This window comes from Schistosoma mansoni, chromosome W (genome assembly GCF_000237925.1).
Source record: "Schistosoma mansoni strain Puerto Rico chromosome W, complete genome".
Classification (NCBI taxonomy): domain Eukaryota; kingdom Metazoa; phylum Platyhelminthes; class Trematoda; order Strigeidida; family Schistosomatidae; genus Schistosoma; species Schistosoma mansoni.
This window is the reverse complement of record NC_031502.1, coordinates 19,681,814-19,735,970: the sequence shown is the minus strand read 5'-3', so window position 1 is coordinate 19,735,970 and position 54,157 is coordinate 19,681,814. Positions and strand designations below refer to the sequence as shown.

General features: G+C 36.4%; 1 protein-coding gene across 1 annotated transcript; it reads left to right on the top strand.

The window, feature by feature from the left end:
* Positions 1–5,547: 5,547 nt before the first annotated feature.
* On the top strand, positions 5,548–41,026 carry Smp_148200 (putative junctophilin; the record flags this gene model as incomplete). The annotated part of the gene is given in 12 exon segments (XM_018788902.1): positions 5,548–5,748; positions 5,753–5,933; positions 14,203–14,607; positions 14,782–15,039; positions 15,136–15,217; positions 18,434–18,552; positions 21,811–22,323; positions 22,537–22,635; positions 25,310–25,358; positions 33,560–34,136; positions 35,655–35,976; positions 40,962–41,026. Coding segments are annotated over 12 exon segments (2,871 nt in total).
* Positions 41,027–54,157: the final 13,131 nt, after the last annotated feature.

Sequence of the window (54,157 nt, the reverse complement as noted above, 5' to 3'; positions counted from 1 at the left end):
TAGCCACTATCCATCTTTGCTTATCATGCTTAAGAATCAAGGCTATATCGAGGCAATACACACAGTATGCACATATGCCAATTAGAGACTGACCAGTTGCAGTTCTAACACATCGATGGGAAGATTCAAACAAACAATACTAAGTGAATTTAATATAAGTAGTATATTTGTGTATTATAGAACAATCTGTATACAGCACATTTTTAACTGAGAAGAGAGAAGGTTTGTCGGATCTTTTTTATTGATTCCTAACAGATATTTAATTATAGTGCATTATTTTCATATTACTTAATTACTTACTTCTTTCTCCCCCCCCTCGTGATGGAGCATAGGGTACCCACAAGTATTTTTCATAAAAATCTCTGCTGGTTAATCCTTTGTAGTTCTTTTCAGTTACTATTCATCCTTTTCATATCTGCTTCCTATTACCGACGCAGTGTGTTCTTTGTCCTTCCTCTTTTACGTTTCGATTCACGATTTTAAGTTAAAGCTTGCTTCGTGATACAGTTTGACGATTTCATCAATGTGTGTTCTATCCACCTCCAACATCTTTTCCTAATTTCTTCCTCAGCTGGAAGTTGGTTTGTTCTCTCGTATAGTTGGCTGTTGTTGATGTTATCCGGTAAACGAACATTCATTATCTTACTTAGAACATTGTTCATAAATACTTGTACCATTTCGACGATATTTGTAGTAATTGTCGTAGTTTTAGCTCCATAGAGTATAACTGAATGTCTTGACATTCATATGGTAGATTATAACTTTGATATTGGTTGACAGTTGTTTTGAGTTTCACATGTTCTTCAACTGTAGCAATACTATCCTTGCTTTGGCAATCCTCTCCTTTATGTCTTAATCCGGTCCTCGCCGTTCATCGATCATGCTATCTAGGTATGTGAAAGTCTCCACCTCTTCCAGAATTTCTCCATCATGTCATCACATTAAATTTACATTTCCCTTTCACTTGGTGTATACAATCTAATTTGCACTGATTTAATCGATTATTCATAGTGACTTCTGTCCAACTATGAATAAATTCATACAATCATAGATTGACATTGAATATTAGTGGACTGCTATAGTAGAACTGTTTCATTGTGATCTGAAACTGTTCAGTACTGTTTCTTTTTAGTTAAACAATAGAACATTCTTGAATATGGCGTTTGTTGTCAGAATTATTCTACTTAGCAACACATATCGTTTATGTTTTAAAGTTAGAGTACATCATCTCGAGAGCATTTAATGTACATATATAGAGGTAGCCTAATGATTGAAGTATTTGGTATTTAGCTAAGTTAGTTTTTATCTTACCTTTTCTTATTCAATTTGTAATCAGATTTAATCGATCAACTATTTCATAACTCTATCCCTCTCTCTTTCTCTATCCTAGATACTCTTTCTCCTTCATCTATTACCCCCTATACTCATTTTGAGTATTCAATCTTTAAAGTATTTCTATCCATAATAAATCTTTTCTATCATTGATTATGTAATAATAATAAAAGAATTCTGGTTTATTATTATTCTTATTCTTATGTCAATCCCTTCAGATAAACATATCCACATAGTAACTCATAAACAAACACACACACACACACTCATATAAATGCAAATAACTATACTTAGTATGAACATATCGAATACTATTCATGAATATTGATAATTTGTTCCTATTTTTCACCTTACTGATCATTCAAAGGTGATATGATAAATCAAATTATTTTTTAAGGTGATTATACAATAGTCAATATGATAGAATGTCAATATTTTGATTCAGAAGGGGTTTTGTGAATATTATAAGAATTCTGATAGTTGAGATGATGAATCAATTGAAGTTAGACAACCATGGAAACCCTGTAAGCACTGCTTTAAGGCTGTTTCGTCTTATTATGGGGCTCCTCAACAGTACGCATCCACGACCCCGCCTCGCTGAGGAGTCTCATAATAGGACGAAACGGCAGTCCAGTGCTTCCAGGTTTTCCATGGTGGTCTAGCTTCAATTGATTCATAATCTCAAATATCAAAATGTTTTAAATGTAAAAAGAATAGAGAGAAATTGTGAGTTTGTTCTCTGAACTGGAGAACAGAACTCCATCAAAATCATCCACCTGAGCTACAAATCTTCTCCACTATCTTAGAAATTGTGAAATAATGATAATAAAATCTAAGTAATGCCCTGGTACGGCCTAGAGTGTGGAGGGCCCGCCCTCTTTCTCGAAATGCTCTCACACGGCCATGCGTATACAGCCTCTGATAGGGAAGTCCTATTCACTGCCTTCTCGTGACATCACTCTTGTTTGCGAAATTGAGAGGACGCAAAACGAATGTTCGTTGCTTTAACCGGGTTGATGGACACGTTGAGTCCACCTATGGGAGTTGGAAAACCCTGATTCCGAACCAATGGTGTACATGGGCCCCAGTATCCTGAGAGAACAAATGACGTATGAACCAATCGTTGGTCACCGGCTACCATGGAACTGCATTTACTTACGTTGTTCCACTGCCTTGTTTATCAGATCTTTAGGTCAAAGGCTATGAGTGTGACCCCCTATGAAAACTACCCGCTTCAGTTTTAGCACTCGAGCAGTATCACAGCCTTCATACAAATCAAATGAGATTTGTGTGACGAATATATATCTGGTGCCCCCTTGTACCAATATTTATATGTTGAAATAAATAAAAAAATATTCAATAGAATAGGATCTTTTATCGGTTTTTTTGAATATTTACTACTAAGATAGTTTACATTAGGAAATTATTTGAAATAGACTATTCTTGATAACTAGATAATAGTAGTCAGTTATTCTGATTCATTTAAAGATCAAACCTGTGATATTCATGTATCATGGTGAGTTAAAGCTAAAATCGACATTCATTGAGCTAAATTGTAGTGTTGAATAATCATTATTCAATGTTATCAGTTACATTAATCTTACTTATAGTACTCTTGAATCTTAAGAACTTAGGTAGAAGTATAACATGAAGATTTTGTGTCCAGTACAAGAAGATGTTGTGAGTATGCATTGTTAAAGCATATTTCACTAGTGTTACATTTATTTATTTATTTATTTATTTAAACACATAAATATTGGTACAAGGAAGCACCAGATAAATATGAGCCTCACAAATCTCATTCGATTTGTGTGAGGGCTGTGATACTGCTCGAGTGCCCAGACTGAAGCAGGTGGTTTTCTTAGGGGGCCACACCCGGAGCCTTTGACCTAAAGGTCTAGACCACAAAGCAGTGGAGCATTGTGAAGAGATGCAGTCCCATGGTAGCCGGTGACCAACAGTTGGTTCATACGCCATTCGTTCCTTCAGGATACTGGAGCCCATGTGCACCATTGGTTTGAAATCAGGGTTTTCCAACTTCCCTAGGTGGAATTTCTGTGTTCGCCAACCCGGTTAAAGCGCCGGACATTCGCTTTTCGTCCTCTCACTTTTGTGAGCAACACCCCCGCCACGAGAAGGCAGTGAGTAGGACTTCCCTGGCAGAGGCTATATATTCGCGTGGCCATATGAGAGCATTTCGAGAGGGAGAGCGGACTCTCCCCACTCTCGGCCGTACCAGGGCATTTGGGGGTACTAGTGTTAGATTCTAGCGAGGATATAAGTACATGTAATTTCCGGGACCTATTAATGGACTATTATCCTATATATATATTTACTGTTTAACTACTAAGTCAGTAGATTGTGTATATCTATATTCATCTTATTATAAACTTCATTTTGACCTATGGATTATTATTATACAAATTACTGTCCCTAAATTATATTCAGTTTATTGATTATTGGATCCCACGTCCACAGCCACATTTGGCTTGATCTTGTACAAATATTATTTTTTATTTTATGGTGTGATGAGGTCTGTCTGTCGGGTATATAAACCGAGTATGCTTGAAATAAATGATTCGCATGGCTGAAGCTGTAATTGGCGTTCTGGACTCAAGTGGAAGGGCTAGGCGAACAAGGGACCAATAAGGACTCTAGACTGCTCATACTGGTCGGACGTCATTGATTTGGCACAGTGTTAAGATTGGAAAAGTCGTATTTCGATTAGTGGATAATTCACGTGGTAAAAAGCCGGATATAAAATCAAAACAAATTGTTGAGAGCCTTTTATAACGTCACAACAACTAGAATGAAACAAATGAACTACATCTGTAACGATTTCCCACTAGAATTTCGGTAATCCAACTAGAAACTATTCTTTAGTGAACACATGGTTGATTTTTTCAAAGTTGAAATCATGAGTCAATTGAAGCTAGACCACCATGGAAAACCTGGAAGCACTAGACGGCCGTTTCGTCCCATTATGGGACTCTTCAGAAGCGCACATCCACGATCCCGCACTCGTGAGATTCGAAAGCAGGACCTACCAGTCTCGAGCCAGAACACTTCACCGATAGATCACTGAGTCGACATCCAACGGTGTTAATGTCTAACTTCAACCGATCCACGAATTTTGAGCAACCGTTCACTAATTGTCTTCAGTGAGTTGTTATCTCACAACAGACGTGGTTGAACTCCACTGGTCACTGGTCACATGGTTGATTATTTGGTTAAATTCATTCAGTAATGTAAACAGTCTTCAAATGATGACTTTTTATTTGGGATTGATTATCTGGATGAGTTGACATCCTTTAAAAGACAAAAAATCCCGGATGCTATGAACTTTTGTTCCTCCTTCTAGACAGCACTTTTTGAGCTTCTTATTATGGCATCTATTCAACAAATATTTATAGGTATAGAGTTCATATCTTAAGGTGAACGTAAAACCCTCATATAAGTGTCTATTACTTCAGCTGATACAGATTAAAAGTAACACTGAACTTTTAGAATAAAGTAGCTTTTGAAATCAATTTTTACGTCAAGGTCATCATATATCTTGATAATTGAATTTCCATCATTTCTATCTAATTAGTACTTTTAGGTAAAATAATTCCAACTGATAATTAAAAATACATTGTCGAAATGGATTTCTTTATGCTTAATATTCATCTTTCTGTCTCCTTCATTCTCTTATTCTGTTTCTTATCTTTCTTATAAACTAATTGAATAATCAGAAGGGGTTTCGTTGTGTAGATTTCAGTATTTTCATAATTCAAAACATTAGTCAATTGAAGCTAGACCACCAAGGTAAACCTGGAAGTACTGGACGACCGTTTGGTCCCATTGTGAGACTTCTCAGCAGTGAGCATCCACAATCCTGACTCGAGAGATTCAAAACCAGGATGCGCACTACTGAGTAGTCGCACAATAGGACGAAACGGTTGTCCAGTGCTTCCAGGTTTTCTATGGTGGTCTAGCTTTAATCAACTCATGATCGTAACCACTGAAATTACTATAATATCCACAACAACCCCTTGTGATTTTGATATTTGTTTATAATTGTAGATTCAAATTGGAATATGCTTAAAAAACAAGATTAAATTCTCAATGTAGACCTTCGAAATCAACCATGATAGTATGCAAATGGATAATTGTTGATATCATTTACAAGAAAGCATAGATAGATAGATAGTATTTATAAAAAATTGTTACGCTATGGATACAGACGGTGGACGTTTTGATTTTAATGATGGTGGTACTTATATTGGTAATTGGTATCAAGGTTCAGCACATGGACTTGGTTTAGCCACAGGACCAAATGGTGTTGGTGAATATTCTGGTGAATGGAATTTAGGTTTTGAAACCATGTGGTGTATATTTATGGCCAAATGGAAATATGTACGCTGGTACATGGATTAAAGGAAAACGTCATGGTAATGGTATTCAAGTGAGAGGAAAATGGATTTATCAAGGTGAATTTAATTCAGGCACTTTTGGTCAGTATGGAGTTAAAACCTCAATGAATAGTCAAGCAAAATATGAAGGTAGTTGGAGTTTAAATCGATTTGAAGGTTTTGGAATTGAAACGTGCGCTGATGGAAGTATGTTATCATTTTTTGAGATTAAAATGTACTTAATATTCATTTAATCTGATACGAAAATATACTAAATCTAGATGAATGGAAGTCAGTTTGTTTTTCAAAAATGGGTTGGTAAGTTTTTTGATTATCAAGACGTTCTGTCTGATAGGAGTTTCATATTAGTTGATACTATGGAAAGGCTTACATCTGCAAACGTGAATGAAATTATACCGGTCCGAACAGTGTAATAATGATAACATGACTATGGCTACGACAGTGGGAGACGAGGATCTTGAACTCCTCACTGAAGACTGAACGTATGCCTACCTGGTAAGTGTCAGCTAGGGTAAAACCTGCATCTAAAATATCCTTCTGACCATCTCCAACCATCTGATATTCAGGTATAGTTTACGCAATCTCTAGTCACATAGACTAGTAGCCGCACTGCAACTATACCGATAGAATTGGATTCGAATGAAAATTCTAGACAAAAATGACATTTTACACTGCTCCGTAATCCATCAGTATATCTATTTTACAGGAGATCAGTCGCAGTCCTAATAGCTTAGTGTTAATGTCTCAGAATAAGTAACTCGATTAGTTGTACTCGATCGAATACACTATCAGTATCCTTGAGATTACTGGGACGATTTGTTGACTAGCGCCAATGAACACTAAGTACGTTATAACAAGTCACTAAGACCATTTACAACTTGATAAAATTCTAAAAACTAGAAAAACACAACGTCGTTTAAATTCACTTAGTATTGTTCGTTTGAACTTTCCCATTGATGATTAGGACTGCAACTGGTCAGTCTCTTAACATCAATGGGAAGATTCAAACAAGCAATACTAAGTGAATTTAAACTTCACCCCATTGCACAAGCAAGTGGCTATCAGGACTGAGTAGTTGAGTGGATAACGCGATGGCGTTTGAAGCGAAAGGTATTGGGTTCGAGTTCCTCGCAGAGTGAACATCAACTCTGAGATGCAGGTACATCCATATGACGAGTCCCAAATAGGACGAACCGCGCGTCAAGCTGGATTCCACTGTTAGCCACTATCCATCTTTGATTACATTAACGTCGTTTACTTCAACGCCCTGATTAATCAGTGAACATTCTGAATTATTTCATGTTATTTTTGTATAAAATGACTAAAGATATTTCTAATTCAAATACTCATTTAATTTCACTAAAATAGACAACTCAATGGTGGTATTATGAACCTACGGTTGAATTACTTACTTACGCCTGTTACTCCCAATGGAGCATAGACAGCCGACCAGCATCCTCCAACACACTCTGTCCTAAGCCTTCCTTTCTAGTTCTATCCAACTTTTGTTCATTCTTCTAATATCTGTCTCCATTTCTCGAAGTATTGTGTTCTTTGGTCTTCCTCTTTTCCTTTGGCCTTCAGGATTCCATGTGAGGTCTTGTCTTGTGACGCAGTTGGGTGTTTTCCTCAATGTGTGTCCTATCCACTTCCAGTGCTTCTTCCTGATTTCTTCTTCCACTGCATGGAATCTGGTTTGTTCTCTCCCACATTAGGTTGTTGCTGATAATATCTGGCCAACAGTTCGAAGTATTTTTTGTAGACAACTGTTAATAAACACCTGTATCTTCTGGATGATAGCTTTCGTAGTTCTCCACGTCTCCGCCCCATACAGTAAAACTGTGTTGACATTTGTATTGAAAATTCTAACCTTGGTGTTGGTTGACAATTGTTTTGAGTTCAGATGTACTTCAGTTGTAAATATGCTGCTCTTGCTTTGCCGATCCTCGCCCTCACATCTGCATGTGATCCACCGTGTTCATCAATGATGCTGCCCAGATATGTAAAGGTTTCCACATCCTCCAAAGCTTCTCCATCAAGTGTAATTTGATTGATGCATGTTGTATTGTATCAGAGAATCTTGCTTTTCCTTTTGTTTATATTGAGACCTACTGCTGCTGAGGCTGCTGCTACCTACGGTTGAATAAGACTATAAATTTCAACTACTCACGGTCTCAAACATTGAGAAAACTTAGTAAACATATTTCATTTTCAGATCACTCTCACCATAGATAGGAGTTAGTTAACAGATCATTTCTAGATTGTCTATGTTACATAAATCTTGGAATATTATGATTGATCTTTTTTCCAAGAATTCCCTCGAAGTAAACTATAGTGAATAACTTTTTTTCTGAACTATCCCTAGCTCTGTCTAAAGATACTTCTTGAGGGATGCGTAAAAGAAATTGAATTAAGTGTAAAGTCTTTACTAACCACAAAGCCACAAAGACGATGGCTAAAGACTGAGCATAGATACTCCAACAGATCGTAATATCGACGGTAATATTCTGTACAATAAAGTGAGGTATGATACTTTTAGATCTAAAGTATTCTAACAAGAAGGTAATATCTCTGCAAATTCTGGCTATCTGAAAGAGACTAATTATTATCATTAAACCTCTGTACGGTCAAAAGTTTGACTCCACCTTTAGATCATGAGTTTGCTATTTTTGGTTATAACACCATGAAACCGGCTAAACTGACATAGTTAGAACTAAGTTAACATGTATTCCAGCCAAAGAACCTATGCAAGCCCAACTACCACGTTAAGTTAACAGTCACGGTGGAAAAGTAAGCAAACCAATAATCACCTGATCATTAGTGGCTAGTTATTAGATAAATGTCGCAAAGTTTTAACAAGAAGCTTCGACTCATTGAATCAAATATATTTTGAGCATTATGATTATTCAAACTTGAAGAATAATATTGTTAATGAAGTGACGGGTTATTTCAATGTATAGTCTGATAAATTAAGCGAATATTCTCTCATTTACATACAATTATAATGACTTCACTTCATTAAATCAAGTCATACTCACTGCCTTCTCGTGGCATCACTGTTGTTTACGAAATTGAGAGGACGATAGCGAACGTCCGGAGATTTAACCGGGTTGGTGGACACAGCGCGTCCACCTATGGGAGTTGGAAAACCCTGATTCCGAACCAATGGTGCATATGGGCTGGCTCCAGTATCCTGAGGGAACAAATGGCATATAAATCAATCGTTGGTCACCGGCTACCATGGGACTGCATCTCCTCACGATGCTCCACTGCTTTGTGAATCAGACCTTTAGGTCAAAGGCTTCAGGTGTGACCTTCTAGGAGAACCACCTGCTTCTGTTTGAGCGCCCGGGAAGCATCACAGTCCTCACACAAATCGAATGAGATTTGTGCGGCACATATGTATCTGGTGCTTCCTTGTACCAATATTTATGTGTTTAAATAAATATTAATAAGTATATTAATCAGTCACCTAGGTAACCGTTATAACATAAATATCAACGGTATTTGTGATCAGAAAGCAACAAGAAGCGGCAACCACAGTTTATTAGCGGATAGCGCAGGTTAAAAATCTATAAGAGCACTAAGCGAATTTGAAGCATAGAGACGAATATTTGTATGTGAGTAAATACAGAGGCAAATTTATAGTCACATCGCTTAAGGGAACCGGGGCAGGGGCAAAGCAAAGGAGAATAATAGGATTTGAGTACATATATACATGGGGGAGGATGACGAATCATCGAGTGACATTTAAGCGATCAACATTTCAGCTAATCGAGTGGTCGTTACAGTACAACGATATAGACTAGTTGCTACTATTCGAATACTATAATCTGTTAAGTAAGTTAATAAAAGGGCATAACCAAAATTAACCATGATCAAAATTGGACGTAGGATAGTTGCTATACCATAATTATAATATTACTATGTTTACAGTTGCAATCATGACTCGATTTATGATAGACCATCATTGAAAACCTGGAAGCACTGAATGGCTGTTCCGTCTTAGTATGAGACTCATCAGGAGTGCACATTCACGATCCCGTATACGTGAACATAACGCAAAACATTCAATCTTGGGCTCAAACACTTAGTGTTTAGACAACTGAGCTGGCATCCAACGGTGTTAATGTCTAACTCCGATTGATCCATGGCCTTGTGCAACACCTCACCAATTGTCTGAGGTGAATAACTGTCACATATCCAACACCAATTAAAGTCCTATGGTTACGGCTTCTTACTAGAACTTCAGGAGATACATCTTGAAGCTAGTCATTATTGAGCACAACATTGTTATCAGTATGGAAATTTGTGGAGATTGTTCCAAACTAGGACAAAATGGCTGTCCAGTGCTTCCAGATTTTCATTGATGGTCTAGCTTCAATGGACTCATGAATTCAATTGTTAAAATACTACTATCTTCACAAAACCTCATACTTATACCTTTAGTATGTGTTAAGAATATTGTGAGAAATAACTATAAAGTTAGAAGAGGATTTGTGGCGATTTCAGCATTTTTCATAGTTGAAATCATGAGTCAATTGAAGCTAGACCACAATGGAAAACCTGGAAGCACTGGACGGTCGTTTTGTTCTATTATGGGACTCCTCAGCAGTGCACATCCACGATCCAGCACTCGTGAGATTCGAACCCAGGACCTAAAGTTATGTAATCTAAGAATTGATTATATAATTAAGCTGTAAGGAAGAATTTACACACGAGAAGACATGAGAAGAATGAACAAAAATTGAATAAAACTAGAAAGGAAGGGCGAGGACAAGGTGGGTTGGCTGCCTATGCTCCATTGGGAGTAACAGGCGTAAGTAAGTAACTAAGAATTCATACACAGAAGATATATATAAACATAATCACAAATATTACAAGCAAGAGCATTCTCATTGTTTTCTTTAGGGAATTTGTTAATTCACACTCCCATCAACATACGCTATCTTATTAAGTATCAATCTTTAAACATTGTTTATGAGAGGAATAATTAGTTCAAAATGTAACATATCGATTGATATACATCGATACATAAACAATCACTCAATAACATTTAAGTAAATGCCTAAATACAAAGCATGATTGTTTTTCAATAACTGACAGTTACGAGTTGTACAGTGGATTGGAATTTAAACAGGATAATAAGTAACTGATAAGAATCTCTGGTGAAACTATAATTTATGGACGACTTTTGAATGACGTTAAAGTGACCTTGAGAATGTTCACCTACAAACTAGGACCATATCAGGATTAGAAACCAGTGTAAGGAATTACAATTATGATTTACAGTTGATGGTTGGGGTTAGGAATTAGATTTAGGGTTTTTATCAAGAAATGCTTTCAACTAAAATCCCAAAATGTTCTTTCACCAAATGGAAGGATGAATTTCGCACGAAAAATCCAAGACCTGTTATCCTAAATTTAATTGATTCATCCGTAAACTATAGTCTCGCCAAATCTCTGAGTCAGTAATGAATTGGTTAGTAGTCCTCAGTTCCAATTTACATTTTGGTACCAATGCTCATAAGTTGTCTTAAGGCCAAGGGCTAAGTGGGAAGTTAGAGCAATGTACACTATTATATGAAGCTAATTATATATGTTGTCAAGGTCTTGGATTTTACATCTGAGAGGAATACGTATGTATCGATGACTTATATACAATGGGCTATGGTTGATAGGTACAGCTTCTTATTCATTGTAAGTCATTGTAATTCACAAACGAAGTTTGACTTCAATATAAGAAGCAGGCATATATGCATCTGATGGAATAACACCAGAAAATAGAGAAAATATTACAAAGTGATTGAAAGCAAACATGTAAACCATTAAATAACACCTCAGTTGCCTCTGAAGATTAAGTTCCCACCACCTGTCAACTAACTTCAAAGTGAGAATCATCAATACGAACGTCAAGACCTACTATACGGAGCTGAAATGTGGAGAACTACTACATCAATCGTCAAGAAGGTACAAGTATTTATAAACAGTTGTCTACGCAAAATGCTCAACATTCAATGGCCGGATACTATCAGCAACAACGTTTTATGGGAGAGGACAAACCAGCTTCCAGCTGAAAAGGAAATTAGGAAAAGACGTTGGAAGTGGATCGGACATACATTACGGAAATCACCAAACTGCATCACGAGGCAATCCTTAACTTGGAATCCGGAAGGGAAGTGCAAAAGAAGAAAGTCAAAGAACACATTACTCCGGGAAAAAGAAATAGATATGAAAAGGATGAATGGTAACTGGAAGGAACTTGAAAGGATTGTTTGTGACAGGGTTGGATGAAGAATGCTAGTGAGCGGCCTATGCTCCTCTACGAGGGGTAACAGGCGTAAGTAAGTAAGTACCAGACCTGAAGGCTCTGCGGTCGGTTGTTGCTAAGGTCATAGATGAGCACTGATGATGAATTATAAAAACTGGAACAAAACAACTGGCCAATGTTTACTAGTTTTTTAATAGTTACACAACTAAAATCGATTCATGTTATAAACTAAGATTATATAATCCAGTAATCTTGAATAATCACCAAAATTTGAATCTAATAAACATAAATGATTTGTGAGTCATTGAAGCTAGACCACCATGGAAAACCTGACTCATGATTTCAACTATGAAAATGCTAAATTCTCCACAAAATCCCTTCTGATCTATAATCATATGCTCACTGGTGACTGACTGTAAGAAATGTTTCCTTGACTTCTAGTGGGAAGCAGTGACCAGTGGATTTCAAACCACATCTGTTATGAGATATCAACTCACTGAAGACAATTGGTGAACGGTTGCTCAAAATCGTGGATTGATTGAAGTTAGACATTAACACCGTTGGATGCCGGCCAGCTCAGTGGTCTATCGATTAATTGCTCTGGTGCGAAACTGGTAGGTCCAGGGTTCGAATCCCGCGAGGCAAAATCATGGACACGTACTGCTGAGGAGTCCCACAATAGGACAAAACGGCCGTCCAGTGCTTCCAGGTTTTCTATGGTGTCTAACTTAAATTGACTCATGATTTCAACTATGAAAATACTAAATTCTCCACAAAACCCTTTCTGATCTTTAAATGATTTAAACCGTCTCATCTTTTTTTAAAAAAAGGAAAATGTTATTCAATAATAAAGATTTTTCTTATTTCACTTATTTGCATTGAGAAATTTGAATCTAACTAGGTCAACTTTTCACCTTGAACTTGATTGGTGGTTAATATGTATCAAAAAAATATGCCGCTTCACTTGTTGCTAATGGAGAGAAATATATTTTTTAAAATGACTGTGACCAATACTCAAACATATAAAATCAATTGATAAATGCTTTTAGTTGGAATAATTAAAGAATAAAGATTGTTATATAGTTGAGATCATGAGTCGATTGAAGCTAGACAACCATGGAAAACCTGGAAGCACTGGACAGCAGTTTCATTCTATTGTGAGAGTTCTCAGCAGTACGCGTCCATGATTTCGCCTCGCGGGATTCGAACCCAGGACCTACCAGTCTTGGTGAACGGTCACTCTGATAATAAAATGTGGATTATCAGGGTAGTGCCTCTTCCATCCATATAGAATGATGAAGTCTAGTAGGCCCTTTTGGAGAAGAGTGCTACATCGAAGCACGGCATAACTACCGGAGAGGGATAGCTATTTCTGCACTGCTTACGCTGAACCATTACATAAAACTGACAACACATTTTTTTGTCTTTTTGTTTTTGTTTGGGCAGACTCATATTTTTACCACTCTTTTGAACCCTCAATAGTTAAGCAATGACTCTATGTTACATTCATACTCATTCTCGGGTATTGATAGAGTGGTTGATAAGGTCGATCTTCACCACATGCGATTAACCGCTCACGTTAGTTCATGGAAACAGTTCCATGATCCAGGAGGCACGACGAGGTCGTATGAGTCGGATTTCGCCTCCCACCAGGGTAGTAATAAGTTTATCACTGTCTCTTTTTGAATACATAGATCCGGTTTAAGTTGTTTTTTTAATTGCGATCGCTTCAGCAAACCGGAGAGCAGCCATACTTCTTTATTTGCTAATAATTTTGAAAGCATAAAAGCACGAATTATTTTTATAGTTGATAATTCCCAATTATTGCTAGAATTTAGTCCACCAGGATGTTTGGTACGTGAGTGGTTGCGCCACAGGATTGGGCTGTACTGCTCGGATTGTAGTGTTGAATCCTATATAGTATCTCATTCTCCTATAGGGCGGGATTGAGCTATACTGCTTGGGTTAAGCCTAGGCAGTGTCTGGCTCTCTTGTTCAACGGGATCAAGCTGTACTGTTTGGGTTCCTACGTGAAAGTCTGGATGGTATCTGGTTATCCTGAAAACCAGTGCAAGATTACCCTGGCCCATAAGGGTATATTATATAACTGAAACTGTCAATATAATTGATAGAATTCTTTTATTTGTTTATATTCCTGATGCTCTTTTTTCCCTACTCTCATAGGTATTTATGCTGGTGCTTGGTCAAAAGGATTTCGTCATGGTCTAGGTGTACGTAAATCATTTATTAGTTATAAGACAAATACATCGGATCATTTACCAAATACAACCATGAATACTGAAACTATAACAACTATTCCTACCACAGGAACAACAACGGCGACAACGCCAATACCCACTTCACAAATAGAATCTATGCATGACTTTGATCTCAATAGTAATCACAATATTGATCAAATGAGAAAAATTCATTTGACTAATCAATCACCTAAATTAAATGATAAACATTATAGTAGTTCTATTATTAATTTACCATTAAAAGAATCTATTCCAGTGAGTCGTAAAGCTGTCATTGGTAGAGCTATTATGCGACGATTAAAAAAACAACATTCTGCTATTGAATTAGGACGTTCAATCAATACTACTACTAATACTACTTATATTACTACTAATACTACTAATACTACTACTAATACTACTACTAATACTACTACTACTACCACTACTACCACTACTACTACTACTAATACTACTAATAATACTAATCCATTGACTAATCTAAATGATACCATGACAAATAAAGAACAAATACAACAAAAAGAAACCAATAATTCAATATCCAATCAACAAAATATTGATTATATTATTGATTATCAATCAGATCATCATCATAATCATAATAATAATCAATTGATTAGTGTAATAGAAATCTATTCAGGGGAATGGTTTCAAGATCAACGTTCCGGGTATGGTATAGCTGAACGTTCTAATGGTTTTATTTATATTGGTGAATGGATACGTAATCAAAAACATGGTTATGGTATTTTAATTAATCCAAATGGTACAAAAGATGAAGGACAATTTCATGCAAATAATTTAATACATAAAATTAATCGTAAAAATAAATTACATTTAATACGTCAAACTAAATTAAAAGAATGTGTTGAAGATGCATTAATAAGGGCTGAATTAGCTGCGAAACAAGCTAAATTAATAGCATTAGAAGAAGCAAAAGAATAGTAAGTATTGAATCATTTGAATGAATTTAATCAATTATTTACTTAGTTACTTACGTTTGTTACCTTCAATCGAGCATTCGCCGCCGATTAGCATTCTCCAAGACACTCTGCTCTGAGTATTCCTTTCGAGTTCTATTCAGTTGTTGTTCATTTTTGTCATGCTTTTGTCTGTTTTAAACAATGATATTTGGTTGCTAACAGTAGAATTCAGGATGTGCGTTTCGTCCTATTTTAGACTCGTCAGCTGGATGTATCTATCGTATACAATATATTAATGAAAAGAGACTGATCAATTACAGTCCTAAACGTCAATGGGAAGATTCAAACAATTAATATCAAATGAATGTTTTTGTTTTGTTAACTTACTTACTTACTCCTGTTACCTTCAATAGAGCATAGGCCGCCGACTAGCATTCTCCGAACCACTCTGTCCTGAGTCTCCCATTATAGTTCTATCCAACTTTTGTTCATTCTTCTCATGTCTGTCTCCATTTCTTAGTGTAATGTGTTCTTTGCTATTCCTCTTTTCCTTTGGCCTTCAAAATTCCATGTGAGGGCTTGCCTTGTGACGCAGTTGACCGCTTTCCTCAATGTGTATCCTATGCAATTCCAGCATTCAATAAATAGACAATTTTATTTTACAATATTTTCGATACTATTGTTTATAGTATGTCAGAATGTTCACATAAGTAAAGTCCTTCAACTTCTAAGTTATTTGACATTCACATCATCTTTATGTCTTTCAAGTATCACCTTCACTTGAGGACTTTGAACATGGGGAACACAAACAAATGGGTATAGATTCATTCATGAATTCTGGTTTTTAATGATTTTTGAAGTTAACATCAATCTTACTTGGAGATTGATTTTTGAATAAGATTTTATCGAACAGGCAATTTTTTCAGAATATTTTCTTCTTACAAATATATTTTGGGAAAAAATCGATAAGATTTTCAACTGACTGATCATTGAATAAGGAAAGATTGATAGTGACTAGCAATGGAATCCAGGATGCGCTTTTCATCCTAATCAATTGCAGTCGTAAACATCAATGGGAGGATTCAAGTAAACAATACCAAGTAGATTTCAACTTCATCCCATTGTACAAGAAGGTGGCCATCACGATTCAGTAGCTAAGTGGATCACACGATGGGATTTGGAGCGAACAGGACTGGGTTCGAGTCTCAGAGTGAACATCAACTCTGAGATGCAGGTACATCCATCTGACGAGTCCCAAATACGATGGAACGCAAGGCCTGGATTCCATCATTAGCCACTACCCATGTTTGCTTATAATGCTTGTGAATTAAGGCAATATCGAGGCAATACACACAATATGCACATGTACTAATAAGTGATTGATCTATTGCAGTCCTAAACATCATTGGGAAGGTTCAAGTAAACAATACGAACTGACTGATTACTAAATAGTTCACAATGCTTTAGTAAATTTTCATCAATCAGTTATTTCACAGACAATATCAACCTCAATACAAAGTAATAAAAAACGTACCTCTGAACATTATCCTCCCTGGCTTCCTAAAGGATTACATAAGTCAGTCAATAGCTCAATCTTGGAGTATCTAACTAATTCTAGTCACTTCTCAGCGACAAGTTACTGTGGGAGACAACAAACCAGATTCAAGCGGATGAAGAAATCAGAAAGAAGCGCTGGAAGTGGGTAGGACACACATTGAGGAAATCACCCGATTTCGTCATAAGACAAGCCCTCACATGGAATCCTGAAGGCCAAAGGAGAAGAGGAAGACCAAAGAACACATTACTCCGAGAAATGTAGACAGAAATGAGGAGAATGAACAAAAGTTGAATAGAATTAGGAAGCAAGTGCGAGGACAGAGTGTGTTGGAGGATGCTGGTCGGCGGCCTATGCTCCATTGGGAGTAACAGGCGTAAGTAAGTAAGTAAGTAGGTAAGTCTAGTCACTTCACTTCAACAGAAACCTCCTTAAAAGTCATAAATATAGTCAAAAAGAGTCGGATAAAGAGAAATTCAAACGGAAAAATCTTATTTGTAATAAAGGAAAAAGTAATTTTCTTTCCTCACTATTGATTTCATACTTCTTCAATGACAAAATAGGTCACTTTCGTTATAAATACACAATTAATTGATGGTAATGTAGTGTGAGTTACTGATATCCACATAAGTAGTACATGATGATGGTCAGGCATTGAATGTATTTCAGTAGAAGATCGGTAAGGAGGGATCGGGAACGGCATGCAATCGGTACGAAAATGCATGAACAATTATAATCGGAGTTATGGACGGATATTTACAGAAGGAACAGTCAAGGTTGAGACAATCGATTGATAGTTTGCAAATTAACTGTTTACTGTATGGTTGTCAGATTTTATAGAGATAGTCTGTAATGTTCATGATAAAGTATATTCCATTGTCCGCACTCGTGTTCCTGTCCACTACAGTAAATGTATGAATAGTTAAACATATATGTCAACATTTCCACTTGTTCAGTGAAGGGATCTCTCTTCAACAAATTTATTATGAAGCTGTACTATCATATGTACATCTACCGGTTCACCTGCTCTTATGAAGTAAGGTACATTGGTCGTAGCCGGCTCTCGTTTTCAACTCAGACACGGGAACTTGTCTCAGTGTGGTTCTACAAGGGTGAGAGGAAAGCAATTAAGAGTTCTATACTTTTACTTCTAATCAACTGTAATCATTCTATTAATTCACAGTTTGATTTTAAGGTTGTACATAAAATTCGTCCAAACCTGCCTAGATTTCTTCGTATCCAACTCTTAAATATAGCCAAAGATCTTACCATCCATGAGCTCAAGCGAGAAGTATGCGTACAAAAGAAGTACTTCCTATCGTTATCGCTACCTAGGCCTTAATTCAGTCGTTAGTAACTTATTAAGTCTATTGTTACTATTCGTATTACGTAATCTAGTATTATAATTCTTCTCTTACGTCATCTTGGTTATTCCTTGTTCATACTTCTTCACGGAACTAGTACTTTAACAAACAAACGATTGTACAGCTTGACAATAAATTCATTGAAAACAGACCCCTTCGCTGAACTTCGTGTTTTTTAATGTTGAAATGGTGATGACCGGTCAATTTTCGTTTGTATATGACACCCTGGTTTTCAGGATTCAATGCAAGTACGCTACCTGTGATGAATATTTATCATTCATAGCATCATTATTATTGTTTTACTAACTTATGTTTTAGTGCATTGAAAGCTCGTAAAGCAGCTGATTTAGCTATATCTATTATACAGAAAGCATTACATTTATCTAATCAAGCAAGAGAATTAGCTTATCAATTAGAACCACAATTTCATCAACCAGGTAAACTATGAATTCTATAGTGTAATTGTTATATAATATTGATTTATTATTTATTTATAATCAGAACTGCCCCCAAATGCCTTGGTATGGCCGAGAGTGGGGAGAATCCTCTCTCCCTCTCCAAATACTCTCACATGGACACGCGTATACAGCCTCTGCCAGGGAAGTCCTACTCACTGCTTTCTCGTGCGCGCGGATGTTGTTTACGAAATTGAGAGGACGAAAAGCGAACGTTCGGCGCTTTAACCGGGTTGGTGGACACGGAAAGTCCACTCAGTGGAGTTGGGAAACCCTGATTCTAAACCAATGATGTACATGGGCTCCAGCATCCTGAAGGAACAAATGGCGTATGAACCAACTGTTGGTCACCGGCTACCATGGGACTGCATCGCCTCACAATGCCCCACTGCCTCGTGGATCAGACCTTTAGGTCGAAGGCTCCGGGTGTGGTCCCCTAAAAAAACCGCCTGCTTCAGTTCGGGCACCTGAGCAGTATCACAGCCCTCACACAAATTGAATGAGATTTGTGTGCCGCATATGTATCTGGTACCCGTTTGTCCAATATTTATGTGTATAAATAAATAAATAATATATTCAGAACTATATCTTTACATCATTTAAGGTGTCGGCACGATTGACTATGATTCTAGGAGTTAATGTTGGAAGCATTTGACTTGTAATCAATTACTCATTGATTTCAAACCCCATTTCAGATATTATATCGTCTAGACAGCTGGTTATTAGATTTTTGATGTATCTATGGTGGAAGTAAATCGTGATTGATCACTGAGTGCCTCTGCTTTTTGTCATAATATACCTCGTTTTGGTCATATAGTGTTCTTGATAGTTGGTCAACTAGTTGAGTACAAGCTTGTCATATGAGTAAATAACAAGTGCATCTTCAAAACATCAGATGTTGTACGAAAGTAATATGCTAAGGTTAGGTACATAAACTTATCTTTGGCAAATGAATTACAGTATGATATTACATATTTTTAGTGACCCTTTATCTGACTCCAAGTAGATCGTATGATTATCATCTAAATACACATGTAGGCTATCCTCGTATATTTCATTGACATCGAATATGAGAACAGAAGTTTTGATTATAATATATATTTTGTACATTCACTGATCTGGACAGGAAATGAGAGTGATGAATCGAATAGAAGAGAGCAAAGCGAAATGACGCGTGGTGGAGAAGACGTGTTAGCCAACTCTTTTTAATCAAGCGTTAATCAATATTTATGGTCACAAACATGTGATGAGTAGGATCAGAAGTGTACACATATATACTCTCATTTAAAGACAGTCAAGGTTGATAAGTGAATAATTAACAAGATCAAAGCATGACCCAGGAAGAATAAATAGAATCGCTTGTCCAGAAGTCAGAATGAGTTATATGGACTTAACATAGTAATCGACATTACAAGTTAGATTTACTAACACTTCATTTGGTACTTGTCCAAATGTCAGTGATGTTGAATAGTTTAAGGATTTAAGTTAATTAATAACTGAATAAAAGTAAATCCTGGATTTCCATGTTAGTTACTACATAAAATCTAATCAACTTGTAAGTGTAAGCAAATGATTCAAGGTTCATTCTATGAGTTCGAGATGGCAACTAAGAAATTTAAAAAAAAATTCATTTCTGAATAATAAACAACAACAAGATTTTCATAGTTGAGATCATGAGTCAATTGAAGTTAGACCATCATGGAAAACCTGAAAACACTAGGCGGCCGTTTCGTCTTATTGTGGGACTCCTCAGCAGTGCGCATCCACGATCTCGCACGTGGGATTCGAACTCAGGATGTTCGGTCTTACGTACGTACGCTTAACTTCCAGACCATTGAGCCAGTATCCAACGGTGTAAATGATGTCTAACTTTAACCAACACATGAAATCGCGCGATCATCTTTCATTGTCTGACATGGATTAACTTCACTGGTCACGGTTGATCGAAGTAAGACACTAACACTGTTAGATGCCGGATCAGTGGTCTGAAGGTTGAGTGTTCACGCATGAGTATGAAAGTCCTGGGTTCAAATCTCACGTGCGAGATCGTAGATGCCCATTGTTGAGGAGTCCCGTACTAGGACGAAGTGTCCGTTTCATTGTCGCATAAAACATCATCCCAGATACTTGATTAAACAGAAGTTTTTATAACATTTTGTATTGAATTATAATGTCCTACTGTATGAAAGCATTTAATATTGAATAAAGTGATGAATATTTTATGGACTCGGTAAGCAACTAGACTGTGTTATCAAACGCCATAAAAAGAAGTGTATTCAAGTGGGTAATATATATTACCCTTTGAAGTTTTAGTGTCAATACTGACAATAGGATGTAGGTACCACCAGTTGACGAGTTCTAAACAGAACGAAACATGAGACTTAGATGGCACTACTAGATACTAAATAAAATCTTGTTGAAATCTCTTCAGTATCAGTAATATTCCTTTATTTCAACAGTTCAGCTCAAAAGTGTTTATATACATTGTCGGTTAATCAGTCAGCTACAATGTAGGACCAGGCACATATATGCATCGGTTCAAGTCGCCACACCTCATTAGAACAACAAGGTGATGTATAAAGGAAAGGTTGTGTATAAGGATATAGTACAGGAAAAAAGAATTAGTTCATAGAAAGAAAGATATAAAGCCATTTTAATCTCATGGTTTAAGGGAGGACAAAGGGTGTATACACCAACGCCACTGTTATCGATTCTGAGCATGTCACTTAGAGTCTCCAATCATTGGTTACGATAGTCACGCAGACCCCAATCAAGTAGTGTGCATCTACCAACATGGCTCAGACTAGACGTTAGTGAGTTCAAGGACTGATGCCATGTTTTAGTTTGGTCACCCCTAACTTTCTTCCAATCGTCTCCAACACTAATCATCATTGTACGTCTTGGTAATCAGTATTCAGGTTATACACATTGAAAGTTGAACAAAAGAGTTAGATTCAAAGAAACTGATAAAACATTTTACAGAAAACCCAGAACATGAACACTAGCGTACCTGCATGTACCTCCATCCCAGAATTGATATTCACTCTGGGGCTGAAATCCAGTACCGTTCGCTTCAAGCGCTATCCACGAGACGCGCGTCTTGGATTCCACTGCTAACATTTTACAGAAAACCTAGAACATAATCACTAGCGTATCTCATTATTTTTCATACTTGCCATCGAACGCTTCTGTTGAATATGGTTCAAACTTTCAACATTTTTTAAAATTTTTTTTAAAAAGGAATTGAATGGAGAAGGAAGTGTCAATATGATATCAATGTCAATGACAATCTGAACGAAATAAAATCTTCAAGATTGTATTCATCCAATTCCAATTTAAATATTTCTACGGATTGTATACCAACTTCTTCCAATTTACCCATTCCTCAATCATCTTACTCTTCTTCTCCAGCATTAGTAACAGATCTAACATCTCATTTATCTGAATATCAAACAAGTCATCCACTTATACATGATCGTTTAAAACGACAATATCCACAACAACAATTACAACCATATCCATTGATAAAACCTTCTACAAATTCATTAACAAATATACAAGATTTAAAGCAACGACAACGACAACAACAACAGGGACACTCTCAGAAACGACGTAAATTCTTTCGTAAATTCTTATCACGTGACTCTACACCGAATTCAATGGATCGAGTAGATGAATCGCCCATGGATGTATTTGAATGTTTTGCCAACTTGAATAGTCCACGTTTACATCAATCTGTAAAACCGATAGCAAGTAGTAATGGATTACTGCCACCATCGTCATCATCATCATTAACACCACCACCACCACCACCAACAACAACAACAATAACTGATCAATTTATTCGTCCATTCTCGGCACCTCATAAAACATTCATGAATGAAACATTATCAAATGTTGAAAAACATGTTCCAAGTATAACACGAAGTTATTCACCTAGTGATAGAATAATATCCCCATTAAAAGAAGTTTCTAATGAAGATGTAGAATTGAAAGGTATATCAATGGAAAGAAATATTGAAATGTTAACTAAACAAATGAGTTCATCAACTGGTGATATAATAGGTATGTGTAAAACGACGATGGATCCTTATATAAATAATTTGGTAAGTAATTATTGTTGATTCAAAATAGTTTAGGGGATCTTTTTTTCGGTAGGAAGTGGGGGTGGAACTATTTAGAAATTAGTATTCATGATGAGCTATGCATCTACTAACCCATAAGGCTGAAACATATTGAAGGATACTTAGGATACTTAGAAACAATTCTATGATCCATATATTTGGCTTCTTTTGATTCTCAGAAGGGAGCGATAAATTGTTCTTATGGATGATCTGATTCAGTTATATATGAATACATCAAAACATTTAACCAGTTTATTATACTGTTATAACTTGTGTACGCTAATTGTTATATCTTGTGGCCGTGTGAATGCCCTGTTAACGTATGAACGTGATAAGACCGTCAATTAGAGAGCAGCGAATTATTGATTGGGACAGTGACACATGGAAACCGTACGAGAAATCTAGAGTACTTGTCAGTCCTGCTATCTACCTAACCCAGCCAGTTAGGTCCAGAACAGCCTTTTGCGGTATCAATCATTATATTTCAAACATACTGAGTTTATATACCGATCAAACAGACCACATCGTACGATAAAATAGAAAATAACACTTGCACAAGATTCAGTAAAATGTGGCTGTGGATAAGGGAGAACAGTAATTAGTAGACTGGGTGTAATTCATGAATGGTAAATCGTATAATAATAGTCTATAGGTCAAAATTAAGCTTATAATAAGAGGAACATGAATATGAATAGTTTGGTTACTTAACAATTATACAATAGGAAATACACATTTGATATTGGTCTATAAGTAGCCCTCAAAGTTACGATTCATAATTCTCCACGGGATATAACATCTCCCACGGTAGAATGTTGCTGATAGTGTCGGGCCAACGGATGCGAAGTATTTTGCTTAGACAACTGTTAATAAACACTTGTATCTTCTGGATGATAGCTTTCGTAGTTCTCCACGTCTCCGCCACACACACTAGAACTGTGTTGACATTTGTATTGAAAATTCTGATTTTGGTTTCAGTTGACAATTGTTTGAGTTCCAGATGTTCTTCAGTTTTAAATATACTGCTATTGGTTTGCCGATCCGCGTCTTCACATCTGCATCAGATCCACCGTGTTCATCAATGATGCTGCCCAGATATGTAAAGGTTTTCACATCCTCCAAAGCTTCTCCGTCAAGTGAAATTCGATTGATGCATACTGTATTGCATCGGATAGTCTTGCTTTTCTCTTTTTGTTTATTGAGAGCTACTGCTACTGATGTTGCTGCTACACTGGTTGTCTTCTTCTGCATTTGTTGTTGAGTGTTTGATAGAAGAGCCAGATCATCTGCGAAGTCTACATCTTCCAGTTTCATCTTACCTATCCATTGTATCCCGTGTTTCCCTCTAGATGTTGGCATCTTCCTAAAGCATTTAATGCCCATCTCGTTGTCTTAAGATTAAACATCTAAATGTCGTGTAATCAATCCTTTGTGAAGAGATAGACATATCTCACTGATTGAGGAACTGTATACTTTGACAAAATAGTTATCCAGTCCTTCTTAGGTTTCAATAGTTATCAAACGTATGTCACGTTGTGATTAAATTTCTGTAACCTTGTCTACAATACTATTTTATTATGTATCTATCTATCTTGTTTAAAGGTGAATAGATCATCATATCAACAATCATCTAATCATTTAACATCTTATACCAGATCACCTAATCCATTGAAAACTCCTTCTGAAGAATATATTCATCATGTTAAGAAGACAACTTTCATAGCGAATACGTCAACTACTTTACCTAGTACTTGTATTTCATTGAATCCATTAACTCATATACCAAAACTTTCTTCTTCCTTGTTGAATGATTCAATGAATAAACCAATAAAGAAAACGGAAATTTCATTAATGAATCAATTACAAACAAATTTAAAACAACAACAAATTGAAGAAGAAGAAGAAGAAGGAGAAAAAGAAGAAAAAGAAAAAGAAGAAAGAGAAGAAAAAGAAAAAGAAGAAAAAAGAGAAAAGAAAATTCAATCAATAAAAAAATGTAAATTATCACAACAATTTGTAGTAAATAAAATAAACAATACTACTAATAATACTACTAATAATAGTAATCAATTTATATCATACCATCATCCACCTAAATTAAATATGAATTCAACCCAAGATTCTGGTTATTTATCCATAGATCCAAATGATACCTATACATATTCCATTGAAACACTGAATCATCCTCATCATCCTCCTCCTCATCCTCCTCCTCCTCATCATCATCATCCTCATCAACAGCAACATTCTATATCCTATTATCCCTTAGAAACTATAAAAAAGGAATCATCTATAAATGAACAATTAAATAAGAATCCCATAACAACAACAGTAGTATATAAATCACCACCATCATCTTCATTAAAATCATTTAGAATGATTGAACCAGATCAATTATTTAGATCAAATCAATCATTATATTATACACCTTCATTATCATTATCACCAAAAGCGAAAAAATTAAAAATTCAAATAAACAATAATAATAATCATGAAAAACTGCCAATGAAATCACAATTATTAAAAAAGAGACAAATGATATTAGCACGACGTAAACTATCAATTAGTCCTAAACGATTGAATCGATCAAATAGGTGAGTTGACTTTACTTAGTTACTTAACTCCTTACTCACCTACTTACTTACTTACTTACTTACCTACTTACTCACTCACTTACTTACTTGCTTACTTACTCACTTACTTACTTATTCACTTGATTACTTACTTACTTACCTACTTACTTACTCACTTACCTACTCACTTACCTACTTACTCACTTACCTACTTACTTACTCACTTACCTACTCACTTACCTACTTACTCACTTACTTACTTACTTACTTACCTACTTACCTACTTACTCACTCACTTGCTTACTTGCTTACTTACTCACTTACTTACTTATTCACTTGATTACTTACTTACTTACCTACTTACTTACTCACTACCTACTCACTTACCTACTTACTCACCTACTTACTTACTTACCTACTCACCTACTTACCCACTTACTTACTTACTTACTCACTTCCTTACTTGCTTACTTACTCACTCACTACACTTACTTACGTTAGTAATATAGAATAGGATGAATCAATTTTGTTTGTCTTTCCATATTGATAGTAATTAAGATAGAATTTTAATCAAGTTTATATAGTGATTAACATTGTAATCTGAAGAACATTATAGTTTATCTTGAGATTGTTGTACCTTAGTGGTTCACATTGATTGGTTCACAATGAGATTCATATCTCTAATACCTTTCACTCTAAATGTCAGTGTTTTATCTAGTTATGTATTAAGGTACAACGACTACCAACTGAGAGGTAATGGTTTTAAACCACAATGTAAACAATTGACTTAATCCACTTGTTTGTATTGTTTATTTGAATCTTCTCATTAATGTTTTAAGACTGCAATTGATTAGTCTCTTATTGGTATATGTGCATACTGTGTGTATTGACTTGATATAGCCTAAATTCACAAGCATTATAAGCATATATAGATAGTGGCTAGCGGTGGAATAACTCTGCCTGTAGCCCTTCTAGAGTTACTGCCGGTCCCAAGCCCGGGTAAAGGAGGAGGGTTGGGCATGGGGTTAGCGACCCCATCCCGTAGAAAAGCTAACTCGCTAAAGAAACGCTAACCAGAAAAAATAATTCAAACCATTTAAACTCTACCGTGGGAGTTGAAGGAATAATTATGACGTCTCATGATGAAAGCCGAGATTCTTCGGAAGTCACGAGACCGACGCACCTTCTAACAACCAGAGCAACACTCTTTATAGGTACATGGAACGTCCGGACATTGTGGGAGACAGGAAAGACCAGCCAAATAGCAATGGAAATGAGGGGATACAACTTGGCAGTACTCGGAATCAGCGAAACCCATTGGACACAAACTGGACAACAAAGGCTAGGTACAGGAGAGATGCTGATGTACTCCGGTCACGAAGGGGAAAATGCTCCACACACTCAGGGAGTTGCTCTAATTCTGTCCAAAGAAGCACGAAATGCACTTGTGGGATGGGAATCTCATGGACCCAAGATAATCAAAACATCATTCAGAACAAAGAAGCAAGGGATCACAATGAACGTTATCCAATGTTATGCACTCACCAATGATAGCAACAACGATGATAAAGATCAGTTCTATGGAAGGCTGCAATCAATTATAGAGAAGTGCTCACGAAAGGACCTCATCATCCTGATGGGAGATCTAAATGCTAAAGTTGGAGTGGACAACACAGGATATGAAGATGTAATTGGACTACATGGATTAGGAGAGAGAAATGAAAATGGGGAGAGACTTGCAAACCTATGTGCATTCAACAAATTGGTTATAAGCGGCACAATATTCCCACACAAGCGCATACACAAAGCTACATGGATCTCACCGGACCAAACCACAGAGAACCAGATAGATCACATCTGTATCAACAAAAAATTCCGAAGATCAATGGAAGATGTGAGAACCCGGAGAGGAGCTGACATAGCTTCAGATCACCACCTGGTTGTGGCCAAGATGAGACTGAAGCTGAAGAAACACTGGACAACTGAACAACCAGCACTACAAAGGTTCAATACAGCCTTCCTTCAAGATACTGACAAGCTCCATGAATTCAAGATAACTCTCAACAACAGGTTCCAAGCTCTACAGGATCTACTGAATGAACAAGAAACTACTTTGGAGGACAACTGGAAAGGGATAAAAGAAGCACTAACTTCAACGTGTCAGGAGGTTCTTGGTCCTAAGAAGCATCATCACATGGAATGGATCTCTATGGGAACCCTGGACAAAATTCAAGAAAGGAAGAACAAGAAACTAGCAATTAACAACAGCCGAACACGAGCAGAGAAAGTCAAAGCACAAGCAGACTACGCAGAAACAAACAGGGAAGTGAAGAAAAGCATTAAAGCCGTTAAGCAGAAATACATGGGAGAACTAGCAACGACGGCGGAAAAAGCTGCAAGAGAAGGGAATATGAAACAACTATATGATACAACGAAGAAATTGGCAGGGAGATATAGCAAACCAGAGAGACCAGTCAAGGACAAAGAAGGAAAGACAATCACTGAGATTCAAGAACAGAGGAAAAGATGGGCAGAATACTTCGAGGAACTGCTGAATAGACCAGCCCCACTGAACCCACCGAACATCGAAGCAGCACACACTGACCTTCCAATAGATATCACTCCACCAACGATCGAAGAAGTCAAGATAGCCATCAGACAAATCAAAAGTGGGAAGGCGGCAGGACCTGACAATATACCAGCAGAAGCACTGAAGTCAGACATTGAAATAACTGCAAACATGCTTCACCTTCTATTCAAGAAGATTTGGGAAGAGGAACAAGTGCCTAGGGACTGGAAAGAAGGATATCTCATCAAGATATCAAAGAAAGGAGATCTGAGCAAATGTGAGAACTACAGAGGCATCAGTTTGTTATCAGTACCAGGAAAAGTTCTCAACAGAGTGCTGCCGAATCGGATGAAAGGCGCAGTAGACGCCGAACTTAGGGATCAACAGGCTGGATTCCGTAAGGATAGGTCATGCACAGACCAGATTGCGACACTACGGATCATCGTTGGACAATCAGTTGAGTGGAACTCATCACTATACGTCAACTTCATTGACTATGAGAAGGCGTTTAACAGTGTGGACAGAACATTATGGAAACTTCTTCGACACTATGGAGTTCCTCAGAAGATTGTCAACATTATCCAGAACTCATACGATGGACTACAGTGCAAAGTCGTACATGGAGGACAGCTGACAGATGCATTTCCAGTAAGGACCGGAGTCAGACAAGGCTGTCTACTCTCCACCTTTCTCTTTCTTCTGATGATTGACTGGATTATGAAGACTTCGACTTCTGACGGGAAGCATGGAATACAATGGACATCTCAGAATCATTTAGATGATTTGGACTTCGCAGATGACCTAGCCCTTCTATCTCATACACACGAACAAATACAGACGAAGACAGCAAATGTAGCAGCAGCCTCTGCATCGATAGGCCTCAACATTCACAAAGGAAAATGCAAGATTCTCAAATACAACACGGAGAACACCAACCCAATCACACTTGATGGCGAAACTCTGGAAGATGTGGAAACATTAACGTACCTGGGAAGCATCGTTGATAAACAAGGAGGATCGGATGCAGATGTAAAGGCTAGGATTGGCAAAGCAAGGGCAGCATTTCTACAATTGAAGAACATATGGAACTCAAAACAACTGTCAACCAATATCAAAATCAGAATCTTCAATATGAACGTCAAGATAGTCCTACTGTACGGAGCTGAAACGGAGAACTACTACATCCATCGTCAAGAAGGTACAAGTATTTATAAACAGTTGTCTTCGCAAAATACTCAACATTCACTGGCCGGATACTATCAGCAACAGCGTTTTATGGGAGAGGACAAATCAGCTTCCAGCGGAAGAGGAAATTAAGAAAAGACGTTGGAAGTGGATCGGACATACATTAAGGAAATCACCAATGTGCATCACGACTCAATCCCTAACTTGGAATCCGGAAGGGAAGATGAAAAGAGGAAGGCCAAAGAACACACTACGCCGGGAAATAGAAGCAGATATGAAAAGGATGAATGTTAACTGAAAAGAACTGGAAAGGAAGGCTCAGGACAGAGTTGGATGGAGAATGCTGGTGAGTGGCCTATGCTCCTTGACGAGGGGTAACAGGCGTAAGTAAGTAAGTAAGTAAGTAAGTAGCGGTGGAATCCAGTTTGACGCGCGTTTCGTCCTATTTGGGACTCGTCAGATGGATGTAATCAGCTGGATTTAATCTATATAGGAGAAAACAAGAGTTTTGTATTTCACTACTGATAATTATTTTTAAGTAGTACATTATATTATTATATCGTACCATTTGTTATCAACTGCTTTTAAAATAATCTAAATTTACGAAGAATAAAAATATTAATATTTATTTATTTGAATGCATAAATATTAGTACAAAGGGGCACCGAACATGTATGCGCCACACAAGTCACTTGATTTTGTGTGTGTGTTGTAATACTGTCCGGGTACTCAAACCAAAGCACATGGTTTACTTAGGAGGCCACAACCGGAGCCCTCAACCTAAAGGTCTAATCCACAAGACAGTGGAGCAACATTAGAAGATGCAGTCTCATGGTAGCCAGTGACCAACGATTGGTTCATACGCTATTTGTTCTTTCAGAATCATGGTTTGAAATGGGGGTTTTACAACCCCTAGATAGATTCTCCGTGTCCACCAAAACGCTTAAAGCAACGGATATTCACTTTTTGTCCTCTCAATTTCTTAAACAACAATAATACCATGAGAAGGCAGTGAGTAGAACTTTCCTAGCAGTGGCTGTATATGTTCAGCCATGTGAGAGCATTCGGAGAGGAAGAGTTGACTCTCCCCACCCTCGAATGTACCATGGCATTTGGGGGCAAGAGTTTGCAATGAGAAATTTCTGTAAAAATAAAACATCAAAAGATATTACTGCTGGTAGCTCTCGATAATTCTTTGAAAATGGCACTAAAAGCTAGTAAAATTCTGAAAAATCTTTGACAAATTAACATTCTTTAGAAGCTTCCTAAATGATCGATTGTATTCTTGTTGTATGATTGGACAAATTGCTAATTATGATGCAAATTTTATCTTACCTTCCAGAAACGTCTCAACTCTTCCGAGGTCAAACATAAATACATTTTTTTTCAATACATGATCTGCCTTCAAATTAAAGCTTTCTTCATACCTCCTAGTTTTTGATTTATATTGTAAACTACTGGAAACTTGGAAGATTAAGTCTGTGTCTAAGAATTTAAGTCTCTTTTGAGATATGTGCATTTTAAGCCGATTGTCTTGATAGAATCAGCCAGTTATAAATATTTTCAAGAGGATATGGATAACATGTCAATGTTTGAAGTGAAACACAATGAGTTTCAGTCCCGCTAAATTTCATTATTAGCCATTATCCAACTCCAGTCTATATATGCAAAGTTGGATGGTGGCTAACAGTGGGATACACTACTTGCCTTTCGTCCTATTTGGACTCGTCAACTGGATGTACCTCCATCCCAGAATTGATGTTCACTCCGGGACTGGAATCCAGTACCTTTCGCATCAAATGCTATCTCTTTATCCATGAGACGCGCATCCTGGATTCCACTGCTAACCACCATCCATCTTTGTTTATTAAGCTTGTGACTTAAGGCAATATTGATGCAGTCCGCACAGGATGTAAATTTGCCAACAAGAAACGAATCAATTGCAGTTCTAAACAACAATGGGAAGATACATGCAAATAATACCAATTTTGATATATATGTATATATAATTGGATAAGTGTATGTTTGTTTAGCGATACCTGAAGTCTCAAAGGAATAAACAATCAAATAAGAACATCTAGAGTTATGTAAAATGAAATTGATACACCTCTAGATTAAATCCAATCTTTCTATTCTGTTCGAAGTATGGATATACATTGTATATATATATATATATATACATACATTCCATTATACTAACACATCAATGTTAACAATCCCAACTCAAAGATATGAAGTAAACGAATACAAATCAATTGAGGGACAGACAGAGAAGCAAAACAAACGTCTCAATGTAACAATGCTGACAGGAAACCATTAAATGTAGTTGCCTTAAATGATAATCTTAAGACAAATGCACACTCACACACACTTCATTTACATTTGTAATTTTTGCATAGTTTCCTCTAAGAGAGGGGAGGAGGAGGAGGAATTTAAGCACTGATTATTAAATCATCCTTGATTATTTATGAAATCATTGTAGCTTATATTAGTTTTAGATTATTCTCAATTGAACCTAGTAAGCTTTGGTTGGTTTCTTCGTCTTCGTTCTAGTATGGAGCTTCTAAACGGTGCATATTCATGATCCTAATAAAGTTAACAAAAATTAATTTTATATAGTTGAGATCATGAGTCAATTGAAACTAGACCACCATGGAAAACCCGGAACCACTGCTTTAAGGCCGTTTCGTTCTATTGTGGGACTCCTCAGCAGTGCGCATCCACGATCCCACCTTACGAGATTCAAACACAGGACCTATCAGTCTCGCGCGCGAGCACTCAACCGATGGACCACTGATCCGGCATCCAATGGTTGCTCAATTTCGTGGATTGGTTGAAGTTATACATTAACACCGTTGGATGCAGGTTCAGTGGTCTAGAGATTAGGCGCTCGCGCGCGAGACTGATAGGTCCTGGGTTCGAATCTCGTGAGATGGGATCGTGGATACGTACTGCTGAAAGTCCCACAATAGGACGAAATGGTCGTCCAGTGATTCCAAGTTTTGTATGGTGGTCTGCTTCAATTGACTTATGATTTCAATTATATATAAAATATCAATTTTATTGATTTAGAATTTCAACACAGTTTCCAGTTTCATTTTATAGAAACTTTTCACTTATATTGTGGTGTATACTACTGATGTCGATAGATATAAGTAGTATGTATCATGAGTAAAGGTGAAATACTTAGTAACAGAAGGTTAAGAAGATCGAAAAGTAAAGCGAATGAGAACAGAGAATGATTAGTTTAGAACCGAAAAGACAATCAAGTGTCAGATTTTACTAAGATATTCCATGATTTCCTATTCAAATGCATTCAATTGTCTCCTACTTGTGTTCTTGTTCACTACAATATTACTGGATAATAGATAAATTATGTAACTTATTCTATCCATAGTCATAAGTTGGATCGTTGATTTGAGTTTGTCGATGAAGATTTTTAAACAGTAGTCGAAATTTTCTAAATGTTATGTCCTTTAAGTCAGTTATTTTAATTGAGAAAGTTCCAGTTTCATTCTGAACAATATCATCCATTCATACTTTATATGGATAGGATGGAATGATTTTGAAACAGCTCACAAACCATCTCATTCAAAATATACAATATAACAATGTAAATCATCCATCGGAATTACGAATCTTCTCCATTATTTGAAAACCTGTCCGCAAATGCCCTGGTACGACCGAGTGTGGGGAAAGTCAGCTCTCCTTATCCAAATGCTCTAACATGGCCACGCGTACATAGCCTCTGACAGGGAAGTCCTACTCGCCGTCTTCTCGTGGCGGGGGTGTTGTTAACGAAATTGAGAGGATGAAAGACGAATGTCAAACACTTTAACCTGGTTGGTGAACACAGAAAGTCCACCTAGGGGAGTCGGAAAACCCTGATTCCAAACCAATAGTGCACATGTGCTCCAGGATCCTGAGTGAATAAATGGCGTATGAATCAATCATTGGTTACTGGCTACCATGGGACTGCATCTCCTTATGATGCTCCACTGCCTTGTGGGTCAGATCTTTAGGTCAAAGGCTCCGGTTGTGGTCCCCTAAGAAAATCACCTGTTTCTGTTTGGGCACCCGGGCAGTATCACAGCCCTTACACAAATCAAATGACATTTGTATAGCGCATATATATCTGGTATCCCTTTGTACCAATATTTATGTGTTTAAATAAATAATAAATAAATAATTTGTAAACCCTAATTACAAGTACAAATTAGCTATTTAGTACATCTCAATTTTCAATGATTGTTTGACTCAGAAGTGGCTTTTGTGGAGATTTCAGTAATTTTATGGTTGAAATTGAGTTAATTGAAGGTAGACAACAATGGAAAACCTGGAAGCGACGGGTGGCCCTTTCGTCCTATTGTGGGACTCTTCAGTGGCAGTGGGCATCCATGATCCCGCCTCCCGAGATTCGGACCCAGGACCTATCAGTTTAACTATGAAGTTAGTAAGTTACTTAAAATTGAACATTTTCTATGAACATCCTAGAGATATTCTTAATTAAATGTACATCTATATTCTTTTTATTATTATAGTTCGTATCATACTGAAGACTCTAAAAGAATAAAATCTCATTTCATTCAACATTATTGGATACCAGAGAATCTAGTTAGTAAACAAGATGACAATGATCTTCATTTAAGACAATTAAAAGTACCTTTACCTCAACATCATTCGTATCAAATAGATACTATTGATGGAATTGTACCAGATATTGAAAGTATCAGTGAAAAGTCTGAATTAAGTTCAGTGACAATTCAATCAGCACCTCATTATTATCATCCAGTAAACATTGATTCAGTATTGAATGAATCTGATCCTATTCAATCAAGTGAATACTCTACAGATTTGAAGAAATTGTACTTTTTACAAAATCTAAATCAGTGGGATAATTCAAATTCATATGATTCTAATCAATATCAAATGCCAACAGTTTATGCTATTAATGACGGACATGAATATAATGCTGGCGAAAATGTAGCTCCTGTTATTATTGGTCCTAATGATGACACAGATGATGATGATGATGTTTATGAAAGTAGTTCAACTTCATATATACAGCCTGTAGTTCCAAGGGGTCATCATCACTCTTTGGAACGATATGGATCATCGGTAAGTATCAACTATGAATTACTGAATACTTTTTGATGGATTTTTGTTCTCTGAGCTGAATGGAAGTTTGTGTTGATGATGTCGTTCAGAAGAACTATGAAAGCTCCACGATCAAACCGTACAGCTCAGAGAACAAAATTTCATCAAAATCATCCACCTGAGCTACAAATCTTTTCCATTATCTCATTACTGGATACATAACATTGATTAATTACTAAGTAGTGAGTGAACAATACCATTTTTGTCAAGTGTTCTTAGTATTATTTGAATCGGTAGAATCCAGTCATGGATAGGTTTGTTCATAGCTAGAAGATTTGTTGTTATTGCCAAGGTACTGTCAGGAAATGGATATATATACATACCATTGAGTTAGAATAACTGTTTTTGTTCCATTTTACAGAAAAATTACCCAATCAGAGAATGATCTCCTATATAACAGGAATGTTTACAGACATCGCCCAGTGTAATTACCAGTGTCATACTTGTTTGATCACTAGAGTAAATCACAAGACTATGTTCAATTTAACGAAGATAACTGATAGAAACGATAGGTTAATAGAATTATGATCGATCAGAATAATAGACTAAGCATTTAGAATTCGTGTATTGTTTCGTATGTCTATCCTATGTGAAAGCTGATACAGATTGAAGCATTAAGCTTCCAGTTAAACTTTACTTATATGATCTAGTGTTGCTCTTAGATTACTTGGACTGAATTAGGGGATGTATTTCATAGTTTGTAGAATAAACTGAAGTGAGTTAGACAACCTTTAAAAACCAGAAAGCACTGAACAGCTGTTTAGTCATAATATAGCACTCCTCAGCTGCCAATGTGTACCCAAGACCTCACTAAGAGTCAAACCCAGGAACATCAGGTTTCGAGGTGAGAGCTTAGTCCTTAGGCTCTTCAAGCAAAGATGAATAGTGGCTAGCAGTGGAATCCAGGGAAGATTCAAACAAGTAATACTAAGCGAATTTAAACTTCACCCCATTGCACAAGCATGTGACTATCAGGACTCAGTAGGTGAGTCGATAACACGATGGCGTTTGAAGCGAAAGATAGTGGGTTCGAGTTCCTCCCAGAGTGAACATCAACTCTGAGATGCAGATATATCCAGCTGACGAGTTTCAAATAGGACGAAACGCACGTCGAGCTGAATTCCACTGCTAGCCACTATCCAGTGCGCATCCACGATCTCGCACTCGCGAGATTCGAACCCAGGACCTACCAGTCTCGCGCCAAAGCACTTGACCGATAGATCACTGAACCGGCATCCAACGGTGTTAATGTCTAATTTCAACTTTTTATCAGCCCTATTAGTAGCTAACTGACTCACATTTAATGTGATTAGATCTCACTGATCACTGCTTCTAACTAAACTTCTTCAAATAACTTCTTGTAATTAGTTGCTAGTGAATACATGATTGCTTTTGATTGTAAACCATTTTCTGAACACAAAATGAATAGATTAAATTCGTCAACTTAATAGAAGGTTTTCTTCTACCTGCTCATTCTAGTTGCTCAATCAAAGATTACCTGAAAGTAAACGAATTGCGATGAATGATCATTCAACACCATCTCAAACAAGATCATATCCAATACGTCATTCAAACTATCATCAAATACCTATCAGTAAACTTTCGCCTTCATCTTCTTTCATACCTAATGATCATATCTATCAAACAGATGATGATGTTCATTCCATGAATTGTCAAAGATTTACATCTATTGAATATATGAAACCATCAAAACGTATTTTAAATGGAATCCAAGATTCCATTTATATAGATCCCCGTGAAATGAATATGATCAAACAAACAAATCTCCCTAATCATAATCGTTATGTTATAAATAGGACAATTGCTGATAATCAACAATTTCAACCATCATATTCATCATCCACTTCATCATTGACATTGTCGTCATCTTCATCGACATCATCGACATCATCAACATCGTCGACATCATCCTCATCATTCACATTATCATCATTATCTACACCAACATTATCTACAGTATATACAAATTCTATATGTCCTAGTAAATATGTAACTACACCATTAACAAATACAAATATATTATGGAGTCAAGAAATGAATCCATTTTATTTAAGAAATTCAATATATACAGGATCATTAAAACAATTACCTAAACATATTTTACAGTCTACCTATTCAAATTATATAACACATACTTTAACAAATAAACAATTTCAATATTTTTATCATAATCAATGTAAAACATCACCACCACCACAGCAACAACAACAGCACCACCACCAACAGCAACCGCAGCACCACCACCGCCACCGACAACAACAACAACAGCAACCACAACGACAGCACCATCAACCACAGAAACACCAGCAGCAACAACCACAGCACCACCCTCAACAACAACAACAGCAACAATCGTTTGTATCGAATTGTTCATTATTTCCATTTGATATAAGTCAATCTAAATTGAAATATTCTACTATTCCATTAGATAAAACAATATTAATGAAAAAGAGATTAACTACTGATATGGATGTTCAAAATTTTATTTTTACAAATAGTTATCATACTTTACTTACTACTACTACTAATAGTAGTAATAATAGTCCTACTATTATTGATAACCGTACTACTGATACTACTACTAATACTACTACTACTACTATGAGTAGTATTAATGAGAAATTCTTATGTAATACAATACAACCTAATGAAATCAATATACATTCAATAGAATCAAATCCTTTTAACATTAAAGAAGATCGATTATTATTGAATAAACAGCAACAGCAACAGCAACAGCAACAGCAACATCATCATCATCATCATTATGATCGTCGTCGACGTCGTCGTCGTCGTTGTATAAGTTGGCCATATACTTTATATGAATTAATACCGGAATTATATTTAAATGAATATAAACATTCTACTATAACTACTATAAATAGTAATAATGATAATGATGAATTAAAACAAAGAAGATTGAAAGATTCATTGAATTCAAATAGAAATTATGTTGATCATTTCATTTCAACAACAAAAACACCAATCAAAATAAATGAGGTAAATTGAATTGATTTTATATATAATGTATTTTATAGAGTATGCGAGATTAATAGGTCCTGAGTTCGAATCTTGTGAGGAAGAGTCTTGTGGAAGAGTCCGATTATGGGGCGAAATGAGTGTCCAGTGCTTCTAGGTTTCTTATGATAGTTTAGATTTGATGGACTCATGACCTTGACTACTAAAGTGTTTAATTGTAAGCAAAGATGGATAGTGGCTAGCAGTGGAATCCAGGTTGACGTGCGTTCCGTCCTATTTGGGACTCGTCAGCTGGATGTACCTGCATCTCAGAGTCTATGATCACTCTGGGACTCGAAAACATCAATGAGAAGATTCAAACAAACAATACTAAGTGAATTTAAAGTGTTTAATTGTTAAAATTACATTTTTTTATACCTAGAGCTAAACTTTAGTAATCTAGTTTTAACTATGGAGATTATTTTTCTATTACATCATTAGTATCATTATAAAACTAATGAGAATATATAGACGCTGATCATTGACATGACGTACAGATTGGTATACCCCGTTGGTAGCCATTGTTTACATGGATATATGAAATTATGAGCAACTGGACATCATATGCACTTCAACAATGAAAGTTATTGTGTTTGTTTGTTTTACACATTTAAACGCGCGTTTCATTCTATTTGGGACTGGTCAGTTGAATGTACCTGCATCTCGGAGTTAATGTTTACTCTGGGACTCGAACTCAGTACCTTTCGCTTCAAATACCATCGCGTTATCCACTCAGCTGCTGAGTCCTGATAGTCACTTGTTTGCGCAATGGGGCGAAGTTTAATTTCACTTGATATTGTTTGTTCGAATCTTACCGTTGATGTTTAGGACTGCAACTGGTCAGTCTCTTATTACTGGCATATGTGCATACTGTGCTTATTGCCTCGATATAGCCTTAATTTACAAGCATTTTAAGCAATCTTTCCGATGATAAAAGCTCAGCTTTGTCCTCATTAATTGAAAGTTACATTATTGATATTAATTATATGGTTTGGGCTACTTATATTCACACAAGTAGTATATAACGATGGTAGAGCATTGAATGTATTTTACTAGAAGATCAATAAGGAAAGAACGGGAGCGGAACTCAATTGATATGAAAATGCATGAATAATAATAATCGGAGTAGATGGACTGATATTTGCAGAAGGAACAGTCAATATTGAGAGAGTTGATTGATAATTTGCAAATGAACTGTTTACTATATATTAGATGGTTGGTAATAATCAACAAGCTACTCAGCAATAAGATTTCATGCTTCTTGCCACTCACTGTGAGGTCGTAATCAGCATCAGTCAACTCTACATTTTAAGATGCTATCACTGGACTATCCAGACCACTGAGTAGTGATTAATTTCATGTTTGTCTAAACTTTTCAATCACATTGAATTGACTATTTGTTATCACTACGCTTTACAGACATGTCTAATGTCATTCAACTTTAAGGCTGTTACCTAACTCAATCTGTAATCATGTAATCAAATGGATAATTTGTGGTGACTTTTCCATCAATGAGTTTGATAAAACTTAATCATATTTTAAAGAACTCTTAGCTTCAGCTCGTATATCCTGGGACCACCGGGTAAGTAATGTAGTTGTTAAAAAACGGGTAATAGGTAAGGATGGCAAATCAATTGATGAAGTAGTGAAACTTCATCAGTTGAGATGGCTGGGACACCTGTTACGTATGTTCAACCACCGACTGCCTCGCCGAGCGATATTTTATGATGTAGGAGTAGGTTGGAAGAAAGCTAGGGGCGGCCAGATTAAAATATGACACAAATCCATGAAGTCATTGACAAGTGAACTGAGACACTTTGGTAGTTGTAGATTACTTGGTTGAGATCCGTGACATGATAACAACTGATGGTTAGAGACCTTGAATGACATGGCTCAAAATCGTTTACAATGGCGAAGGTGCATACACTCTTTGTGTTCTCCCGAATTCTCCATGTCCCTTTCTTTTTTTCTGGTTCCAAATTTATTTCACTGGATTATACTCCTTCAATAACATCTTCAAACCATAATCTTTCCGATTACTGCTTATACACTTACTACTTCTACTACTATGTGATTTGAATCGACAACTGCATCTCTGTTCTAACGCGGTATGGCAACTTGAACTGATGTACGTACGTACAAAGTTCTACGTTGTGACTGACTGACTGACTGAGTTTCCTTAATACTGAGAGCGGACAATTCCTTACTATCTTGTTAAATTTTTTTAATTTACGAAACGAATTCTTTAGAGATTTTATGGATGATTAATTCAATAGACCAGTGAATACATACAAAAATGTTCTTGGCTGTTAGATTATTCAAATAGTAACTAACTTATTGAGAAAGAAACTTTTTACCCTACTTAAAATGAAAGATAGGCAGTGTAATGGGGAACTAAATTTACAAGATCCATGGTAACGATTCTTACAGGTAGGAGACTTCAACCATTGAAAATCAGTCAACACTAGACAGCTGTTTGATCCTAGTTAAAGCTCATCCGCAATCCTAAAATAGGAACTGAACCCGAGAAGTTTTAACTAACGAACGAACGCTTAATTTCCAGACCAGTGAGCTGTCATGCGGTAGCATATATGTCTAACTTCAAATAGTAATCGGTGGAGTTCAGCCATATCAAATGAGAAAGTTATACACCTCAGACAATGGAATACAGTCGCGCCAATTAATTGAAATTAGTAATATACATCGATAGGTGGTATCTCAGTGGTTTAGAGATTAATCGCTTGCATGTGAAACTGAAGAATGTAAGTTTGATCTCTTGTGGCGAGGTCATGGATAGATACTTCTGAAAGGTCTCATACTACGAAAAAACAGCTAACCAGTGCTTCTTTTGATTTTGTTTGACACGATTGTGAGTTTGTTATCATGAATATATATACATATTTGATTGTCTGTATTACTATCGATCCAAATAGATTAATACAAACCACCTAAACAGATAAGCTCAAAATTAATACTTACCAATTATATATAGTTGAGATCATGAGTCAATTGAAGCTAGACAACCATAGAAAACCTGGAAGCACTGGACGGCCATTTTGTTTTATTGCGGGACTCCTCAGCAGTGCGCATCCACGATCCCGCACTTGCGAGATTCGAACCCAGGACCTACCAGTCTCACGCCTGAGCACTTAACCGATAGACCACTGAGCCTCTCTATCTCCTTAATTTATGATCATTATTATTGATTTATTGAGTTAACTAACGAAGAGTACTCATTCCTCCAGTAACACTAATTACCTTCAGCTGACCTGATTTGTTGAAAAACGTGTTTTGACGCTGATCGATAGATGTGAATTGTATCTGTCACAATTGATTGATCACTGGGTGGTGATCAATGTCATGTGTGTCAAGTCCTTCTTAGTGCTGATCGAATGTTATCGATCAAGTTGCAATGTGGCCACTAGTCTAGGTGGCTCGACACTGCATGCACTATGTTGAGGTAAGATGGTGGTTGGAGGTGGTCAACAGGAAACTCTGGACCCGTGTCAGTCGCGGCCCGAATAGCTCAAAGTAACGTCTTTGACTATGAAGCTGAGTGACACGGGGTCGAATACGTCAGAGAGCACTAGTTCCCTCAAGATTACAGGTATACCTTGCTGAATTGTATCTGTCCCCAACCTGAACTATGACAATACCAGAAATTCACATGATTATAGATAGATAGACAATTAACAATGATTGTTCTCGAATTTCTATTAAATATCAATAACTTATCGAATTCCATAGGACCTGATGACCCTTTCATGCATCATGATTTGAACACATTTAGAAAGAAAACTAATGATGGTTGAATTCAAAATACCTTAACGGTAAACTTGACTTAATCTCATTCAGACATTTAAAGTCAGGATTTCGTGTTGAGGTCGTAGCTAAATGGTAGTGTAGTGAACGAGAACACTAGCAAGGACAATCCAAGTATGCTTGAACTCATAATTACAGAATCCCTTAATAAAATATGAGAACCATACAATATGTACTTCATTTGCAAAATGCGAATCAATCATCTCAGATTTGATTGTTCCATCGTTTCCATACCAATCGTTCTTTGTTCTCATTCTCTTTTCTTTGATCTTCTTAACTGTCTGCTACCAGGTATTTCACTTTCGATTGATGATACATACTGTAGTGAACAAAACACGAGTGGGGACAATCGAATGTACTTTAGCACAGTATTATAGAATATCTCATTAACCATACAGCAAACAGTTAATTTGCAAAATAATAATCAGTTGTCTCAATTTGACTTTTTCTTCTGCAAATATCAATCCATAGTCTCCGATTATAATTGTTCATGCATTTTCGTACCGATTGCCTGCCGTTCCCGTTCTTTTCTTATCGATCTTCTAGTGAAGTACATTCAATGCCTGACCATCACCATATACTACTTATAAGGATATCAGTAACCCACACCACACTCGCCTTCCCCCCTTTAAAGCATTTGTTCTTGCGGTGGTTCTGCTCACCGTGCAGACTATCTCCTTTTGCTACAGTTTGTGCCAATCTCTCCGTCAAAATGTCGAGTCTGTGACTCGCTGACCTCCATAGCTCCGTTGACCTGCCGGGGCACCAACAATACTACTTATATCTATCGACATCAGTAGCGCATACTACATTAGCACCTAGAATGAGATATCTACCTAAAATAGTCCTTATTTTTTAATTGGTTTGTTGTTTACGTCAGTTATTGATGAAGTTTCATCATTCATCATTTAACATTTCAGTAGAGATATCATTTATCCTAAGGTAAAACCAGACACATGCTTCAAATATCATTGTACAGTATTGGAGACGTGTCAATCTAGGAGAAAACTCATGTTTAATCACTATGAATTAGATAAATAGAAAATTTCTCACACACACACACATTCTCTCTCCATTTGTACAAACAAATGTGTGTCATGACTTCTATTGGAAGGTATGTGCATACTTTCACTCTCATATATAAATGTAAATCTGTTCAGAAGTAAATTAAAAACACGAGGAAGACAGACTAACATGATGACTTACTTACTTACTTACGCCTGTTACCCCTCGTCGAGGAGCATAGGTCACTCACCAGCATTCTCCTTTCAACCCTGTCCTGGACAATCCTTTACAGTTTTTTCAAGTTTCTATTCATCTTCTTCATATCTGCTGCTATTTCTTTCGCCTTCCTCTTTTCCGCTTCCCTTCAAAATTCCAAGTTAGTGCTTGCCTCGTGATTCAGTTTAATGATTTCCTCAATGTATATCCTATCCACTTCCAACGTCTTTTCCTAATTTCCTCTTCATCTGGAATCTAGTTTGTCCTTTCCCATAGTAGACTGTTGTTGATGGTATTCAGTCAACGGATATTGAGTAGCTTGCGTAGACAATTGTTTATAAATACTTGTACCTTTTTAATGATGGTTGTAGTAGTTCTCCACGTTTCATCTCAATACAGTAGACCTGTCTTGATGTTCGTAATGAAGATTGTTACTATGATATCGGTTGACAATCGCTTTGAGTTCCATATGTTCTTCAACTATAAAAATTTCGCCGTTGCATTACCAAACATGATGACGGTTTCTATAAAAAAGAACTTATTGCGACGAGAAAAACCTGTGGATTAGAGAAAAAAGAGCCCAATTTGATTTAGATAATTGCATATGACCACAGGAAAAAACATTCCATGAAACAAGTGATGTTTTATAACTCAATGTTTGTAGCCAATCAAATCAGATAGCTGATGAACCTGAATATGTTCCTCGCTAATTTGAAGTTCTTGTACATTGAATAAGTCAGATATTGAGTTCCTTTTTTGTATCAATTCTAGACCCCCTCAAACTTTAACACTTCAACTTAGAACTTGAATACAGAAGTCACCATTATAAAACAACTCAGATTATCATGTTCAAATTCATTGTAGGGATCAAAGTGTAATCATCAGGGCTGCTGATATCCTTCAATTTCTAGAAGCCTGTAGAACACATACTAATATTGGCAATGATTTTGATTATGAAAGTGGACAGTGTCTTGGCATTTAAGCAATTCGTTTGAAAAAAGTCACTAGTTAGTGAATAGTCATCATGGAACAGTTATAAATATCTCCGCCCCTCCCTTCCCCCCCCCCCGAAAAACATGGAAAATAATCATCTCAGTTAAAAGAAAATTCGAATAGCCTAGATCATTCGTTTCAAAGTGACATAAGAAACTGTTAATAATGTGTATATTTGGTTTATATGATGATGACTGAACGTTGGATACTAGAAATCAGCGGGTGAAATTGTCAGTCACAATAATGATGATCATCTCATGTCATGAGTTGTATATAACCAATCAGTTGCTTACATTCTGGCTTTTGATTACAATATATTGTTATTCCTGATAGAGAATATTCTCTGAATTCTAGTAAGTTCTAGTGAGAAGCTGTCACCAGTGGAGTTCAATCCGTGTTAGGTATAAGGCAGTTATCCACCAGAGACAATGTAAGGTGGTTATGCAATAGCGTGGATAGGTTGATGTTAGACATTATCATTGTCAGATGTTTGCTCAATGATCTAGAGCTTAAGCATTCACGTGTGAGACCGAAGGTCCTCGGTCCGAATCCCTGCTTAAGAGTCCAATACTAGGACGAAATGGCCGTCAAGTACTTCTAAGTTTTCATTGGTAGTCTAACAAAATTCTCTGAATTTGTTAGAAATCGATGAAATGGGGAAAAATCATTGTCCCAGATGTTAGCTGTTGAAATAGATCAAAATACTAACTAGATCCATTGAATAAGAATAATCAGATAAGTAACTAATATGATTAAATATACATTTACAATACCTGTCCCCATTAGTTTTTATCTATTTAGTACCTAGATTTATTGTAACTAATGATAAATAAAAATAGACTTAGTAATCATCATGCTAACTTTATCGATAGAATTTGACTAGGACAAAGAAAAACTAAACAAACACATAAGTCTATCGGTTAAGTGCTTGAGGCTTGAGACTGTTAGGTTCTGGGTTCGAATCTCGCAAGTGCGGGATCGTGGATGCGCATTGCTGAGGAGTCCCATAATACGACGAAACGGCCGTCCAGTGCTTCCAGGTTTTCCATGGTGGTCTAGCTTTAACTGACTCATGATTTCAACTATGAAAATAACCAAACAATCATAGTAAATATTTTAGTTTTACAAGAAGTTTAATTTTACCTTGAATAATTCAACAGTAGTATCTTCAAATGTGAAGCTGAATGTAAGGTCTGAATGTTCAAGGTCTGTAGAAAACATCAACTATATCATGGTGATAAGTCCAAGATTCGGAAAAGAATCTGCATGTAGGTTTTCCTGTAAATTATCTTTGATCACCTTACTTATTTACTTTACTTACGCCTGTTACTCCCAAAAGAGCATAGGCCGCCGACCAGAATTCTCCAACCCACTCTGTCCTCAGCCTTCCTATCTAGTTCTATCCAACTTTTGTTCATTCTTCTAATATCTGTCTCCATTTCTCGAAGTATTGTGTTCTTTGGTCTTCCTCTTCTCCTTCGGCCTTCAGGATTCCATATGAGGGCTTGCCTTGTGACACAGTTAGCTGCTTTCCTCAATGTATGTCCTATCCACTTCCAGCACTTCTTCCTGATTTCTTCCTCCACTGAAATCTGGTTTGTTCTCTCTTGTTATATCGATTGAGTTGATATATGACGTTATAAGACCACCAATGGGGGAGCAGTGAATTATCGATCAGAACAATGATACACAAAAGCCGTATGAGCAGTACTTGAGTACTTATCAGTCCTGCTATCTGCCTAGCCCAGCCAGTTAAGTCCAGAACACCAATAGCAGCCTCTGCAATATCAATCGTTTATTTCAAGGATACTGGGTTTATATACCAAACAAACTGACCACATCGTACCATAAAATAGGAAAAACAACATTTGTACAAGATTTGGCCAAATGTGGCTGTGAATAGAGGGAACCGTAATTAATAGACTAGGGATAAATCAAGAATGGTAAACCGTATAATAATAGTCTATGGGTCAAAATAAAGCTTATAATAAGAGGGATACGAATATGAATAGTTTGGTTACTTAACAATTATACAATAGGAAATACACATTTGATATTGGTCTATAAGTAGCTCTCAAAGTTACGATTCATAATTCTCCACGGGATATAACATCTCCCATAGTAGAATGTTGCTGATAGTGTTTGGCCAACGGATCCGAAGTATTTTGCGTAGACAGCTGTTAATAAACACTTGTATCTTCTGGATAATGGCTTTCGTAATTCTCCACGTCTCCGCCCCATACATTAGAACTGTCTTCACATTTGTATTGAAAATTCTGATCTTGGTTTTGGTTGACAATTATTTTGAGTTCCAGATGTTCTTCAATTGTAAATATGCTGCTTTTGCTTTACCGATCCTCGCCTTCACATCTGCATCAGATCCACCGTGTTCATCAATGATGCTGCCCAGATATGTAAAGGTTTTCACATCCTTCAAAGCTTCTCCGTCAAGTGTCATTCGACTGGTGCATGTTGTATTGTATTGGAAAGTCTTGCCTTTCCCTTTGTTTATATTGAGACCTACTTCTGCTGAGGCTGCTGCTACACCAGTCGTCTTCTCCTGAATTTGTTGTTGCGTGTGTGATAGATGGGCCAGATCATCTGTGAAGTCTAAATCTTCCAGTTGCATCCTAGCTATCCATTGTATCCCGTACTTCTCCCAGATGTTGACGTCTTCATGATCCAGTCAATCACCAGTAGGAAGAGAAAGGGTGAGAGTAAGCAACCTTGCCTGACACAGGTCTTTATCTCGAATGAGTCGGTGAGTTGTCCTCCATGAACGACTTGGCAGTTTAATCCATCATAGGAATTCCGTATGATAACACTATATCTACATCTTCTTTTTCAACTTGAAAAATCAAGAGATTGATTGAAAAGTTGTTTTTTCTCTTTCATTCCAATCATTCTAAATCCATATTTATTTTCAGAACGAGGTGTTTTGTAGAGATTGTAGTAATTTTAATAGTTGAATTCATGATTCATTTTAAACTAGACCATCATAGAAAACCTCTAAACAATGAACAGTTGTTTCGTCTTAGTATGGAACTCTTCAGAAGTGCGCATCCACGAACTCGCTCACAGGATTTGAACCTAGAACCGTCCAATGCTTCCAAGTTTTCTATAGTAATCTAATTTTAATTGACTAATGAATTCAATTATATATATTGATATGAATAAATTTAGGTGAGATATTCAAAATGTTTCTTATTAGGCAGAAACCTTTTTGAAAAGTTTCTTGTTCAAAGGGAATATAGAACAGATAATGCAAGGTTTTAACTTCTCAAATGATTGAGCTGTTTTGCCATGTTTTTTGTTATAATGTGTTGGTTTGATTTGTTGTCTTGGTTGCTATGTTAAGCTCATATACCCTTATTCTACTTTCTGGACAGGCCAATTCATCTATTCTTATTAAATCACGTTTTCACTTTGTTATTTATTCACTTGTCAAACCTGACTGTTTTTATGTAAGCGTATGTATGTGTGTACACTTCTTATCCTATTCATCACATGTCTATAGCTTATTTCTGCTAGGCGATACATATTGATTAACTCTTGATTAAATGAAGTTGGCTCACATACCTTTTCCACTGCACGTTATGTCGCTTTGCTCACTTCTCTTTACTCTCTTCGCTACCTTCACTTCATTCCTCTGATTGTCTGTTCAGATCAACGGATGTACAAAATATACATATTCAAGAATCCAATTCTCATATTTGACTAATTTAATTCTGTTATTCACCAACACGAGTTAAGTCGATGATTATATACAAGGATTGGCAATATGTATATTACAATAATTTCATAACTTGTAGCCTGGCTGCCATGTTAATGTATAACGTGATAATATCGCCAATTAGAGCAGTGGTTTATCAATCGGAGCAGTGACGCATAAAACCCGTACGGGCAGTCTTGAGTACTTATCAGTCCTGCTATCTGCCTAGCCCAGCCAGTTAAGTCCAGAACACCAATAGCAGCCTCTGCAATATCAATCGTTTATTTCAAGGATACTGGGTTTATATACCAAACAAACTGACCACATCGTACCATAAAATAGGAAAAAAAACATTTGTACAAGATCCGGACAAATGTGGCTGTGAATGTGGGAGGACAGTAATTAATAGACTAGGGATAACTCAAGAATGGTAAATCGTATAGTAATAGTTCATAGGTCAAAATAAAGCTTATAATAAGAGGGAGACGAATATGAATAGTTTAAATTTACTTAGTATTGTTTGTGCGTGTTGCCTCGATATAGCCTAAATTCACTCAATGGCCGAGTGGATAACGCGATGACGTTTGAAGCGAAAGGTACTGGGTTCGAGTCCCTTGTAGAATGAACATCAACTCTGAGATTCAGGTACATCCAGCTGACGAGTCCCAAATAGGACGAAATGCGCGTCAAACTGGATTCCACTGTTAGCCACTATCCATCTTTGCTTACCATGCTTTTGAATAGTTTAGTTACTTAGCAACTATACAATACGAAATCTACATATCATACTGGTCCATAAACAGTCCTCAAAAGTTATCATTCATAATTCTTATTAGAACACAACAAATAATAATCAGAAACGATCTAACTGAAGTCAAATCTTGGGTCACTAAAGATCCTTCTCTATAGTGTATGAATTTACTTCCAGCCCCCTACAGACTCATTTACATATACAGAATGATAGTATGGTTTGTGGTTTGTTCAGTATTATGTTATTTATTCTGGGCAATTTTCCGTTTCAAATCTTCACATATCATATATCTGTCATTTCTTTTTAAGGCTAAAGAAATTTTTCGATTATTGAGTCGTCAATACTTTAATATATTGTTTTCCCCCTAGTGATAATCCTATGGGTATTATCAACTTATGTATGTGTGGTAATTACTAGCCTAGTCCAAACATCTTTTTTCGTTTTTTTTTCTTGATTTCATTGAGAGTTAATTTAGTTAGGGGGGATAGGGTAAGAAAAACAAAATTGGAATACTAAATGTTGATTGTTGAAGAAAATTATCGATGAAATGAATTGACTATATTATCAAGCTTTATCAACTCAGCTATACATTGTCTTTATAAAATAAATTTGTTTCTTTATAAGCAAAGATGGATAGTGGCTAGCCGTGGAATCCAGTTTGACGCGCATTTCGTCCTATTTGGGGCTCATCACCTCGATATACCTGCATCTCACAGTCGATTTTCACTCTGGGACTCGAACCCGGCACCGTACGCTTCAAATGCCATCACGTTATCAACTTAACTACTGAGTCCTGATAGCCATTTGCTTGTGCATGGGGTGAAGTTTTAAATTCACTTGGTGTTGTTTACTTGTAACTTCCCATTGTTATTTAAGACTGCAATCGATCAGTCTCTTGTTGTGGCATTTGTGCATCCTGTGAGCCCTGCTTCGATATTTCCTGAAGTCACAAGCTTTATAAGCAAAGATGGATATCGGCTAACAGTGGAATCCAGGACGCACGTTTCGTCCTATTTGGGACTCGTCAACTGGATATACCTGCATCTCAGCGTTGATGTTCACTCTGGGAGTAACTCCAACCCAGTACCTTTCTCTTCAAATGCCATCGCGTTATCCATTCAGCTACTGAGTTCATTCAGTTCAACTACAATTTCACTTTAAATAGTTTTTGATTCATTCTGCATAATTAATAATTTTCATGAGATAAGACATAAATGAAATCTTTGTTGACATTTTCATATCATAGTTGAAAGCGTGAGTCAATTGAAGCTAGACCAACATGGAAAACCTGGAAGCACTGATTTAAGGCCACTTCGTCCTATTGTGAGACTCCTTATCAGTGCGCATCAACGATCCCGCCTCGCGAGATTCGAATCCAGGACCTATCAGTCTCGCGTGCGAACACTTAACCTCTGAACCACTAAGCCCGTATCCAACGGTGTTGGTGTGTAACTTCAACTAATCCACGAAATTGAGCGACACATCCACTGTTGTTTTCAGTGACTTGATATCTCACAACAGACCCAGTTGAACTCCACTATATTATGGATGCACACTGCTGAGGAGTCCCATAATAGGATGAAACAGCCTTAAAGCAATGCTTCCAGGTTTTCCATAGTGGTCTAGCTTCAATTGACTCATGATCTCAACTATTAATCAATGATATCATGAGGCATAAAAATATGTTCATAACCAATAATTTTTTTTCTTTTTTCTTTCAAATTTTCTATTCTTTGTAGACATATTTTTCATACACTAATCCATGGTATTCTTTAATGTTAATGAATACAGTCATTTTAATATTAGTACTTATCATATCATTAATTAATTGGTTATGGTATGAAGAGGAACGAAGAAAATCCAATATACCTTCTTGAATTATTCAAGTTCCTATTGATAGTGATGATGATGGAGGCGGTGACACTGATGATGAAGATGGGGATACTGATGATGACGACGGTGAAAATGATGATGATGATGATTGACAAAAGATAAAGAAAACATTTTCTTATACTCCATTTCATTATTATTATCATTAATATTATCAAGATTTTTATTCATTTTCATATCATGTTAACATATAGATAAAAAAAGGGGGAACAAGATTATTTCAGGTCGATCTACTTACGTTGAAGGTGCTCAAAGAATTCCTGAAGTGTAACTCAAAGCGTACTGCAACGAAAACTATTTGATTCCATTCATTCTAACTAAAGAAGTTGATAAAGAATATATATACACATAGATATTATGCATCCTTGCTTCATTCATTATTCCTTAATTGTATTCTAATTTGTTTTCTAGACAACCCTTTATTAGACTTATGATAAAGATCTAATTATTAATGTAAAGAAGGTGAAAATTTAACTGAAAAGCTTCATGTATTAATTATAATTATGAATTACAAGTTCTGTTTTTCTGAAAGGTTGACTCACTTCCAATTATTTTATGCATTTGTAATTTGTCTACTGTAATTAAAATAAGTAGTTCAAGTTGAAAAGTAAAAATATTGAGGTCAGCTAGTCAATTATGATCAAATTGAACTTGGTATTTATGTTTAATAGTTCAAGTGAACACACTATATGTGCACAGTGAGATGAAATTATTATGAAAAGTGTCAGAATAGTAGAGGTGGTAAAAGAAGCTAAGCATAGAAAGGGTAAAAGATAAGGTCGTGTAAGATTGTTTAAAAACACAAGATCTGATGGAAGAGAAAGAAGTAATACATTTTGAGATGGTGGAGAAGATTTGTAGCTTAGGTGAGTGATTTTGATGTAAGTTTGTTCTCTGAGCCGGATGGTTTGGTCGTGGAGCTTTTGTCGTCCTTCTGAACGACATCATCAGCACAAAAAGTGCATTTATACCATTGAAAATAGTTAACATTCAGTTGATGATTTCACTGAATTCCCAGGTCAGTACGTACATTTCTAAAATTTGTTCTCTTGTGCTTCCTAAACCATGCGTAATGTCAAAGTGTCTGTTGTTTGAACAGCAGAACGAATATTACTTGTCAGACAATAAGAAGTTAGCATGAAATTGACAGTTTTTAATTCAACCATGCAATTTCAGTAAGGAACCATAAATAATGGAGTTTTAGTAAAACAGAAGTTTGATAGCTGGAAACCAATCTCACTAAAAGACATTGAATAATTTCGATAAAAAGTTGAAGTTAATAATATGTGAGATAGTAACTCACTTTCGTGGATTGGTTGAAGTGAGACATTAACACTGTTGGATGCAGGTTCAGTGGTCTAGAGGTTGGGCGCTCGCGCGCGAGACTGGTAGGTCCTGGGTTCGAATATCGTCAGTCGGGATCGTGGATGCGCACTGCTGAGGAAATCCACAATAGAACGAAACAGCCATCCAGTGCTTCCATGTTTTCCATGGTGGTATAGCTTCAATTGACTCATGATCTCAACTATTGAAATTAATAATATGTCTCAATGGCTTTCATGTCCCTGGTTTATAAATACCATGCCATCTCATAAACCGAAATTAGATTCCTGGCAGTTTCTTTGATGCTCATTGTTGAAGAATAACATGACAGGATACAACAGCTATCTAATTCGTGAATACTCCAGGCTTAATTACACCTAGTAGTAGAATAATAAGTTGTACTATTTGTTGTGGTCCAGACAAGGCTATGCTTCAGATTACCTTAATAAGGTGAATATTTTACTTCTCAAAATTGCTTGTTCATACTTTCGCTTCTCCATAACCATAGAGCTTTAAGATAAAAAGCCTATGATCTGATTAAAATCCCTCCGAAGTATTACCATGTTAGTTTCTCTTCCACGGGTAAGATGATGCTACGATGCAAGTTTATGATTGTCAGAGAAACTCCACTTGGGATAGATTTCATGATAGTTGATACTATTTATAAGGGATACCATCTGTCCAAAGGAATGATACTCCCTATATATATTCAAACTCGAATAACTATACATATATTATTACTGAGGTATTTGGTCTGGAATCGAACTCATACTATCTAATCACTGAATTGTAACCAGTATCTATCAGGTTGATAGGAACTTCTTTGATTCACTTAAGTTATACACCAAGATTAATCATATAATAAGATTCATAGTGTATCAGATTTGTATACATTTTACTTAATCTAATATGAATCCTTCTATTTGTGATTCAGACATGATATTTGAGTGGGAAGAAAGAACGAAAGAAAAAAAGGAACAACCAAACTTCAGTTTGAATTAAGTTCGACTAAATTGGGAATTCATGTTGTTTGCCAATAAAAAACAAAAAAAAGATAATTAAACGTTACATAATGGAATTTTCAAATCAATGTATTAAAACAATTAGTGATAATGTAATGGTGAACATTAACATTGCCTGTAGCTCCTCCCGGGGCTACTGCCGGTCCCAAGCCCGGGTAAAGGAGGAGGGTTGGGCATGGGGTTAGCGACCCCAACCCGTAGAAAACCAACTCGCTAAAAAAACGCTAACCAGAAAGAATTATGCTAGTCGGCGACCTATGCTCCATTGAGAGTAACAGGCATAAGTAAGTAGGTAAGTAAGTAAGTAATGGTGAACAAGAACACAAATGGGGGGACAACTAAATGTATTGGCATACAATATCACATAATCTCTTAGTAAGATCTGAGAACCATACAGTACACATACTTCATTCGCAAAATGTCAATCAATCATCTGACACTTTGTTGTTCCTTCGTTTCCACACTAATCATTCTGTGTTCTTGTTGTATTTTTTTTCGATCTTCTTAACCTTGTACCTCCAGACATTTGACATTTGATTGATGATACATACTACTACTTATATCTATTGACATCAGTAGTATAAAATAAAGTAATAAATGTTTCAAAAAAAATTAGATTCTATCATTAAATAAATTACAAAATTAGGCAACTTGGCTATTCAGTCCTTTGATCTCTTCTTAGCATATATACATCCTGTGTGGACTGTCTCGATATCATCATAAATCACATACATTATTAGAACAGATAGGTAGTAGCTAGCTGTGGGATCCAGGACATGTGTTTCATTCTATTTGACACTCGTCAGTTGAATGTACCTGCATCCTAGAGTTAACATATTCACTCTGGGACTCGAGCCTAGTACCATTCGCTTCCAACTCCATCACGTTATCCACTTAGCTACTGAGTCCTGATAGCCACTTGCTTGTGAAATGGGATGAAGTTTAAATTCCCTTGATATTGTTTTGTTTGAATCTTCCCATTGATGTTTAGGACCTCAAATGATCAGTCTCTTCTTAGCATATATGCATCCTGTGCGTAATGCCTCGATATATCCTTAAGGAGAGATAACTCCGCCTGTAGCTCCTCTGGGGGCTACTGCCGGTCCAAAGCCTGGATAAAGGGGGAGGTTTGGGCATGGGGTTAGCGACCCCATCCCATAGAAAGCCAACTTGCTAATAAAAACGCTAATCAAAGGTTGGCAGCCTATGCTTTATTGGGAGTAACGGGCGTAAGTAAGTGAGTAATGAAGAGAGATGGATAGCGACTAGTAGTGGAATCCAAGACGCGTGTTTCGTCCTATTTGGGACTCGTCAACTGGATATACCTGCATCTTTGAGTTAATATTCACTCTGGGACTCGAACCCAATCCTAATCAATTGTAGTTTTAAAATATCAAATAAACAATGCCAAATAGATTTAGTATTTTGTTTACTCATTCATAAATGTACTTTTATAATGATGAACTTCAATATAATGAAACCAACACATATAACTAATTCCATAGTCGTTTAAAGTCAAAAATTAATCATTTGGGAATGATAATACAAAGTTCATTCAATTAATACATGGTAATAATAATGAAGAGGGTTTAAAAGTTCCCCCCCCAGTGAAAAATTAAAAAAAACACTTTTTTGTCATGTTTTCCAATGTAAATGATGAAAAAGATGAGAAAAGAAGAAGAAAAAAAGAGAAAAAAAAGGAAATCGATCAGGTGAGAATTTGTTGATATAAGCTATGAACTCTGACCGATTTGCAATGCCGATTGATAATCAGACAAGAGTATCTGCAAATCAGATTATATTATTCACTACTTCATACTAAAATCCTCTGAAAATCTTCTCAAAATAAGTCACTAATAACCAAACAATTATATCTTGTTTCATACATTTTCTGAATACAAGTATAATTTGTAGGATGTTACCAACACGGAATGACATCAGTTGTAATACTAAAATGTAAAGAAACTTATTGACGCAGAATTTTTACTTGATCTATCCAGAAAGGATAGAATAACACTTACTTTTTGGATCGTTCGGTAATTTTCTTATATTTCTTATCAATTTGCTATTTATTGTAATTTAGATTGATTATTGTGGGAACAATAATCGATTGGTTGAATAAGCTGAGTATTAATATTTGTTTAGATAAAATTGTACATTTGTATTTATGGTGAAATTTAGAACCCGTTGTTACCCCAACCACCTTGTT